Here is a 72089-nt window from a genome sequence, read left to right as displayed (position 1 = left end):
AGGTGACACAGGTGTGGGGGGGGGTCGAGGTGACACAGGTGTGGGGGGGGGGTCGAGGTGACACAGGTGTGGGGGGGGGTCGAGGTGACACAGGTGTGGGGGGGGGTCGAGGTGACACAGGTGTGTGGGGGGGGGGGTCGAGGTGACACAGGTGTGGGGGGGGGTCGAGGCGACACAAGTGTGGGGGGGGGTCGAGGTGACACAGGTGTGTGGGGGGGGGGTCGAGGTGACACAGGTGTGGGGGGGGGTCGAGGTGACACAGGTGTGGGGGGGGGTCGAGGTGACGCAAGTGTGGGGGGGGGGTCGAGGTGACACAGGTGTGGGGGGGGGGTCGAGGTGACACAGGTGTGGGGGGGGGGGTCGAGGTGACACAGGTGTGGGGGGGGGGTCGAGGTGACACAGGTGTGGGGGGGGGTCGAGGTGACACAGGTGTGGGGGGGGTCGAGGTGACACAGGTGTGGGGGGGGGTCGAGGTGACACAGGTGTGGGGGGGGGTCGAGGTGACACAGGTGTGGGGGGGGGTCGAGGTGACACAGGTGTGGGGGGGGGTCGAGGTGACACAGGTGTGGGGGGGGGTCGAGGTGACACAGGTGTGTGGGGGGGGGGGGTCGAGGTGACACAGGTGTGGGGGGGGGTCGAGGTGACACAGGTGTGGGGGGGGTCGAGGTGACACAGGTGTGTGGGGGGGGGGGTCGAGGTGACACAGGTGTGGGGGGGGGTCGAGGTGACACAGGTGTGGGGGGGGGGTCGAGGTGACACAGGTGTGGGGGGGGGTCGAGGTGACACAGGTGTGGGGGGGGGGGTCGAGGTGACACAGGTGTGTGGGGGGGGGTCGAGGTGACACAGGTGTGTGGGGGGGGGGTCGAGGTGACACAGGTGTGGGGGGGGGGTCGAGGTGACACAGGTGTGGGGGGGGTCGAGGTGACACAGGTGTGTGAGGGGGGGGTCGAGGTGACACAGGTGTGGGGGGGGGTCGAGGCGACACAAGTGTGGGGGGGGGTCGAGGTGACACAGGTGTGTGGGGGGGGGGTCGAGGTGACACAGGTGTGGGGGGGGGTCGAGGTGACACAGGTGTGTGGGGGGGGGGTCGAGGTGACACAGGTGTGGGGGGGGTCGAGGTGACGCAAGTGTGTGGGGGGGGTCGAGGTGACACAGGTGTGTGGGGGGGGGGGTCGAGGTGACACAGGTGTGGGGGGGGGGTCGAGGTGACACAGGTGTGGGGGGGGGTCGAGGTGACACAGGTGTGGGGGGGGGTCGAGGTGACGCAAGTGTGGGGGGGGGGGTCGAGGTGACACAGGTGTGGGGGGGGGGGTCGAGGTGACACAGGTGTGGGGGGGGGGTCGAGGTGACACAGGTGTGGGGGGGGGTCGAGGTGACACAGGTGTGGGGGGGGTCGAGGTGACACAGGTGTGTGGGGGGGGGGGGTCGAGGTGACACAGGTGTGGGGGGGGGTCGAGGTGACACAGGTGTGGGGGGGGGGGTCGAGGTGACACAGGTGTGTGGGGGGGGGTCGAGGTGACACAGGTGTGTGGGGGGGGGGTCGAGGTGACACAGGTGTGTGGGGGGGAGTCGAGGTGACACAGGTGTGTGGGGGGGGGGGTCGAGGTGACACAGGTGTGTGGGGGGGGGGGGTCGAGGTGACACAGGTGTGGGGGGGGGTCGAGGTGACACAGGTGTGGGGGGGGGGTCGAGGTGACACAGGTGTGTGGGGGGGGGTCGAGGTGACACAGGTGTGTGGGGGGGGGTCGAGGTGACACAGGTGTGTGGGGGGGGGTCGAGGTGACACAGGTGTGGGGGGGGGGGGTCGAGGTGACACAGGTGTGTGGGGGGGGGTCGAGGTGACACAGGCGTGTGGGGGGGGGGTCGAGGTGACACAGGTGTGTGGGGGGGGGTCGAGGTGACACAGGTGTGTGGGGGGGGGGTCGAGGTGACACAGGTGTGGGGGGGGTCGAGGTGACACAGGTGTGTGAGGGGGGGGTCGAGGTGACACAGGTGTGGGGGGGGGGTCGAGGCGACACAAGTGTGGGGGGGGTCGAGGTGACACAGGTGTGGGGGGGGGGTCGAGGTGACACAGGTGTGGGGGGGGTCGAGGTGACACAGGTGTGGGGGGGGGGTCGAGGTGACACAGGTGTGGGGGGGGGGTCGAGGTGACACAGGTGTGGGGGGGGGTCGAGGTGACACAGGTGTGGGGGGGGTCGAGGTGACACAGGTGTGGGGGGGGGTCGAGGTGACACAGGTGTGGGGGGGGGTCGAGGTGACACAGGTGTGGGGGGGGGTCGAGGTGACACAGGTGTGGGGGGGGGTCGAGGTGACACAGGTGTGGGGGGGGGTCGAGGTGACACAGGTGTGTGGGGGGGGGGGTCGAGGTGACACAGGTGTGGGGGGGGGTCGAGGCGACACAGGTGTGGGGGGGGTCGAGGTGACACAGGTGTGTGGGGGGGGGGTCGAGGTGACACAGGTGTGGGGGGGGTCGAGGTGACACAGGTGTGTGAGGGGGGGGTCGAGGTGACACAGGTGTGGGGGGGGGGTCGAGGCGACACAGGTGTGGGGGGGGGTCGAGGTGACACAGGTGTGGGGGGGGGTCGAGGTGACACAGGTGTGGGGGGGGGTCGAGGTGACACAGGTGTGGGGGGGGGTCGAGGTGACACAGGTGTGGGGGGGGGTCGAGGTGACACAGGTGTGTGGGGGGGGGGGTCGAGGTGACACAGGTGTGGGGGGGGGTCGAGGCGACACAGGTGTGGGGGGGGTCGAGGTGACACAGGTGTGTGGGGGGGGGGTCGAGGTGACACAGGTGTGGGGGGGGTCGAGGTGACACAGGTGTGTGAGGGGGGGGTCGAGGTGACACAGGTGTGGGGGGGGGGTCGAGGCGACACAAGTGTGGGGGGGGGTCGAGGTGACACAGGTGTGTGGGGGGGGGGTCGAGGTGACACAGGTGTGGGGGGGGGTCGAGGTGACACAGGTGTGGGGGGGGGTCGAGGTGACGCAAGTGTGGGGGGGGGGTCGATGTGACACAGGTGTGGGGGGGGGGTCGAGGTGACACAGGTGTGGGGGGGGGTCGAGGTGACACAGGTGTGGGGGGGGGGTCGAGGTGACACAGGTGTGGGGGGGGGTCGAGGTGACACAGGTGTGGGGGGGGTCGAGGTGACACAGGTGTGGGGGGGGGTCGAGGTGACACAGGTGTGGGGGGGGGTCGAGGTGACACAGGTGTGGGGGGGGGTCGAGGTGACACAGGTGTGGGGGGGGGTCGAGGTGACACAGGTGTGGGGGGGGGTCGAGGTGACACAGGTGTGTGGGGGGGGGGGTCGAGGTGACACAGGTGTGGGGGGGGGTCGAGGCGACACAAGTGTGGGGGGGGGGTCGAGGTGACACAGGTGTGGGGGGGGGTCGAGGTGACACAGGTGTGTGGGGGGTCGAGGTGACACAGGTGTGGGGGGGGGGTCGAGGTGACACAGGTGTGGGGGGGGGTCGAGGTGACACAGGTGTGGGGGGGGGTCGAGGTGACACAGGTGTGGGGGGGGGTCGAGGTGACACAGGTGTGTGGGGGGGGGGGGTCGAGGTGACACAGGTGTGGGGGGGGGTCGAGGCGACACAAGTGTGGGGGGGGGTCGAGGTGACACAGGTGTGTGGGGGGGGGGTCGAGGTGACACAGGTGTGGGGGGGGGTCGAGGTGACACAGGTGTGGGGGGGGGTCGAGGTGACGCAAGTGTGGGGGGGGGGTCGAGGTGACACAGGTGTGGGGGGGGGGGTCGAGGTGACACAGGTGTGGGGGGGGGGTCGAGGTGACACAGGTGTGGGGGGGGGGTCGAGGTGGCACAGGTGTGGGGGGGGGTCGAGGTGACACAGGTGTGGGGGGGGTCGAGGTGACACAGGTGTGGGGGGGGGTCGAGGTGACACAGGTGTGGGGGGGGGTCGAGGTGACACAGGTGTGGGGGGGGGTCGAGGTGACACAGGTGTGGGGGGGGGTCGAGGTGACACAGGTGTGGGGGGGGGTCGAGGTGACACAGGTGTGTGGGGGGGGGGTCGAGGTGACACAGGTGTGGGGGGGGGTCGAGGTGACACAGGTGTGGGGGGGGGGGTCGAGGTGACACAGGTGTGGGGGGGGGGGTCGAGGTGACACAGGTGTGGGGGGGGGGTCGAGGTGACACAGGTGTGGGGGGGGGGTCGAGGTGACACAGGTGTGGGGGGGGTCGAGGTGACACAGGTGTGGGGGGGGGGGGGTCGAGGCGACACAAGTCGGGTGGTAGCGGTGTTCGCGTTTGCGAAACGACGTTCGAGAGTGAGAGGCAAATCGAGGTTGTCGCTGCCATCCGATACGTTGTGAACGCCTCCACAGCGTTAACTTCACAAGCCGATGCGCTATGGGGGGCTTGTTGATTTACTTCAAATACGTGGCGGCCCGACTCCAACTTCCCGCTTGCCAGCGTCAACATCTGCAGGCTGCTGCAATGCCCTCTCAGGCTGACTCGCAGGCGCTCCACGATGGCCAGGAGTCGCTCCCCAACGTTGCATTGCGATCACTGAAGCGCGAGTCTGGAGTGAAACGCCTTGCGCGTCTGTGTTGGTTTAGCCCTGGGTGCGACAGCTGAAGCCGCGATATTATTAAAGTGTACGTGGCGCTTGTGATTATTTGGTCCGGGTGTGGGTGGGGGGGGGGGGGAGCGGTGGTGCAGCGGTTAGCGTGCTCGCGCTGCAAACTCGGCGGACCAGAGTTTCAGAATCGAAATCAGAATGTTTATTAATACTGGAGGAATCCGATGAGCTATGTCAAGTTTGATTCCCGCTCACGGCCAACACGAATGACGATTATCTGAACCGGTTATGGGCCTCTCCTAGGTCAACTCAGCCTCAAATAAATACCTGGTGCGATGTGTAATCATCGGCACTGGTGAGATAACGGCTGCCGTGTGTGGTGCTGGCCGTCCACCTCCTCGTCTGCCATGTTTGCCTTCATAGGTGCTCGTTAACAGCACTTGCCCCAACAGTTTGTTAAGGCTATACGGGGGATCTTTGTCTGAGTGGGGCACGGTGGTGCAGTGGTTAGCGCGCTGTGTCCCGAACCCGGTGATCCGAGTTCAAATCCCACTTTCGACCAACAACAGTGGCGAATATGTGAACCGCATCTGGGCCCCCACTATGTTCACTCGGCCTCAAACGATTACCTGGTGTGGTGTGTCAACAACAGGAGCACTGGGGAGACAAAAGTGGCCGGGCGTAAAGTTAACGCTGTGGATTATCCATAATAGAGGGTTTTTTTTATTTTTGGGTTAGACCGCGTAAATATATAAATGTGTCGTTAAAACCCGCCACTACCCGACACAGCCAACTAGTAAGGGTTGTCACCTAAACAGAACGTGGCCAATTCGTCACTAGCACAGCACTAGTGTGTAGAGTAGTGTATAGTAGTGTAGGGTATAGTGTAGTGTATAGCGTAGTGTATAGTAGTGTAGTGTATAGTGTAGTGTATAGTGTAGTGTATAGTAGTGTAGTGTATAGTGTAGTGTATAGTTTAGTGTATAGCGTAGTGTATAGTGTAGTGTATAGTGTAGTGTATAGTGTAGTGTATAGTAGTGTAGTGTATAGGGTAGTGTATAGTGTATACAGCACTAACCGGGTTGTGTGTTGGAGAACCAAGCCACAACATTTACAATCTGAAGTACGACGTTTCGCCAGTAATTACAACCAGCTTCGTCAGGCGACAGCCAGATTTGTGGAGAAATCCACCTCTGGATTATGTTGAACACTTGGACCGGGCATATGAATTGAGCCTGTCAAGCAAACCATTTTGTAAGGTGGCAGCAGTACAGCAAGCAGACCTCTGACCTACATGAACGGAATGTTTTTGTTTGTATTGTAATTATTTCGTGTTGTTTATTTTTTTTGTTTTAATGGCCATTCAGTTGCTCTCCCTCCTTGAAAACACTCAGAAAGAAAATTGGCCAAACATTTCAGAGCAGGACCCTTCTGGAAAAGAAGGCTTGAGACTCATCTAAGGGAATCTTACTAATTCTAGATTTGAAGCTTTCGTGACTGCAAGGATCCATACTCTTTGGTTCTATTCGGTAAAGTCACGTAGGTAAAAAAAAACCTACGTGACTTTACCGAATAGAACCAAAGAGTATGGAACCTTACTAATGTCAGTATAGACGACTTTGGACATATGTGACGAAGAGCTCGTCCTTCATAGCTCATTGGATTCCTCCAGGATAAATAAAGAGTCCGTTTCGGCAAACTCCACAAATGTGGGAGGGCAGAGGTGGCGCAGCATGCGGTTAGCGCACCGCGCTACGAGACCAGCGAGCTGAGTTCGATTCCCGGCCACGGCTGACATTGGTGGCGAGTGATATCCGAAACAGTTCTGGGGTAACACTTCGGCCGACCAGCATTGACCAGCGTGGTGAAGTATGGTCAAACAACCCCCCCCCCCGCGTGACCGACACGGCCTGGGGAGGTCTTCATCCAGAAGTGGATTGATAAATAGCATTCGATTATTATAAAATGTATTGATATTGTGTCGGAGGGGGGCTGTATTTATCTATATTATATTACACATCTTGAACCCTATGGGGGTTTGTTTTTGTATGTTGGTATCGTTGAGTGTGACCGGGAATGCCAACACTGTGACTAAACCCTCAGTTTTTTTGCGGACCCCCCGGCCAACATCGCTGGCGGTTCTGTGGTCTCGTTTGCAGACGAAATGTTTCCAGAGAGATTAAAATGTAAATGTGGGCACTAAAATCCACGTGCATTTTAATGAAATTGGACAGGCACAAAGAGTTATCCTTGCCGGAGTTAAGTGAAAAAAAAATGTAGGACACGCAACTTTTAATTAGTTATTGAATTTCTCCCAAAGAAAGGATTATCATTTACAAAAATACAATTAGGTAAGGGCTCCAATTAAGATATATGGTGAGAATAAACTTTCCTCCTTCAATGTTACAACGGATAATTAGTCCAAGTGCTGGCAGACATGCCCACATTTGGGATGCTGCTGCCACAGCGGCGGTGTGACGGTCAGAGTACCGAACTCGCCATCCAGAGGTCGCCTGTTCGATTCTATCTCCCGGTGCGGCAGTTTGGGAACTATCGTGCAAAGTTCTTAAAACCCCAGGGTCATAGAGGATGTTAGCCGCGGTCATGGTGGAGTTGAGGAAGGCCTCGAGCCTGGACTTGCACAGTGGTGGGGAGTTAACAGCTAGGGCGGCTGGTGCTATAACGGGAGCTATAGACAGTGAGAGCAGCAGAGGAGATGGAGCGACTGCCCACTCAGTGAAGGATGAATGAGGCGATTCCTCAGAAGGATGTGTTCCCTGGAACGGAGGAGTGCGTGGATCAGAGGAGAGTGAGATGAGAGGGGAGTAGATCGAGAGGGGAGAGGGCGAATTTGGATGTGGGATTGCTGCATCGTGAGAAGACACGTGTCACGGCGCCCAGCCGTAATCATCGCGTTGACGATTCATCACACAAGCCATTGAATACCGTCCACGAAATGAAACGGATGGCAGAGTTTGGTTGATCGACGGCACGATACAACGTTGGGGATCGGGACGCCTCTCTCTCTCCTTCTCCTCCTCGGGAAATAAAACCCCCCACAAATTGACGAACTTTGGCACTGCCGCGCGCGTGCGTGTCAGCGTTGGTCGCCCCACCGCCACCCCACCGACTCTCGGCGCACGGGCGATATGCAAAACGCTCTCCGTTACAGAAACAAAACAAAAATCCGCGATTGCGATAAAAAAAACCCATACATAAACCCTCGACGCGCGGTGTGTGGGGGAGTGGTGGGCGCGGTTTGGGGGTTCCGATGTCGTCGGATATTTGGTTTGCCCCCCCCACCCCCCACGGGCGCGTGATTCATTTGGTGCATTTGGCATCGTGGTCGCGCGAGCAGGTGAGCGAGCAGGTGAAACACAAACTATTTTTTATTTGACCAGGTAAGGCCCGATTTAAAGCTTTCGTGACTGCAAGGATTCATCTTCTTGGGTTCTTTCGGTAAAGTTACGTAGAATGAGAATAAAATAATAATTTGATAAAATAGAATAATTTTGATTTAAAGCTTTCGTTACTGCAGTAATTCATATGCTTAGTTCTTTCGGTAAAGTCACGTTGAAGGGAAACAATAAAATAATAAAATATATATAAAACAATAAAAATTCTCACGACGTTTCGACCATAACACAAACGGTCGTCATCAGGTGTGTCGGTTTGCATAAATTTATTTATTTGTAAACGGTGTATTTATTTATTTATAAAAATAAAAAATAAAAACGTTAGCGCCACGCGCAGCGATTTGGCAGTTTATTTAGAAGGACTAATCCATCTATGTTCTTAAAAGAGGAGTTGGGAGACGAAAAATGTAATGTATGCTGTCTGAAAGCCACTGTAAGCGTGAACAATCAATTAAGACCTGAAATGGTTTATCAAATCTTTCCAATGATTGCTAAGCCAGAATCCATCTTCTTGGTTGAAATTGTCTCTGTGCTTGTATATGTGGATAGCCTCATGAACGAATCTCTCATGGTAGCCAGATGGCTTACAAAGAACCTCTGTCTTGGAAAAGTCAATGTCATGTGAGCCTACTGAATTATAACAATGATCTGCCACGGCCGAGGTGTTGGTCCTACCGTGTTTAAGGTCTGCTTTGTGTTTACGAATGCGGTCCGAGACATGGCGTTTGGTTTCTCCAATGTAACTACTACCACAGAGGCAACTTAGTTTGTAGACACCAGGGTATTGTATGTCTGGAATCACATCTTTTACAGACGGAACCAGATCACGGATTTTATGTAATATGTTGAAACGGACATAGATCTTGTGTTTATTCAAGATTTTGGAGATCGTTTTTGTGATCCCCGCAATGTAGGGTAAAGTGATGGTTTTGAAAGGCTCCTCAAGAGGGTCCTTCTTCATGGTTTGAGTGATAGCTTTGCGGATTGTATAGTCGGAGTAACCATTAGCCTTAAGAGCTTGGTGTACATGCTTGAGTTCACTGCCTATGTGTTCCTGGTCGGATATGCATTGGGCTCTATGATACAGAGTCTTGATGAGAGAATTCTTCCGTGATGGATGGTGGTGGGAATCCGGTTTCAGATAAGCATCCGTATGGGTAGCTTTCCTGTAGACAGAGTGGCTCATTGAACCATCAGGTCTCTTTTTAATTAGGACATCCAAAAAAGGTAGTTTGCCATCTTTTTCGACTTCCATGGTAAATCTGATGGCTGGGTGTATGGAATTGATGTGGTCGAAGAATTGGTCTAGAGCAGGCCGGCCATGTGGCCACATGACATTGACTTTTCCAAGACAGAGGTTCTTTGTAAGCCATCTGGCTACCATGAGAGATTCGTTCATGAAGCTATCCACATATACAAGCACAGAGACAATTTCAACCGAGAAGATGGATTCTGGCTTAGCAATCATTGGAAAGATTTGATAAACCATTTCAGGTCTTAATTGATTGTTCACGCTTACAGTGGCTTTCAGACAGCATACATTTAATTTTTCGTCTCCCAACTCCTCTTTTAAGAACATAGATGGACTAGTCCTTCTAAATAAACTGCCAAATCGCTGCGCGTGGCGCTAACGTCTTTATTTATATTTTGATTATAAATAAATAAATACGCCGTTTAAAAATAAATTAATTTATGCAAACCGACACACCCTGATGACGACCGTTTGTGTTATGGTCGAAACGTCGTGAGAATTTTTATTGTTTTATATATTTTATTATTTTATTGTTTCCCTTCAACGTGACTTTACCGAAAGAAGTAAGAATAAAAATAGAATAACACAATAATATTCTCACGACGTTTTGGCCACAACACAAGCGGCCTTCATCAGGTGAAGGGACGAGACTATCTGGAGGATAGCGCTGGAGTGAAAAAGCCACGCTCAGATCGCGACTTTCAGCTGTGTGAGAAGAAACAAAGTGCCTTGACAAAGGAATTAGCATAGAATTTAGCATTGAAATGACTGAGTGATTAGCTTGTGACTGGTCACAGAAATGGCTATGTTAAAGTTAAAGCACACACATCCGCAGAGGCACCCCTTGACAAAGGAATAAGCATAGAATGTATCATTGAAATAGCTAAGTTAAACTGTGACCAGTTACAAGCTAATCACTCAGCTATTTCAATGCTAAATTCTATGCTAATTCATTTGTCAATGGGTGCCTCTGCAGATGTGTATGCTTTAACTTAGCTATTTCAATGCTAAATTCTATGCTTATTCCTTTGTCAAGGGGTGCCTCTGCGGATGTGTATGCTTTAACTTTAACATAGCCATTTCTGTGACCAGTCACAAGCTAATCACTCAGCCATTTCAATGCTAAATTCTATGCTAATTCCTTTGTCAAGGCGCTTTGTTTCTTCTCACACAGCTTAAAGGTCGCGATCTGAGCGTTACTTTTTCACTCCAGCGCTGTCCTCCAGATAATCTCGTCCCTTCACCTGATGAAGGCCGCTTGTGTTGTGGCCGAAACGTCGTGAGAATATTATTGTGTTATTCTATTTTATCAATTTATTATTTTATTCTCATTCTACGTGACTTTACCGAAAGAAGCAAAGAAGACAGGTAAGGCCCATTAAGCCATGTGGCTCTTTTTTCAGAAGCGACCTGGGTGTCACAAATGCTAGACACACCAAGTGGCTTATCATCATCATGAGCGATGCTCTAAACGCGTGATGTTGATTCTAAATGTGGAGGGAAAACACCGGAGGGCCGGGAGAGAAATCCACGCAACCACAGTGGGAGAGAGAGAGAGGGAGACGCAAACTCAAAATATACAACAGGTGTAGAGGCCGATCGAAATTCGGTTTTAGCGCCGAAAGTTGGCAAATGGCCTCTTTCGGCATAGTTTCGGTTTCGGGCGAAAGTCAATTTTTAACTTTTGGTCTGGTTTCGGTTTCGGCCGAAACTGATATTGACTTTCGGTCATTCGTCAACCGAAGATCTATTTTTAGAATATAACGCTTGTGCTACGTCTATCACTCTGCCTATTGGCTGGTCAGTCGGCGCTAGGCAATCCTATGCGATAGGCTGCAAACACACACACACGTACACACAAACACACACACGTACACACAAACACACATACACGTCAGCAGCAGCAGTTTGGGAGCGAGGTTACAGCCGCAACCGTGGTCTGCTAATGTAGATACGACCGGTCAACAGACGGCAGCCTGTCTGGCTGAATGCGGGAAAACTGTTGTTTCTTAACTACAACATTCGTTTGTTTGGATATAATTACTAAGTAAGTAACACCTACAGATTTTATATTTAGCGACTCTTACTGCAGGCTCTGAATGATTAGTTCTAGATTTATTTTTAATTAAAGTAGCATTGCATCATGACATATTTCATAAATCTTGTGTTCGGTAACATCGGTTATAAACCTTTCTGTTTCGGCCTCGGCGGAAGTGAAGTTAAACTTTCAGTTTCGGCCGAAACCAGAAATTAAGTTTCGGTCGGCCTCTAAATAGGTGTCATGGTCGGGATCGAACCCACGACCCTCCTGTATACCGGACGAGGTAGTTAACATATCCTAGCCACAGGGCTACTCCCTCTCTCTGAAATATACAGGGGGCAGCCCTGTAATTGCTTGGTCACGTCCCCTGCTGGCTGAATACTCGCGCAGGGAAGCATAGCAACCATTGGAAAGATGTTCTAAATCGAACCAAACATTAAACTAATTTTCAATGGTACAGTATATTTTTCAAGTAGTGGTACCCCAAACTTTCGCAGCTCTTAAATTCCCTTTTCACACCATCAATAGGTAAACTCCCCCCCCCCCCCGCGCCAACCGGCATGTGTACCCGCATGTACACCACCTCTATGCTAAGTCGGCCAATCAAATGCTAATTTTTATTCTAATTCATTTGTCAAGGCACCTTGTTTCCTCGCACACAGCTTAAAGGTCGCGGTCTGAGCGTGGCTGTGTTTCACTCCAGCGCTGTCCTCGAGACAGCCTGATCCCTTCACCTGATGAAGGCCGCTTGTGTTGTGGCCGAAACGTCGTGATTTTTGTTGTTTTATTTTTTACCTACGTGACTTTACCAAATAGAACCAAAGAGTATGGATCCTTGCAGTCACGAAACCTTTAAATCTAGAAAAGCATAGACTCGCCCGCCGTGAAGTGGGCGGCGTGCACATTTTTTTTTTACGGCCGATACGCCGGCAGTTAGATCAGAATCGTGATTTATACTGGAGGAAATCCGATGAGCCATAACGCTCTTTGGTCACACATGTCCAGTAATCAGGCCGGTGGCTGAAATCTACTCGCAAAGAGAACCACTGATCCACACAGAGAAAGCGTGAAGTCAAGCAGAGAGCACCATAGACTGACACATTGAGAGGTATTGACACACACACAGATCCATGGACTCACACGGAGAACCGTGAACTCACGTACAGACTCTGAGCCATCATCAAACGTCACTGACCATTGTTTTGAAGTATGGTCAACGCGGGTTGCAGTGCATGTATTCATTCAATATAACGCCTACCAAAACAATAACATGTGGATAAATATGATCACAACTGTTTAAAAATATATATATATACAAAACGTGTGTTCACCATGAATCATGATCGTACGACGAACCTCGCTCTCACATTGCAGAGTGGGTGCGACAGCGCTGCCCACAACTGGACGTCGACCAAGAGGCCATTCAATGAAGGTATCTCAGTGGTAGCTCGGTGATATCCACTTCCGTGGGCCGTTCTCCAACGTGCACGACGAGTTGCGCCGTTGCTTCGCGAGAGACCCGAAAGGGGGTCCGTCACTTCTTGGTGAGATGTCAATCGCGCAATCGGAATAAGATGTTTTTTTTGGGGTGGGTGGGGGGGGAAGGTGATGGCATCTATAAAGAAAAACCTAAAACTACAAAATATTTTTATTTTATTATTTTACCAGGTAAGACCCACTGAGGTGTATAGCTTTCTTTTCAGAAGCGGCCTGGCCATAAATTATAGCTCAACGAAGTGACTTGCCATTGGGGACATTTCTTGCAGCATCCACATACTCTAAACGGCATGTTGATTCTAAATGTGGAGGGGAAAAACGGGAGGACCCGGATAAAAATCCACGCGAACACGGCGAGGAGCAAGAGAGAGACACGCAAACTCCAAATATACAGCAGCAGGCGTCAGGGCTCTGGATCCAGCCCACGACCTCCTGTATACCGGGCGAGGTAGTCAACATCTCGGCATCGCGGCGCCCGAGCGGTTGTGCCGTGGCGCTTATGAAGCCACGTGGCGTGCTGTCTGTCGCACGGGCAATTTTCCCTTATCAAGTTTATCCATCTCGTCATCGCTAAATTTATAGCCATGCAGTCACAGCGCTGAGAGAATGTTTTTAATAATTCAAATATTTTTTTGTATTTCTATGCCATGCAGGTGTGGCGGCCCACGTCTGTGATCCAGCGACTTGGATGTTGGTGGGGGGTGAGGGTTGGTGGATCTCAGCGAGATGATGCGACGGTGTTTGTGAGCTGCTCTTCCGGAGAGAAGAAAACATCGAGTTGGTGTCTTGCAGCAAATGGTAGAGCAAGTAGGATACTGACTGTGTGGTGGTGTTTGAGTGTCCTCTCTCTTATGTGGGTGTGGATAACGAGCTGCACTACGAACCTTGGAGCCGTGAGCGGGAATCGAACTCGGGTCGCTGGGGGAACGTAGCGCAACACGCCAAATGGTAAGCTACCGATCCCTCACACACAAAGACAAATATTCCCAGGAAAGCCTTAACAGACTGTTGGGGCAAGTGCTGTTCGCGAGCAGCTATAAAGGCTGGCATTGCACACGAGGGGGTGGGTTGACCAGCACCACGTCCGGCCGCCTTTGTCTCTCCAGTGGCAATGTTTACACACCGCACCAGGTACTAATTTGAGGCTGAGTCGACCTAGGGGAGGCCCAGGACCAGTTCAGATAATCGTGACCGGTGTTGGCCGTGAGCGGGAATCGAACTCGGCTCGCCGGGTTCGTAGGGCAGTGCAGCGCTGACCGCTACACGACCGCTACCCACTACCGCTCCCCACACACACTCACGCACACTCGCACGCGTGCACGTGTGTGCTCTCTCCTAAGCAATCACTTTTTGACTTTCTGACCTCTGATGTCGATCTTTAGGGGGGAAGGCGGGAGATGTATTTGTTGTTTGTTTATTGAAACATCGGTCACAAGTCACCTGCAGGAACATCGACTCGTTAGCACATTAATTAGAAGTTGGGGGGAGGGGGGGGGAGAAAAGGCCCACGCTGTCAACGTGTCAAATACACGGCGTGATAAACAGGGCAATTGCTCTGTCCTAAGCACCTACAGCAATCCAGCTTTTTATCGCTAATCTCATATCCCTTTCGTGCGCTGCGCTAACACGAATGTTCCGTGGCATTGTAATGACAGCCGGTGTCGATAATCACCACCTGTCCGCGAGCCATCGAACGGGTCATTTTCTTGCCGCCAAATTGATTTAAAAAAAAAATATAAATGATATTCTTTATGGAATCATTAGCCGAATAATAGCTGATTTAGAAGGCGTCGGACAAACACACACATATATATTAGTTACTTGAATAAAAAAAAGCAAGCTACCGGAGCAATGGTTCACGTTTGTAAGTGTTGTTATTGTTATTAATTGGATGTCATAGTTTACGATTATATGTCTGTTAGGGACCCGGTGACCTGAGATAGATTTCCGGCCAAGGCTAAACATCGGTGGGTGAGTGATATCTGAACCGATCCTGGGCGCTCCACTTGACCAATCCTCCTTGACCAGCATGGTGAAGTATGGTTCAAATGACCCCCGTGACTGACACAAATATTTTGGTGGCCTTCGTCTGGCAGTGGATTGACAAAGGGCTTTAAATAATAATATTTTTGGTTTATTTCAATATCATGTTAGACGTCAGCAGCAGCCATGGTCGATCCACTGTTGGATGAACGCCTCTCATAAGCCACTATCGTGCTGGTGTCATGCACTTCTCCATATAGTGCACGCACATTGGCTGAATGTGTCCACTCCATATCCGTGGTGGACGTCCTCTTGCTCCTATCTGCTCGATTGGGTGCCACTCCATCGATGATGATCATTGACATTGGTTACTATGATTATTATGATGACCCCCCCCCCTCTTGACCAGGAGTTGAACTCGCACCCTTTAAACTGAGGCCCGAGGTCTCAAACATCATCAACAACAACAACAGCCGTGCCTCCCTAGCACTGATGCTTTTATTTCCACACACGTCTCTAGGTTTAAATATCACTTGCCACTGATGGTAGCAGTGGCCAGGAATGTCGAACTAAGGTTGATTGGGTTTGTAGCGCAGTGTTGCTAACCACTATCCCACCACTCCCCACACCCCCAACAACAACAGCTGCCGTTTCGTCACTAAGTGGTGGCGACGTCACCACGGCGCTTGTGCCAAGCTAGGTGCACCTTGAGGCCACGTGACGTGTCGAAGACTCGCTGCTTGACAGGTGGTAACGGGCCACACCTTGGTGCCATGGGTTGACTGAATAAGATAACTGGCAGATGCACCACCTGTGTTCCGCAATGTGCCAACAACTGCGTTTTAGTCACCAGGTGCTCCCGACGTTGTTGTGAGAGTCGCTCCTCTGGCTTTCGTTGTTGTTGGGAGGCCGACTGCCTCCAACTGCCTCCAACTGCCTAGGAGCGTCCTTCGCGAGCCTCCTCCACGTTGTTGTTGTTGTTGTTTTCTCTTTGAAACCACGTGCACAAGAACAAACCACGTGCACAAGAACAAACCACGTGCACAAGAACAAACCACGTGCACAAGAACAAACCACGTGCACAAGAACAAACCACGTGCACAAGAACAAACCACGTGCACAAGAACAAACCACGTGCACAAGAACAAACCACGTGCACAAGAACAAACCACGTGCACAAGAATAAACCACGTGCACAAGAACAAACCACGTGCACAAGAACAAACCACGTGCACAAGAACAAACCACGTGCACAAGAACAAACCACGTGCACAAGAACAAACCACGTGCACAAGGACAAACCACGTGCACAAGAACAAACCACGTGCACAAGAACAAACCACGTGCACAAGAACAAACCACGTGCACAAGAATAAACCACGTGCACAAGAACAAACCACGTGCACAAGAACAAACCACGTGCACAAGAACAAACCACGTGCACAAGAACAAACCACGTGCAAAATAACAAACCACGTGCACAAGAACAAACCACGTGCACAAGAACAAACCACGTGCAAAATAACAAACCACGTGCACAAAAACAAACCTCGTGCAAAAGAACAAACCACGTGCACAAGAACAAACCACGTGCTAAAAGAACGAGCAACAGTGGCACCTGCAGCAAAACATATTTCAGATAACAAAAACACAACTCCAAACACCGAGCTCACATTCTTGAGTCACCTGGGAGCGCCACGCCAAACAAATAATCGCTTATCATCCGCACGTCAGCCAAATAAGATTCCCAAACATCGGGCTCGCTGCTCCTTGCAAGGTACCCCCCCTAACCTCTTCTCTTTAGCCCCCCCCAATTCCACCCTCCACCACATTTCCCCACCCCGCCCCCGGGACAAACAAAATGACCTCTCGCCAAAGGTCAACATGGAGGGGGTGACGTGGCGAGAGAGACGGAGATGTGGACGGAGAGAGCGAGAGGGACATGGAATGTGAAGCAGAGTGCGGTGGCACGGAACCCTTTTTTTAACACTTTCAAAGGAAGGTTGAAAGCGGGAATACATTATAGCATTATAGTTCGGCCCGTCTGTCTCTCTGTAACGGAGGGGGTGATTGGGGTGGGGGAACTATAGATGCGATAAATACTACTTTTGAGGAGGAACGGCTATAGGCGGAGTTTGACTTCTATATTTGTGGGGGGGGGGGGGTTCACTTTGTGCCTCACATTAGGAATGGCCGGTGCATATAATGAATGTGTAATCTTAATTCTAAACTACTGGAAACAAATTAATAAAGGTGTCCAGTTTGGGCGGAGCGTTGCCACCCCCCAGTGCCCCGCCCCCGTGCCCCCCCCCCCCCCCACCACCGCGCACACTCAGCCCATGACTAACGCGTATTGGAAAGCGAAATAAAATCGATAATAGAATCTATCCCTTTGCGTGTGCGCGTGTTGAACTTCTTTTGCACCGTACGTAGCCAAACGTGCCAATCGGAGGTGCGGGGGAAGGACGACAAACTGAACAGGAAAAGCAGTCCGAGAATAAATTAATTTTCATTCCAATGTCCCGTCGGAACTTTTTCCCCGTCACTTTCGTGAGCACGAAGACGCGTTGCATTGCTACAGAATGGAGACGATCCGAAAATCCGAATACATATCTAAAATGTCCTTAAAACACGTAAAAAAATAACCGAAATACAAACCTTCAAATGCTGAAACTCATTCCTAATTAATATATATGCGTTCACATATGGGTGCACGCTTTCGTTTGTGTGTGCTGTATACGAGTGTGTGCATGCTTGCACGCGTGTGCCGGTACTCGTGAATGCTTACGGGTGTTCATGTGTGTGCATGAGTATGTGTGTGTGCGTGGGCTGGCCACCCACCCACCCCCTCGTGTGCCGTGGCGGCCTTCATAGGTGCTACTCGCTAACAGCACTTGCCCCAACAATGGGCCATAACTGTCCTCAAAAATCAGAAATATTATTTTTGTAAGTCTAAACCTCATCCGTAGGAGCGCCACGGTGGCGAAATATTAACTCCCTCGCCTGGTATACAGGGGTTCGTAGGGTCGATCCCGACCCTGACGCCTGCTGCATATTTGGAGTCTGCATGTCTCTCTCTCTCTCCATGGACGCGTGGATTTTTCTCCGAATCCTCCGGTTTTCCCCTTCACATTTAGAGTCGGCATGCATTCCTCGTGACAAGCCACTTCGTTGAGCTATAATGTGTGGCCAGCTCGCTTCGGCAAAAAGAGTCACATAGCTCAGTGAGGCTTACCTGGTAAAATTAAATACCAAAAAAATGGTTGAGATAGTTCAAAGTTTAGCATACATGCGTGTGCACGATTTTGCTTCCTTATTCGTCGGTGTCTTTGGGGGGAAGAGGAGGAGGGTGGCTGGAAGGGGAGAGGGTGGTGGTGGGGAGGAGGAGGTGGAGGAGGAGCAGGGATGATCGACTCACCTTTGGTGTCCATCAGTTAAAGTGACAGCGTCCGGCACACAGAACGCTCACTCACTCACTCCCAGGTGATCACCACTCCTCCTCCTCCTCCTTCCCCTCCTCCCAGCTGAAACACAACCGCGCCTTTGTCAAACTGGCCACTGCGGCCACGCAGGGGTTTTACATCCGAGAGACGTCAACAGCCGTGAGCAATGCCGTTCGCACAAGAGCAAACACGATTTGTCTTGTGTCGGTTGAAGCTTTGGGTGTCGCCTATAGAGCACAGGCAGGGCTGGATTCGATTTGATGGGGGGGGGGGGGGGGGGGATAGGGGCTTATCTTTGGGCGCCACGATGGCGCGATCTTAACTACCTCACCTGGTATGAAGGAGGTCGTGGGTTCGATCCAGACCCTGACACCTGTTGTATATTTGGAGTGTGCGTGGATTTTTTTCGTGGTCCACCGGTTTTTACCTCCACATTTAGAATCAACGTCACGCGTTTAGAGTCATTAAAGCTGCTACACATTTCCACCTGATGAGTCACTTCGTTGAGCTATCATTTGTGGCCAGAGTCACTTCTGAAGAATAGTTATCTAGCTCAGTGGGCTTTAGCTGGTAAAATTAAAATAGTTTAATCGTTCAAGGTGCTTTCAGTTGCTCAGGAATTCAAGCGCCCTATAAATGCAGAAGATTATTTTATTATTAATCGAATCATCTATATCCTTATATGTGGGACGTTCCATCTGAAGGATGTGTTTCTCCAGGTAAAACTAATAAAAATACTAAACTTCAGTCTTAGCTTGTATTTTGTTTTTTAAATTAACGTGATCTACTATCTGTGAAGCCAAAACTGCTGATTCAGTCCGTGAAGAAGATCCTAGAACGTGGAGCGGAACATCGGACACTGTGTGCCGAACAGCGCGCGGTACAAACTCAAAACGAATCAGAGAGTTGCCGAGAAAACTACATTTACATCAATTTACATGCATTAGGAGCATATTTAATAAACGGGTCTCAGGGAGGCAGGTAACCCACTCTCGCTGTCAGTTCCAAGAACCCATGACATCAGCTACTGCAGGTTAATCCACGCAGGTTCACGGGACCTTGTAGAATCCGTGATTTAACCTAAGCAACGGGAAGACCCATTCTAATCTCGAATGCTTTTAGTAAAGACAGGTCTGTGATAAATGAATGCCTTAGCTACGTGTAGTAAATTCATATATATAAAACAAAAAAATCTAACTATTTATGAATTCATTGCCGGATTAAAGCCGCCCGATGCTGTCTGTATTATTCAGAGGGGTTGGTTGACCATACTTTACCACGTAGGTCAATATGTAGGTGGTGCCCAAGACGTGTCAGCTGTCACTCGCCAATGATGTTCACCATGGTTGGGACTCAAACTGAGGTTTACAGGTCCAGCAGAAAGGGGCCGTGCAGCAAAGTGCATTGTAAAAGTCGGAGAGTCCGGGAATTGGACAGGTGGCACGCCCGAACACACCCATCGCGAGACGCAGCGTCAATTTAATTTAAAGTCGCCAGGCTGGGGGTGTGAGGGCGGGTCTCCAAAGTACGGTGTAGCAACACCCGGCCTTACGTTGGGGGAACGCGTTCCTGAAAAGTGCGACGACGTATATCGAGACGACGTAAAATCGAAGCGAGCTTCCAGGGTGGGCGTGGGTGGAGAAGGCGAAGAAGGGCCGAGAGGCGACGGATAACGAGAAAGGACGGCCGACGCTGTGAGCGACGTAAGTGTGGGGATCGAGGCCACTCAAATCGGGCAGCGGAGTAAATAAAGCGACGACGTGTTTGCGAAACGACGTAAAAAAGGTGTGGGTGGGGGAGGCGTAAACCGTGGTTATTACTCTACAACGTCCTCTTATATCCGTGCTGTTTGAGATGTGGGAAGGGGTTGCGGGTTTAGCGGACAACTGTGACGGCACTTTCATTTCGGAAAAATTATCCTCCGGCGTGCGGCCGTGTCGCGATGGCTTTGCCCGCATCGTGGATCACGACGGATGCGATTACAGGGGCAGACCGACGGACGGATGGACGGACAAGGCACATTAGGATGGATGGGCGCATGAGCCAGGAGGTTACCAGTGTAGAAGACCAGTGGAGTGAATCCCGCGTGGCGCATTTTGCCAGAGCGATGCAACGCTCTCCCCACAACGGGGGTTCGGCTCGGGTCGTCACAGCGTGGAACATTTTGCTGTTATCGGCATCACCATCATCATCGATTATTATTATTATTATTCATAATAAAGGGTTTTTTTTTTTGTTGGGTTAGATCGCGTGAGTATAAATGTGTCGTTAGCCCGCCGCCACCCGGCACAGCCAACTTTATTAAGGTTAGTTACTGCTTCAGACCACCGGTGTTGTTGGAAAGTAAATCCACAACATTTACAATTCGAGTACGACGTTTCGCTGGTAATTACATCAAGCAATTATCGGGCGTTTTTGCCAGAATTATTATGATTTGTATGTTGGGTACCCCCCCCGCTTCCGTTCACACCTCGCCCACTCTCCCGCAAGTTTAATTACTGACAAGGTTTCACTCGCTCTGTGCGGTAGAAGTAGTACTTGTAGTAGATGCGTTCTAAAATAAAATAGGGCGCACAATGCAAAACCGCGCGAGGAGACAGCTGCCTACCTAGCACACGGTACACACACAGTACACACAATGTTGTGTCTATGTGTATCTCTGTATGTGTCTGTGTGTATCTCTGTATATATCTGTGTGTGTAGGTGGAGAGTTCGTGTAGCGGTTATCGCGCTGCGCTACTAACCCAGTGACCCCAGTTCGATTCCCGTTCACGATCAATACCGGTCATGATTATCTGAACCGGTTTCTGGGCCTTCCCTCGGTCGACTCGGCCTCAAATGAGTAACTTGTTGCGGTGTGTAAACATCGCCACTAGGGAGACAAAGGTGGCCGGGCGTGGTGCTGGCCACTTGCCCCCACAGTCTGTTGAGGCTACACGGGCGATCTATATGGGGGATGTTTTGCCACAAGTATGCAGACTTGATGCCTTGCAAGAGGTGTCTTATTTGGTGTTTTAAACATCTTAACAGCCCCTGTGTTAAGATGGGGCAGAACCTATTCTTATTGTTGGTGTCAATGTATTTTGCACGTCATTAGATATTTCAGAGTTCTCCTGCCCCGTGCAATGAATGGAACGGGAACCCAAATCCGTGACCTTTATTGGCGTGCCCACTCAACACTTCAGCAGCTCAACACAGACCAGAGGACGCCAAAAGGCGCCTTTTTGTTAGACCAGAGGACGCCAAAAGGCGCCTTTTGTTAGGCCTAACACCGTTTGAGACGAGGCTCAAAAGAAAGCTCTCTCTGGTGTGGACCAATCAGTTTCAAGGACAATGCCACATATATGATCAGAGTGTGTTTTTTGTTTGCATTCTGACCACAAGTATTGTGGTTAATGCAGACATGATTCCTTGAAAAAGGTTTCAGTTTGGTGTTTTAACATCTTAACGCCTTGATTTAAAGCTTTCGTGACTGCAGGGATTCATATTCTTGGTTCTTTCGGCAAAGTCACGTAGAAGGGAAACAATAAAATAAAAATACAAAACAATAAAATTCTCACGACGTTTCGACTGCAACACAAGCAATCATCATGAGGTGTGAAAATCACAACATGAAAATTTGAAAAAAGTGGCGTTTTTTATTTATTTTGTTTCCCTTCGACGTGACTTTATCGAAAGAACCAAGAATATCTTAACACCTATTCTTGGTTCTTTCGGTAAGTCACGTAGAAGGGAAACAATACAATATAAATATAAAACAATAAAATTCTCACGTTTCGACTGCAACACAAGTAATCATCAGATCATCAGGTGAGATTTTTTGTGTTGCAGTCAAGAATGTTGTTTTATATTTTTATTATTTTATTGTTTGCCTTCTACGTGACTTTACCGAAAGAACCAATAATATAATCCCTGCAGTCACGAAAGCTTTAAATCAAAATCTTAACCTGTTTTGTTGCCAGAAAAAAAGGGAAAACCTTATGATCATATTTTGGTACTGGCAAAGGAGGTCCCATGATGTAATTTTCGCAACTGCCTCGGGAAGGGCTAGAAACAAGAGTTCTGAGGGAAACCCCTATTTTAAATGCAAGCTCACTATATGTTAAGTCGTGCTGATGGTTAATGTATTTAAAAAAATCTGTGGAGACTTGACGCTGCTATTGAGTATCAACACATCGGTAAACACAAAGCAACAGATTGCACAATTAATTCCCTTTTTTTTTGCTCGTGCAATTAACACGCAACAACAACAAAAACACCCATCAGGCGTTTATTGTTTTATATGGTTTATTGTTTTGTTTACGCGTGTGTATTTGTTTAATCTCCCGCGTAAACGCCCAGGCTTCGTGACGTTGGCGCTAGGCCGCAACAAAGCCGGGGTCAGTGACGCGGGGGGAGGGGCTGAGGGGGGAGGGGCCGGGGTAGGGGAGGGGCGAGTGGAGAAAGAGAGAGAGAGAGGGGGGTGGTGGTGGAAAAATTGCAACAATCGACGCTTTCTATTGGTCGGCCGCGAGCACGTGGCGCCTGGGCAGCCAATCGCGTGCGCGGGGAGGCGGGGCTAGTGTAATTCGTAAACTGAGCTCGTTACAAAGGGAGGTCGCGACGGCCCGTATGTAAACACGGCGCCGCCACGTCTGTGTGTGCGCGCGAGCGTTCTTATTCATTGTAATGCTTAACATTCGTTTGCTCGTAGTTTAACATGGCACCTTTTTACGTGTACGTTGTTTCTAACGCGCGGGGACGTTGGGTTTGTGTTAGCCCGCGGCGCGTGTTAACGGCAATGCTTGCAGACACTGTACTGTGATCGCACTGTACTCTGTGTGCTGTTTTACACGCATGTGTGTACTGTATATGTATGTGTGCGCGTGTATACACATGCGCGCTTGTACGCGTTTAGCAAATGGTAAATAGTGATTTGTTTGATAAACGCTCGATGTATGATAAGTTAGGTGAGAGCCGATTACGCTAGCTGCGTGATGTACCGTATTCAGATATACCGTTGTGCTGGACTTTAAAGTGCAGCGTGAAGCTGCGAGGTTGATAGTTGATCCAACACTTATTGTTTCACTCCTGTCACACACACACTGACTGCTGTCAGTCGCCTCCTCTTTATACCGCTACTGCCGTGCTTACTGTGCGCGTGCACTTCAATTGGTGACTTCACTGTTGGCGCGGGTTCTGCCCTGGCTGTTTCGTTTCGACTTTGAGATTCCCCCCCCCCCATCGCCTCTGAAACAATATCTTGTAATCCCTGTGCAATTCTAGACACGTATTTTGCTATTTTACTATTGCAACTTTGGTGGTGCGGTCTGTTGAGTGCCGCTTGGCGTTTGCGCGTTTAATTCTGTGCTGCCAAACGGATGACGAAAAAGAAATCCACACGGAAATGCAGGTCTTGAGCTTGGTCAGTCTTTAGTGGGTCCATAAAACAGTTTAGTTTTCCTGTCCTTCCCTCGCACCTATGATTAGCACGGTTGGCTACGTACGGTGCGAAAGAAGTTCAACATAAGAGGGTTTTGCAGGTGTTTCCGAATGTTCCCCCCTCTCATATGCGTGGAGTTTCTCCGGGGTTTCCCCCGGTTTCTTCACAGTTGCCAAACGTGCATGTTTAGTATTATGGCAATAATCCACTCTGTAATTGACGAGAAAAAGTAATCCATCAAAACCTTGCCAATACAAAAACATAGAGGAACCGATGGATTAGATAACGCAGGTTAGAGACATCTTTTGGGCAAAACACATTGCTAAAAGCGGTGATGGCGGGCAGTTTGGGACTAACTATGCATAGAGTGGCAGTCCAAGCAGGGATATGTGCACAAGAGGCCATTCATCGCAGAGCAATGTGATCAGCTCGTGTGTAGGTGCGAGATTGTGAGCGATGACAAATCGGGCTTGGTGAGGCCTTCATCCAGCAGTGGAATTGTCATGGCTGGTGTCGATGATGACCATTGTCGAACCATTTCTGATAAATGCTGTTGAGACTCATTGAGGATACCCTATATAAATAAAGGATAGTAAAGTATAACAATTGCTATTAACTGTGAACTCTCCGTAATCTGGTTCATTCGTTTCTACTGACCAGTCACCTTTGTGGTAATCATGCATATGAAAACATAATAAATTAGAGTATACACGAAATACCCAGCGTTTGAAATGCGTAACCCAAAGTGATTGATGGAGTGGTATTCAGAATTCATTAATACTTAGGGGCTAAATGAGCAATACTGTGTATAGGTGCACAAATATATGCTTAACAAAAAGCTATATTGGACCCCATTACCATATATCATCATTAATTTAGGCTGTGGCAGCTCCGTGGCCTTGTGGTCAAGACGGTCGGATTCGTGGGACCGGCGGTTCCATTCCCGTCACGGTCACTCGCAATCAGTTTCAAAGACAACGCATACATGATAAAATTATCAGAGCATGTTTGTTTGCACGTTTTGCCACAAGTACGTGTGGTTAATGTAGACTTGTATTCCTTGCAAAAGGTATATGCTGGGCGTTTGAACATCTTAACACCTTCTTTGGTTCTTTCGGTAAAGTCACGTAGAATGAGAATAAAATAATAAATTGATAAAATAAAATAACACAATATTCTCACGACGTTTCGGCCACAACACAAGCGGCCTTCATCAGGTGAAGGGAGCGAGACTGTCTGGTAGGACAGCGCTGGAGTGAGAGAGCCACGTTCAGATCACGGCTTTTAAGCTGTGTGAGAGGAACAAAGAGCCTTAGAGTCGCGGCATCTCTTCAGAAAGGTGAGAGACTCGATTAGTTGAGCCTTCTTATCCCGAAGTCTGTTGAATGATCTTAAGGATGTGTGGAATCCCTCCCCGTAGAGGCGGTTAAGAAGGCTCAACTAATCGAGTCTCTCACCTTTCTGAAGAGATGCCGCGACTCTAAGGCTCTTTGTTCCTCTCACACAGCTTAAAAGCCGTGATCTGAACGTGGCTCTCTCACTCCAGCGCTGTCCTACCAGACAGTCTCGCTCCCTTCATCTGATGAAGGCCGCTTGTGTTGTGGCCGAAACGTCGTGAGAATATTATTGTGTTATTTTATTTTATCAATTTATTATTTTATTCTCATTCTACGTGACTTTACCGAAAGAACCAAAGAAGATGAATCATTGCAGTCACGAAAGCTTTAAATCGAAATCTTAACACCTGTTTTAGTGCCAGAAAGGGTAAAACCTATTTTTTGTTTTTCACGCTTTGATTCTGGCAAAAAAGGTCCCATAGATATAACTCCTCAACCCCGAGCTGTAAATGTTGCATTGTCTTTGTACTGTTCGCCTTTTGGCGCTTTTTGGTCTGACATTGGTGAGACAAGGCCATAAAGGCGAAAGCTGTCTCTGGTGTAGGCCAATCAGTTTCAAAGACAATGCCATATATTATCAGAGCATGTTTGTTCGCTTGTTTTACCACAAGTATGTGTGAATAAAGCAGATTTTATTCCTTGCAAAAAGGTATGTATTTAGTTTTCGAACATCTTAACACCTGTTTTTTTTTTCCAGAAAGGGGAAAACCAATTCTTATTTGTAATACTTCCTGCAGGAAATTACCAAATCGCGCAGGCACGTGCTGTAAAATAGACGTTCAAGATATTTTGAAAATGTAATTTTATTTATTACTCGCAAGACGTTGCGGGTCTCGTGGGCACTGAGTGACTGACCCTCAACAAGCGAGGAGGAGCGGCTAAAAAAATCAAACCAGTCTCACGTAAAGATAAATTATCGCTAGCATCGTTGTGGGGAATATAAATAACGCAATAATTAAGCAGAAAATGTGTCGCTTTCACACATCCGAAAATATTGCACAACCCATCAGCCGCACAGCCTACAGTGAATGCATATCAGCACCATCGTTTCAAGACAAGCTAAATTGTGAAAATATTTATTGATGTACGTACGGTTAAATCCACAACCTTGGTAATCTGCCAACGGATACTTTTGAAGCGTAGGCCGTTTTGCTTATGCCAGATGAGAACATGTTTATCTCTCTTTTTGATTTAAAGCTTTCGTGACTGCAGTAATTAATATTCTTAGCTCTTTCGGTAAAGTCACGTTGAAGGGAAACAATAAAATATATATAAAACGATAAAAAATTCTCACGACGTTCGACCATAACACAAACGGTCGTCATCAGGTGTGTCGGTTTGCATTAAATTACTTATTTTTAAACGGTGTATAATGCAAACCGACACACCTGATGACGACCGTTTGTGTTATGGTCGAAACGTGATAATTTTTTATTGTTTTATATATTTTTTTTATTATTTTATTGTTTCCCTTCAACGTGACTTTACCGAAAGAGCTAAGAATATGTCTATCTCTCCTTCCAATGTTACCCGAATCTCTCAGGTGCTGGCTGCTATCTTGTTGTAGATCTGCTCAGCAAATGCAATTAAAGCAAATTGGTTGCTGCATTTAAGTAGGTCTATATTTATGACCAAACACCTAATATATAGTGTATATCACTGCTTATGACCAAATTGGCCAGTATGTATTATCATGTTTGTTTGCCCGAAGATAGCCTCACTAAGTATCTTGACTTTTTTTCAAGTTTGTACATTCGGGCCAATGATGGCTGCGTGTAAATCCCAATTGAGTAATCGAGGTTTAATTTTACAAATGTGACCGTGACACCAGCACACAATGGCCGATTCTTGCGAATGACGTAATGGGATCATTAACGTATATTTGGAGCAGGCTGCGTGCATTTTATACACATTAAATACACCCACGGTAATAACCAGGACGGCCACCGGGTTAGAACAACGCACCTTTGTGACAAGCGGTTAACGCGCTACCGCTGGGCCACGTCATCACCCAATGTGGCTGATGTCATCCGATCTTGAAATTTAATTGGGATTTGAGCCCGGATAGTGATTGAATGAGTGACCAGCATGCATACATCTTGCTGATCTCGTTAAGGGGCATAGACCATAACGCAATCTCCGGTCATCCTCGCAATGGCTTTTGGCTGGTCATCGAACAAAGACGGTTACCGCATCGTGCGCTTTCAGATGCGCTTCTGTGGCCATCTGGAACACCTTTCCTTCTGATTTTAGGAAGCTGCTGGAGCTATGCACTTTTAAATCTAGATTTTAAACAAATTAGAGCTACTTTTTGTGTTTAGTTTGTTGTCCTTGCCTGCACCTCCGATGCACATGGTTGGCTACGTACGGTCCAAAAGAAGTTCAACATACAGGTTGTCGGTTTTCGGGCTACATAGTGGACAGAATAGGGCAGTGCAGAAACATCTACCCGCCTTCACCAACCCGTGTTGACCTCCGCGATGAAGAATGGTCATATAACCCCCACGACCCGCACGGTATTGGGAAACCATAATTCATCAGTGGATTGCACTTGTATCTCCACACCATTGAGTGATTGGCAGTACCCAGCTCCATTGGTGGTCCTGAGCCAGGAGCATAAATTCCACATTGCTGTGACAAGCATCAGGCTTTTGTCATAGGATGCCCCACAAAGTGGTAATTATTTTATAAGCCCTGTTAGGACATTTGCTGAGTTGACCGTCCAACCAAGGGGGTATAATTTATTAGGTACGAATGACACTATTATATGTGTAGAGGAGTAGTGTGAGCAACCATGAGAGGGCGTACAGAGGGAGGTGCGATCGAGTTGACAGCGGAGGATGACGTCATGTCACGGGTGCTGTGAAGGGGGTACCTTCGGGAACAAAGGCGGGTCCGAGTTAGGGGGAGGTGCCGCCCAAGGGGTACTTAAGGGGGACCCCGTGACGAAGGCGTGGTCGTTGTGGGAGCCCGGGGCAAGGATCGGGTGCATGAGATCTCTCCCGCTTGTCGCCGGACGGTGTTGGCTGAACCCCCGTCCGGGGCAGATGATTGGGAGAGCCAAGGGGATAGCCGAGAGCGGGGCTCCCAAGTATTCAGTGAGGATCGGCTGAGAGAGCGTGATTCTCTCCTCGTTGCCGGGCGATGTTGGATTAGCCCCCGCCCCGGCCCGAGTGAGAGAGCCCAAGGGATAGCCGAGGGTAGGACGACAGAGTTTGGGGGTCCAGTGTAAGGACCAAGGATAGAGAGCACCTACACCTGGTGTGAGCTTGAGTGCTGAACGTGATAGTGTGAATAGTAAACTCCGTCTCCGCGTGGTTCTACTACACAACATGTATTCAGTTAAAAATAAGGTTACATTTTTCAATTTACATATGCTGTATGTTATGGGGTACTCTGACCTCTACAGCCACTAGAGGCACTACCAGTCACAATTTTTTAAGAAGACTTTTAAATTAAATTGCGACCCTGAATTTGCGACAATTCGATCCACCCTTACCTATTCCCGTGACGGTCTCGATCACAGATTGTGTGATATGTCAGTGTTTATTATTTTATATTACTCAATAAAAAAATTACATTTCCTCATGGATTCAGAAACGAATTTGGGGCCTTAATTGCATTGCTCATAGCCGTTTGAGGCGCACTGATCACGATTGACTGCCGTTTTGATTTTAAGCAAAGATATCGCTGCAGAAGGATTTGACAAAGCCCTTGTTTAATGCAATTTAAGCACGTGCCTTGGATGCCCGTTATTTACCGAGTGGCCAGAAATGAAATATTAATAAGTAAGGCAATAAAAAAATGAAATTACGTTCAGTAGCATTTCAAATGAATAATACATCCTATGCGAGATTGCTTGACAGATCAATATTTTACAATAATGTTGTAATAGTGCGTAATTTGTAATCGCCAATGAAGCACAGATGCATGTTTCCTGCGCATGATTTGTCTTTGTGATGTCTGCTGTAGTAAATCGGACAAGTGCGGTGCCACTCAACAGATCCCACTCTCTCATGTCACTGTAATTTTTATTAATAGCGCGGGGATGCAAATTGCGCCATGATTAATTTCACTATTTCGTGTGTATCACTCGCTCGCTCGATCTCTCTCACTCTCACTCCGTGGCTCTGGTGGAAATGTTTTTTTTTCTTCCCAGTTTTGCGCGAGGATAGGAGGGTTGGGGAAAAAAAGACTCAATTGGGTAATCGTAAGTACAGCAAGTAGGGTGCCAACCTGTCTGTGCGAATTGTTTTTTAAAGGGTTATCTCTTCCTTTGTGAAAGGTATTTCACCCGGAATACTCCAGTTTATTCCTGACCGCATGGAGATGCTAATCACATTCATATATAGCCATAGACATTTTCTGAAGAAATTTTTTTTTAATTGGGGAAAAACCTGATGAGCTATGAAGCTCTTTTTTCACAGGGATCCAGCTCAAGCTGGGGTCAGCAATAGGGGAAAAAAATTCAGAGGCAGTTACATAAGTAGAATTTTTACACATTCATACATAAACTCGGTAAATTCGACAGAATTATGCGAAGAAAAAAATTACAAGAATAGTAAAAAAAATTATACAGAGGAATTGATGGTTGTCCAATCATAGTTGCAAGTCACAATAGCAAATATAACTGTGGTCGACATCGAACATGAGTTGAAGAGCATTTCTTCATGGTAAATTCACCAAATTCAGAGAGGATGCAAGGCTATAATACAGTAACAAAAATTGAGTTCCGCAACAGCAAATTAAATCTGGCAAAAAATCACTGACATACAAGCCAGCAAAGCCTTGCCATGTTAATTATAACTTGCCTAATATAAACCTACATGAAGACAAAGATCCCCACCATCGCATACACCTATTAGGGCCAGCTTTATCTACAAAGTTGTGGCGTTACCAGCACCACTCCTGGCCACCTTTGTCTCTCCAGTGTGGATGTTTACACACCGCATGCGTTACTCGTTTAAAATGTTATTTCGACCTAGAAGAGACTGAAGACCAGCTTAGATAACACCGCTGCTCTTAGCCATGGCTAGGAATGGAACCCAGGTTGTGGGGGGGGAGGTTCGCAGTGCAATCCGCTAACCAATGCGCCGCCGCTCTCCACTATATATAAACCCACCCGCACACACACACACGCGCGCGCCTGTGTTATTCTACAGAGTTGTGCAATTGTATGCAAAACACAGCCCGGTATTGATGTTTTAGGTAAACCCAATATCGCGACATTCACTTTAGTGGTCAGGGATTTGCGGAACTATGAGCGCAGCAATACATCACAGTTCTAATTGCGCTTTGGCATGACAATATTTCTAATGCCGTGCCGGAGAGAGTAGACAATGAATGCACGGGTGTCGGAGGGCTTTATTAAGCCTCAAAGTAGGTTACGGCGCAGTGCGTCTGATGCACAGAAGTGGGGCTATTAGGGAATAAAAGGGCCCATCATAAACTGCTGAGCTCAGGCACATACATCACGAACGCAGGCGAGCACCCGTATCGCCCAGTCCATCATGCCGCGTTTCCACAGCCCGGCCCGGGAAACGAGCCTGGGGCCCGCTTCACAAACTCCCAACGAGTGGGGATAAGTGTTTTACACGACTGTCAAGTGACTTGGCGAACAGCAATAACGTTTTTTTTTTATTGGGTTAGATCGTGTAAATATAAATGTGTCGTTAAACCCGCTGCCATCCGACACAGACAATTAGTAAAGGTTTGTCACGTAAATAAAACATGCCAATTCGTTACTAGTTCATGCACACCGGTGTGTTGTAGAGTAAACCCACAACATTTAAAATTCGAGTAAAATGTTGAGTAAATGTTGTGGCAACCAAAATAGCAAGAAGAGCCATTTTTTTCCAAATTCGGTAAAAAGCTCGATCTTTCCAGAGCCGCAATGCATGTGAATACGAGACGGCGATGGTCCTTAATTAAACAACGTCACGATGAAGCAGTCCTTAAAGAGCCGCATGAGGCTCCGGAGCCACAGGTTGCCGAACCCCCTATGCTATACAGTCCTAATCGATTAACATACCGTGCCCGTGTAGGAAACCACTTTGCGATTACAATTAATCGTTAGCCACAACAACCTTTCATTTGGGAAAAGGTGATTTCTTTGTATGCTACATTTTGGCGACATCATCCACCTTGTACCACTTGCCTGTGGATTGAAAACTAATTTCTTAGGAAATGCTTTTTCTGTTTAGTTTGCTGTCCTTCCCCCGTACCTCCGATTAGCACGGTTGGCTACGTACGACGTGAAAGAAGTTCAACATGCATGCATACAGTAATGTGAAATGAGCACTCTATCTTTCAAAAGGGACATTTCATCGCATGTCTTGTGGACGCAAAAACTCAACTTTTTATTTTAGCAGGCGAGGCCCACTGAGCTATATAATTATTTTTAAAAAGAAGTTCAACATACATACCACTTGGGTATTGAGTTGTAAACGGAAAAGCAAACATCTTTCTCATGACACAGCACGTCGAAGAGATATCGTGCAAATGCGTTTGATTCGGTAATGCTCTCTGAACACGTGTTTGACCTCAGGAGTATTTAATTATTAAACAATTAAGTAGTTGACGTGTGATGATGCAAGATGATGTACAATGTAATGATGTCATTGGGAACTTGGGGGGGGGGAGGTAGGTGCTGCTCTGCCATTAGGGCACAGACGCAGAGGCAAATTACATCTCAAAGTTTTGGCCAAACCTTTGATCAATTCCACCGGTTTTCTCTAAGGCTAAGCCTCGAATGGCAACGCCTCGAATGGCAACGCAACTTCATACGCAACTTTTGTTCACATCGGTACCTCTCTGGAAGCGTTATCGCACAAGGTTACAGACCGGACAGGCGGACAGAACAAACTTGTTCACGCTTTCAACTCTGCGCATGTTGTTTTGGCATGACGTCCGACAGTTCGTTCAACGATGTGGGAGCTACTTAAGGAACTCAACTTCTGCTCGAGAAGCAGCTCTCGGCATGTGGAGCACTATAGCAGCATAACGGGGGCCGCTATACAGCGGAACTACAAACACCCGTACGGTTGCTTTTAGCCTTAACTTGAAAGCATTGACGATTAATGGTAGTCGAACGATATTCAATCGGACGCCGATGCTTCTCCTGTGCTGCCCAGGGTAGCCACGATGCTGCCCACAAAGCGACGACGACGACAACAACAACAACAACCGCAACCGCAGCATCCGGAACCCAGGAACAAGCGAGCCTGTGGCACCGGTCACGACGACGATGATGGCAACTCCGCGGACGTTGTAGTTTCCCCGGAGGCGGCATCGGCAGCGTCGGCGCAAGAGGCGGCGCGTGACGCGGCGAGAACCGGGGGCGAACTCAGCCCTGAGCGCCTGGTGCCCACGGCCTTCGCCTGCAGCTTCCTGGAGGTGGAGGCGACGCTCAACGGCGTGCTCGGCCGCCTGAGCTTTGGCGATCCCGTGCGCTACGTGTACAACCCCACGGAGTACGCGGCCGAGACGCACCGCCGATTCGTGGCCGCGTACTGCCGCGGCCCCAAGGACGTCCTCTTCCTCGGCATGAACCCGGGGCCCTTCGGCATGTCGCAGACCGGGGTGCGTGAGTCGTGGCGGCGGGGGGGTGCGTGAGTCGTGGTGGCGGGGGGGTGCGTGAGTCGTGGTGGCAGGGTGCGTGAGTCGTGGTGGGTGCGTGAGTCGTGGTGGCAGGGTGCGTGAGTCGTGGTGGGTGCGTGAGTCGTGGTGGCAGGGTGCGTGAGTCGTGGTGGGTGCGTGAGTCGTGGTGGCGGGGTGTGTGAGTCGTGATGGCGGGGTGCGTGAGTCGTGGTGGGTGCGTGAGTCGTGGTGGCGGGGTGCGTGAGTTGTTGTGGCGGGGTGCGTGAGTCATGATGGCGGGGTGCGTGAGTCGTGGTGGCGGGGTGCGTGGGTTGTGGTGCGTGGGTTGTTGCGTGAGGGCTGTGGTGGTTGGTGGTGAAGCGGGTGTACGGGTGGTAGCGATACGTTCTGCGTACGTATATTTTTTAGGTCTTGGCGGGAGGGGGGGGGGTCTTTTTTTCCCTCCAGTATAATTTCGTGAGATGAATCACTCGGATCTCTTGCAGAGAAATGCGAGCCTTACAGTTAGGGAATGGCCCATGAAAGCGGATATCGCAGACCTACCACAGATCTATTCAAGAGTGACCTCTGGTACACACAGGGCACAGCCCTTTCCCACTCGCTTTGCCACGTGAGAATCATTCTTGTTGCGCGATACTCAATTTATTGGGTAGAGCGGTGACGCGTTGTTTCACTTGTCGTGCTACTCACATACCCCACCCATCCATCGAACCCATCCACCCGCCCGCCCGCCCGCCCGCCTGCCCCGCAGGTGCCATTCGGCGAGGTGTCGGTGGTCCGCGATTGGCTGCGCATCACGGGCGAGGTGCGCCAGCCACCGCGCGTCCACCCCAAGCGGCCCGTCCTGGGCCTTGCGTGCCCCAAGAGCGAGGTGAGCGGCGCTCGCTTCTGGGGCTTCTTCCGCAGCCTCTGCGGCCCCCCAGACGCCTTCTTCCGCCGCTGCTACGTGCACAACTACTGCCCGCTCGCCTTCCTCGCCGAGAGCGGCAAGAATGTGACGCCCCCCGAGCTCCCCGCAGCCCAGCGGCGTGCCCTAGTGCGGGCCTGCGACGCCGCTCTCTGCCTCGCCGTGCGGGCGCTGGGCGTGCGCGTCGTGGTGGGCCTGGGCCGCTACGCGGAGCGACGTGCCCGTGACGCCCTCGAGGCCGGCGGGATGGGGCCCGCCGAAGTCCGCGTCGCCTTCCTCATGCACCCGTCGCCCGTCAACCCGCGAGCCAACCGCGGGTGGGACGCGGTGGCGCGCCGGACGATGCAGGAGATCGGTATCCTGGAGCTGCTCACGACGGAGGATGGGGAGATCAGCCAGTGCGCCGGGTAGTGGTTGTGTCTGCCGTAAGGTAAAGGTGTTGGGCCCCACGGTTGGCTTGCCCGTGCCGCTGCCCCGGTGAATGGAAGTTGTAGTCGTGCTCAATCCGCTGCTGGATAAAGGGCTCCCTAGTCAGAAATGTGCTACCGTGCACCTTTTGCTCATTCCACTGCAGGCCATCGGAGGGCTTCTCCTAGAGGGATTGTAGATTACTACGATCTGGATGGATTCTAAAGAATTCTAAAGAATCCCTCTAGATCGTAGTTGTACTCCTTCCACACTGGATTTGCGCGTGAGTGAGAGTAGGAGGACGGGAGGTGATGGGAGCAATGAAATCCGTTTCATACGCATGTGCCTGGCGGATTGTTACATCGTAGAATTTTGAGAGGTGGCGGCAGCCTGGGGTTAGGCCTTCATCCAGCAGTGGATTTACTCTGGCTGATGGTGGTGATGATGATGAGTAGGAGGAAACTGTGTTTGACAGTTACCGTGGTGTGCGGCATGCTAATGCAAGCTAACAGAGATAGGGTGACTCTGAAAAAGATAAATTAAACGAATTTTTTTTTTTACCATGTAAGGCCCACTGAGCTATATAGCTCTTTTTCAGAAGCGACCTGGCCACAAATGATAGCTCAACAAGGTGGCTTATATTCTTGGTTCTTTCGGTAAAGTCACGTGGAAGGGAAACAATAAAATAAAAATATAAGGGAAACAATAAAATAATAAAAATATAATTATTATTATAAAATATAATTTTTATAATTTTATTGTTTCCCTTCTACGTGGTGACTTTACCGAAAGAACCAAGACTATGAATCCCTGCAGTCACGAAAGCTTTAAATCAGGTGGCTTATGTGAAAATGTATCGCAGCGAAATACTTTTCAACACACGTTTCTAAATATGGTGGGAAAAACTGGAGGACCGGGATAAAAATCCACGCGACCATGGGGAGAAGATGCAAACTCAAAATATACAGGCGTCAGGGTCGGGGATCAAACACACGACCTGTACACCAGGCGAGGTAGTTAACATCTCGAATAGAGAGGAATGACGTGGAGACATTGGCGACACATGAGATCTGGTGACGGTCGCCAGCAGTGGAGGAGTGCTGCTGCCACTAGTCCGTGGACCCAGCCGCCTCTATACAGAGGGCAGGATGGGAAGTAGTAGAGTGTCCCAAAGGGTGAAGTCAGACGTTTCGGGCAAGCGAGTTTGAAAGAACTGTTTGTGCCGGTGTTCGGTTGCATACCTGTCAACCCATACGGTTTACCTATATTCTTGTACAGGGTAATTGAGTTTTCAGGTCCATACGGCGTACAGCCGTTTCAATACGGGTGAAACCCCATAATGTTTGTCTATTTGTTTGTGTTTCTCCCTTGTGATGGAACTTTGTAGGATGAACGTTGAGATTTATAAGGGCACGGGGTGACCAATGAAGTCTGAATTGGCCTGTCATAAGATGAGAGGTATGCGGTTGCGTGTGTCGCGATGGCCTTGTTGGAAGTCGGATGCTCCTGTCTTGAACGGTTCAGGGTTTCACATCGCTTCTCTTAAAGGAAGTTGCGACCCCCCCTCCCCCCAAAAAAGGAAATGAAATGGCTCTTACAATAGAAAAAAAAAATCACAATTTGTTCACGTTTTCAAGTTTTTGTTTAACCAGGTGAACACTCAAGCAAGCAGGACCGTCTCATTCATTTGCACGAGTGACCTGGGCCACACCAGCGGCGTGCATTTTTTAACGCGGTGCTATTTTACCACGTGGGCCCACGGGCCTGATGTAATGTCATCGTTTATGAATTGTTTAGGCCTTTTTAAAAACAATGGTGCTGCCAACGCATTCCGGACACCGCCGACATACAGAGCAACGGCGCTCTTTCTAACATCACTCCAGGTAACTGACTTGGAATGAGATACCTTTTGAACTCTCCCAACGTATGTATTGATCATCTCCCAATGCTGTCATTTTATAATTTAGCAGCGAATTTTTTTTGTTTTTATGTTCCGGGAAGACAGATTTCCTAGGACAGCCACTTAAACAAAATTACGACCCTGGACAAATCAGGACAGTTGGCAACCGCCGCATTAGCGTGCACCTGTGCATCAGCGCGTGCGTTTTTGTGCTTCCTCATGCGCACTTCTTTGTGTAGTCAAATCCCCCGACAAAACAAAGGCTCCCTTAATAGACTGGCATGCCAGCTTGTCCTTTTACTCGCAGAGGCAAACGTGCATTGCGTTGTGCATCTAATACTTTTTTCCTTCTGAGCAGGGTATGATGTCATTAAGTGTGAATGTCAGTGCATAAGACATCGTGTTTTACACACCTGTCGGTGACTTGACTGAGGTGCGAGTCGGGTCGCATCTGGATCCGGTGGTGACCCAGGGCTTTGGCTGATAACCTCGCAGATTCTGTCTGGCACAGTGCACTCGCACAGGCAGTGGTTTTATATTCCACAAACCCTTGGGAATCAAGCCAGTCCGGTTTGTGGACTGAGCGAGTAGGCTCAGCCTAGGACTCCCACATAGTAGCCAAGCATTCAAACTTGATTTGAAGCTTGCGTGACTGCAGGAATTACTCTTTGGTTCTTTCGGTAAAGTCACGTAGAAATACAATAAATGAAATAATAGAGTACGACGTTTCGATTGCAACACAAGCAACCGTCATCGGAGACAAGACTGTGTTGTCTCTCTCTGCTTGTGTGTCTCTCTGTGTGGCTCCGTGTCTGCGTTTTGTCTCTCTCTCTCTCAAATGTAGTTCTACCTGATGACGGTTGCTTGTGTTGCAAACGAAACGTCGTATTATTTTATTTATTTTCTTTTTACGTGACTTTACCGAAAGAACCAAAGAGTTCGCCAAGCATTGTTTACATGAGCGCCGATGCAAGGACTTCAGTAGGTCCCCCCACTTCCTGTCCATTTCCCCCCTCCTCCCCTCCCCCCCCCTGTTTGGAGGCCGGTGCTTAGGCCCGCCAGTCCAGCTGCAGTTACACCACCTGCACACTCGATAGCTGTGCCACTTGTCCCCACCGCAGATGACGCGCCACAGATATACTTTGTCCACTGGCGCATCCGAGCCGAGTCAGTGCAGGGCCCTCACGGTACATGGGCACCACGGTGGCAAAATGTTAACTACTTTGCCTGGTATACGGGCCCACTGAGCTATATAGCTCGTTTTTAGAAGCGACCTGGCCACAAATGATAGCTCAACGAAGTGACTTATCATCACGTGGAAATTCATAGCAGCCAAATACTCTAAACTCATGTTGTTTCTAAATGTGGAGGGGAAAACCGGAGGATTCGTAGAAAAATCTACGCGACCACGGAGAGAGAGAGGGAGACGCAAACTCCAAACATACAGCAGGTGTCAAGGTCGGGATCGAACCCACGACCTCCTGCATGCCAGTCGAGGTGGTTAACATCGCATCAACGCAGCGCCCACTCGGGCCACCCCTGTTAACTGCTCATAACGTCACGGGGTGAGAGACGCCGCTTGAGTGTGGCGTCTCCTGTGTAAACTCCACCCACGGCTGTATTTTGGTTTTTAAAAACAAGGGGGGAGGGAGGGGGGCAAATTACAGAAGCAATATATGTTTGCTTAGGGAAGCCAAAACGAACACAAATATAGGTTTAAAAAAAATCCCACGTTTCCTCCAAACCAGCCATGCAGGGCAAAGAGGGCGCAGGCATGTACCGATGCATCAGCTCGTTGAATAATATAAATTCTTAAAGCTCGGAATGCATGCATTATGGAGTTGTGTGTGAATAGATTCAGGTTATTTTTGCACATTACAGGCAAACTGTATGCTCACTGTTGCATTTATAACGGATAGTTAGAAACCAACCAATCGTGTGTGCAAGATGGATTTAGAAAAGCTTTTTCTACTATTAATCACACTCGAATTGTGCATCGAATTCTAGTGGAGATGAATGAGTATCAAATACCATTACGCCAAGCTACTGTCGACTATGAAAATACATTTCATTCGTAACAGCTGAATCACCGGGGCGGGAGTGAATCGCTATACGCTGGATAGGGAAAAGGAGGGACTGGGGAGACAGGTGGCAGGAGGCGATTACACAGAGCAGCACGGTCCATGAAACACGGGGCCAGGGATCAGAGTTGTGCTGTTGATCCTGGGCCTTTCCCAGGCCATTTTTTTGGCGACCGAGCATGCTTGCAAATGGTTGAAGAAATATAGCGTTAGTACCATGGGGTTGGCAAACAAAATAACAAGAAGAGACATTTTTTTTCCCCCGAATTCGGTACAAAACACTTTCTCAAGAGCCACAATGCACGTGAATACATACACATACACATACATACACACATATACACACACTAAATACATTCATACACCAATAGCAATACCAATACCCGCCATTTGCTACTAAATGATGTCACCATGGCGCCTGTGCCAGGCCAGGTGCACTTTGAGGTCACGTGAAGTGTCGAAGGCTCACTGACAGGAGGTCTCTGAACAGACCCAGGTGCCGTCAAACCGGAGCCGGTCATAAGCACACGGCCCAGATATGGGAAACTCTCCACTCTCTCCACAACTGCACCATCACCAATGGGGAGCTGAGGGGGTGGAGTGTTTGGTGGCAATAAATACCCAGGCAGGTGCTTAGTTTTGGTGGGGCTGATGCTAAGATCCCACCTCTTAGTGGGACACCCCAGGTTCAGCAGCAGCGCTTCCAACTCCTCTGAGTGAGCAGCTTATCAGCATACGTAACATGGCTGACCAATAGGGAGGCATCCTTCGACCGCACTCCGGCATCGATCAGCCTCCCGTTGTATCTATACCAGATGGAAATTCCTCCGGTATAACCATGGAAAGCTTCTCGAACTACGTGGGAAAAGATGTTAAATAATGTGGGAGCCAGAGGACATCCCTGTGGCACCCCTAGATGAACAGGGAATGGCTCCGACTCCCAGCCACGTAGTTTTACCCGGGCCTGCCCACCATCATGAAGGTCCTTAATGATTGTGAGTGGAGAGTCAGAGATTCCGAAAGCACACAGAATTGCCCACAGCCCTGGCCTGTTGATGGTATCATAGGCCTTGACCAGGTCAACAAAGCAGAGATGTAGGTCTTGTTGGAATTCCGTAGACCTCTGCTGTAGCAGATGGACTGAAAATATGGCATCTGTGCAGGACCGCCCTTTCCTGAAAGCACATTGGGGCTCCGCAAGCCTCTCATCAGTGTGCCTAGCACATACACACACGTGCCTGGCAAGGCGATGTTGAATAATCCTTGCCAGGACCTTTCCTGGCACACTGATACACAGACACACAGACACGAGAACACAGATAATACACACACACACTAATAATACACAGACACTAATACACAGACACTAATAACACATGGACAAAAATATTACACCGGCACTATTAATACACATACAAATAATACAGCATAGTGTAGACACACGCTGTCAGAAAGAAAATAAAAAATCACACCAAACAAACCGTTGAGAAAAACGTTCAAAATAAGACGTCAAACAAAAAACGGTCGAGAAACGCGATATTACCGCACACTAATAAACACGGAGATACATAGAGCACCTACCTTCACACACACACTCTTTCAAACTCAATTACGCACACGCTCACACACAATCTGAATCACGCGGTCACCCATCTGCTCTACCTCATCAGCCGCCATCTTTACACAAAGCCGCCATCTTTACAACAGCCTCAACAGACTGTTGGGGCAAGTGCTGTTAGCGAGCACCTATGAAGGGCCAACACGGCACACGAGGGGGTGGGTGGCCAGCACCACGACTGGCCACCTTTGTCTCCCCAGTGGCGATGTTGACACACCGCACCGGGTACTAATTTGAGGCTGAGTTGACCTAGGGGAGGCCCAGGACCGGTTCAAATAACCGTCACCGGTGTTGGCCGTGAGCGGGAATTGAACCCGGTTAGCCAGGTTCTTAGTGCAGCGCGTTAACCGCTACACTACCGCTCCCCGTCTTTACACACACACATACGTTACGTCACTAAGCAGTCTGCGAAGAGCCGCATGTGGCTCCGGAGCCGCAGGCTGCCGAGCCCTGCATTAGTCCCAGGGCTCTGAATCCAGGTCTCCAAAGGTGCCGGTTTAATGCCTCGGCATTGGTTCCTTGGGAAACACTCGCGTCTCGAGGATACTTGAAACGACGGAGCTCAAATACATTGGCTGGGCCGATTCGGGGAAACGTTTCTTCACCTAGGGCATTGCTGTGGCTTTGGCCGAGCTCTTGTGTTGCTAAAGTGCTGCACAGAACTTGGCCCTGGTGGCCGCGTGTGAGACCAAGGCTCTCCCAATCCACGCCACAGTTCCAGTCTATGCTTTGACAATGCGTGTCTATATTTTTTTTGGCTCTTCTAGACCATCCTCCAGTTTCTGAAGTCCATGCCCCAGTTTACTTTAAAGTCCCTTCACTCAATTCCTGAATCCAAGGTCTTGCTTGCTCCAGTTCATATGCTTTGGTTTGATATATTCCACGCCTCAGTTTTTTTTTTCTCCCAGCATTCACGTCTCGACTAAGCGAGCAAAGCATCACCTTCGCAAATTTGCCCCTTTAATCACGATCGTAGGTGATGGAATCGACGGCAAAAATAAAATTCGGTTAAAAGGCAACATTCGGCAATGAGACATGTGCATTGGCCACAGGAAACCATCATCCTCACAGCAGTGGATTTTGGCTAACCATTGAACAAAGACAGTCACCGGCATCGTGCGCGCTCTCAGACGCGCTTCTGCGGCCGTCTGGAACGCTCTTCCTTCCGATATTAGGAAGCCACTGGGAGGCCATGCACGTTTAAATCTAGATCGAAAACTAATTTCTTTAGAACTGCCTTTTGTGTTTAGTTTGTTGTCCTTCTATGGGTACCTCCGATTAGCACGGTTGGCTACGTACGGTGCGAAAGAAGTTCAACATACATGCATACAGTAATGTGAAGTGAGCACTCCATCTCTTCGAAGGGACGTTTCATCTTCTGTCTTGCGGACGCAAAGACACCGTGACGTTACTCGCAAAGAAACTAAAGTAAACTATTTAAATTTTACCAGGTAAAGCCTACTGAACATTATAGTCATTTTTCAAAAGCTACCTTGCCATGAATTATAGCTCAACGAAGTGGCTTATCACGTGGATATTTATATCAGCCAGATACTCTTGAAGGCTGGTTTCTAAATGTGGAGGGGGGAAAAAATGGGAGGATCCAGAGAAAAATCCACACGACCATGGGGAGAGAGACACGCAAACTCTAAATATACAGAAGGCTTCAGGGTCGGGATCGAACCCACGACCTCCTTCATACCAGGCGAGGTAGTTAATATATCACCACCGTGGCGCTCCTCTGTGGCGAAATCGTGGCCAAATTTGTTCGAGGATTTTGTTTTATCGAATAATGTCTGAATTAATGTAAATGTATATTCTTGGTTCTTTCGGTAAAGTCACGTAGATATAAAAAAAATCTAAATTAACAAAAACCCACGACGTTTCGATTGCAACACAAGAGGTTTTTTGCTTTTAATTTAGATTTTTGTTTTCTATCTACGTGACTTTACCGAAAGAACCAAGAATATTAATTCCTGCAGTCACGAAAGTTTTAAGTCTAAATTAAATGTAAATGTATTCAATAGAGTTGTGGAACTTACAAAGGTATTCTGATTATACCTTTCCTTGATTAATATTGTACCTGTGGTTTAGAGTAGTGATTTTACCTATTAATCTGGCAGCTGTTCGTCTTTTATATATTTGTACAGTGTGTGTTTTGTGGGGAGCAGTAGTGTGTAGTGGTTATCACACTGCGCAACAAACCTGGCTAGCCTAGTTCGATTTTCAGCTTACTGACAACATCAGTTTTGAGTAAATCAGTCCTGAGCCTCCCCCCTAGGTCTACTCGGCCTCAAATGAGTACCTGTTGCATTGTGTACACATCATCACTGGTGAGACAAAGGTGGCCGGGCGTGGTGCTAACCACACCGCGCCCTCGTATGTCGTGCCGGCCTTCGTCAGCGCTTGCGAACACCACTTTCCCCAGCATTCTGTTAAGGTTATACGGGAGGGGGTCTTTATCTTTGTTGTACTGTATATCTATGGGAGGACGAGGAGATCTACGTACTCTATAAGGTACCGGTGGTACAGTGGTTCGTGGAACCTTGCTAAAAATGTGTCGTATTGTGAAGATGAGACTCCGGCCTTGCGAATAGAAAAATTTATGTAACGTTTGTAACAATGTTAATTAAATTTAAGCCTTGTTATCGTCTTCTTTTGTTCTGCTGTGTGTACAAAAAAAAATCTGTATCCTGTATAATCTCAAGAGTGGCGTTGAGATTAAACGCTCTCCGCGAGCTGATGGTAATGGATGCGTCGTTATTGTCACTCGGCAAAAAGCGAACCCCAAGCAAAAGCGTAGGGCCCCAAATGGATAAAGGGGCCCCCGGATTAACGAATAAATAGGGGTCGTCAATCAATGATCGATTGGAATTCAAATCTTCATCAACTAACAATTTTTATTTTACCAGGTAAGACCCACTGAGCGATATAGCTCTTTTTTCAGAAGCGATCTGGCCACAAATGATAGCCCAACGAAGTGGCTTATCATCGTGTGGAAATTAATATCAGCCAAATACCCTGAATGCATGTCGACTCTGAATGTGAAGGGAAAAACCGGAGGACCCGGAGAAAAATCCACGGGGAGAGAGACACACACACTCCAAATATACAGCAGGCGTCAGGGTCGGGATCTAAACCGTGATCTCCTGTGTACCAGGCGAGGTAGTTCACATCTCACCACGGTGGTGCCTCAAACTTAATAGGCTAACAAAACAAGCCAATTGATCTCATGTCTTTCCTTTTTGGATCTCTGCTCATCTCGCCACATCTCAAATTTTGTCAACACTGCTCTTATCCCATGACATGTCTATCTAATGTCAATATCTCTTACGTCACCTCACTTGGGTTTTATACATCGAAAGGGGGGGGAGTGGTGGGGGGAGACCAAAATATAATTTCTGCTTAAGGCCCTCTACAATCGGCCAACACCATCGCTGGCATGGAGGCACGTTGACCTGACTTGACTCAAGTCGCCCTTGACTTCACCCCCAAGGGTTCGAAGCAGGAAAAAAAGAATGAATGACTCATTGCATAATTGATTGACTGATTGATTTTGGTGGGTGCTTTTTTAAATCTCCAATGATAGATTCCGCCACATCACGTCACATTTGCCCGCAGACACATCCTGCCATCTCACTCGGATTTTATGAATGAAAAAGGATGGGCCCTATATATATATTATTTCTACTTCACCCCCCCTCTCCTCCTCAGCCTCCCCCCTCCAATAGGGTCAGCACCACCACCACTGCACGTCAGTCATGCCCCTCGCGAGGGGCGCTTGTCACTACCACGTCGATAGCCTCCGTGACTCCGAACTGCGAATGGGGGGCAGCTCTGCGTAAAGTTACCACAAATCACCGTCCTCGACCAATCTCGCTCGCCCCCTTTTGCGTCGTTGAGCCGCTAAGCGAGAGAATAAATCAGCATTTGTGCGATGAAGTGGGGTGGTGTTGTTTTTTTTGTTGTTGTTGCAGTTATCCGCCGACACACCCAGCCACCCATCGACCCCCCCCCATCCATCCATCCCTGCCCGGGTTTTTCTCTCAACCATTGCCCCCTCTTGTCATTGTTTTTTCTTCCTTTTCTGATAATGCCAACGAATTATCGGCGAGCTCGCCGAACCCCTTGGAGAGGATGTTGAGCCGCTGCGGCTACCCCGCCGATGTAAAACAGCGAAGGAAGACTTCCGGCCCGTTTGTCACGACCAGGCCTGGCTTCCCGGCAGCTCCTCTCGGATGGGGGAAGGGGTGGGTAGAGCCGCTGCTACTGCTGTTGTGTGTGTGTGTGAGGGGGGGGGGGGGTAGAGCCGCTGCTACTGCTGTTGTGTGTGTGTGTGTGGGGGGGGAGTCCGTAACGGTGACACCGCTGAGGAGAGTGAATTTAGGTGAGCCATGCCCCAACCCGCTTGATGCCCCTATGAGACACTAAAGACTAATCTTACTTGCACACCCGTGCCTAACTTTTGTCTGGTGTCTCTTAATTCATCCATATCTTTACGTCCCTATCAGATGAAATTACGGAGCTCACTTGAGACCTGCACGTAACTTGTCTGTTTGGAGCGCCGCTCGCTCTCACGCTTGTGCTTGTGCCGACTTTCGATTCACGCACGTGCTGTTTATGAACGTTTAAACGCCTCGTTTGCTAGTTGTGCGATATTCCTTGAGAGGTGAGGGGGGGGGGTGTTGCTGTGCTCATTTCCCTGCGACGTTGAAGGTTTTTTTGTGTCTTTGTTTTTTTGTCTTTGTTTTTTGTTCTCGTTGTCGCTGTGCTCACGCAGCACCACGGATCTCCCTTGGAAAATTAGCCCGGGGCAAAGCGGCTAAACGGGGTCATCCGTGGAACCAAAACTCAAAGGGAGATTTAGTGATGCGAGGTCCACCTTGGTGCTCCCCCCCCTCCCGTAGCGCCGGTCCTGCATATGAGACACAGATGCCACACGGGCGACACATCATCATCATCATCGTGTTATTGGTCAGCATTGCTCCATCATTAAAACGAAACATGTATTTACCAGGCATAAGCCCACTGAGCTATTAACTCAGTTTTCACCGATGCACTTCGAGGACTCTGAGTCGCCATTGATTGCTCTTCCTCGATTCGACGCATTTCTCTGCGAGCCATTGGTGACCAGTGCTGTGGGACCATCAAGGGTCCCGCTACATTGGGATGTTTGTTTTTTTCTTTCTACGGCTTCTCTGGTTTTCTCCATTACAACCCCCCCCCCCCCCTAAATGTTCACAGATGGAATTGGCGTAAATAACATGACTACATACAGTGAGGGAAAAAAGTATTTGATCCCCTGCTGATTTTGTACGTTTGCCCACTGACAAATAAATGATCAGTCTATAATTTTAATGGTAGGTTTATTTGAACAGTGAGAGACAGAATAACAACAAAAAAATCCAGAAAAACACATGTCAAAAATGTAATAAATTGATTTGCATTTTAATGAGGGAAATAAGTATTTGACCCCTCTGCAAAACATGACTTAGTACTTGGTGGCAGAACCCTTGTTGGCAATCACAGAGGTCAGACGTTTCTTGTAGTTGGCCACCATGTTTGCACACATCTCAGGAGGGATTTTGTCCCACTCCTCTTTGCAGATCTTCTCCAAGTCATGAAGGTTTCGAGGCTGACGTTTGGCAACTCGAACCTTCAGCTCCCTCCACAGATTTTTTTTTAATGGGATTAAGGTCTGAAGACTGGCTAGGCCACTCCAGGACCTTAATGTGCTTCTTTTTGAGCCACTCCTTTGTTGCCTTGGCTGTGTGTTTTTGGTCATTGTCATGCTGGAATACCCATCCACGACCCATTTTTAATACCCTGGCTGAGGGAAGGAGGTTCTCACCCAAGATTTGACGGTACATGGCCCCGTCCATCGTCCCTTTGATGCGGTGAAGTTGTCCTGTCCCCTTAGCAGAAAAACACCCCCAAAGCATAATGTTTCCACCTCCATGTTTGACGGTGGGGATGGTGTTCTTGGGGTCATAGGCAGCATTCCTCCTCCTCCAAACACGGCGAGTTGAGTTGATGCCAAAGAGCTCCATTTTGGTCTCATCTGACCACAACACTTTCACCCAGTTGTCCTCTGAATCATTCAGATGTTCATTGGCAAACTTCAGACGGGCATGTATATGTGCTTTCTTGAGCAGGGGGACCTTGCGGGCGCTGCAGGATTTCAGTCCTTCACGGCGTAGAGTGTTACCAATTGTTTTCTTGGTGACTATGGTCCCAGCTACCTTGAGATCATTGACAAGATCCTCCCGTGTAGTTCTGGGCTGATTCCTCACCGTTCTCATTATCATTGCAACTCCACGAGGTGAGATCTTGCATGGAGCCCCAGGCCGAGGGAGATTGACAGTTCTTTTGTGTTTCTTCCATTTGCGAATAATCGCACCAACTGTTGTCACCTTCTCACCAAGCTGCTTGGCAATGGTCTTGTAGCCCATTCCAGCCTTGTGTAGGTCTACAATCTTGTCCCTGACATCCTTGGAGAGCTCTTTGGTCTTGGCCATGGTGGAGAGTTTGGAATCTGATTGATTGATTGCTTCTGTGGACAGGTGCCTTTTATACAGGTAACAAGCTGAGATTAGGAGCACTCCCTCTAAGAGTGTGCTCACAATCTCAGCTCGTTACCTGTATAAAAGACACCTGGGAGTCAGAAATCGTTCTGATTGAGAGGGGGTCAAATACTTATTTCCCTCATTAAAATGCAAATCAATTTCTAACATTTGTGACATGCGTTTTTCTGGATTTTGTTGTTGTTATTCTGTCTCTCACTGTTCAAATAAACCTACCATTAAAATTATAGACTGATAATTTCTTTGTCAGTGGGCAAACGTACAAAATCAGCAGGGGTTCAAATACTTTTTTCCCTCACTGTACATACAGCCTTTAGCTCTCTTGGGTCTAGACACTTGCGCGCGCACGCACACAGCGGCTGGCTCTTGCACATGAGCGGACAAAGCGCTATTTCATTGTTTTGCTTTGCACACACTGATGCACGGACACACACACTCACACACATACATACAACCTTTAACTTAAATGCTATTGGTAATTTGAACGTATTGTCATTTTAAAGTGCATACCGGTGCATCATTTAACCTGAACATGGTGGGGAGGGAAAGAACGAAAATGAAAAGCGTTGGCATGTTATGTAGGCGGATTTTCAGATTCATCCATGCGACAGCACATTTGACCCAGCGCGCTAATGTTTGTACGTCCCCAAATGTAAATTGTGCCACATTATGTATGGCCCTGTCTCCACCAAGGCCCTTTTCTCTATTCCTGGCTTTCTCTAGAGACAACCGCACACATACACACACACTGTCATATTTACACGCGTACATCCGTGTCCCTGCGTGCGTTCGTGTGTGTACTGTGGGTGGCGGTGGTGCAGTGGTTAGCGCGCTGCGCTACGAACCCGACGAACCGAGTGCGATTCCCGCTCGAAGCCAACATCGGGGACGAATATCTGAACCGGTTCTGGGCTTTCCTCAGGTCGACTCAGCCTTAAATGTGTACGTGGTGAAGTGTGTAAACATCATCATTGGGGAGACAAAGGCGGCTGGTCGTATTGCTGGCCACCCATCCCCTCGTGTGCTGTCAAGGCCTTAATAGGTGCTCGCTAACAGCACTTGCCCAAACTTTTTTTTTAAGGCTATAGGGATGTGTTTGTGTGCTATGCATTGTGTGTGGAAAGCAATGGCGCAGTGGTTGACGCAGCACACTACGGACCCGCTGACATGAGTTTGAATCCCAACCACGGCTAACGTCAGTGACGAGTGATATCTGAACCGGCCCTGGGCCTCACCTTCACAAATCAACACTGACCAGCGTGGTGAAGTATGGTCAAACAACTCCTGTGACCGACATGACATGGGGGATAGGTAACTTTGTCCAGCAGTAGATTGGCAAAGGGGTGTGGATTTATTTTAATAAAACCTATTGGAACTAGTTGAATAACATCATTTTTCGAGGCTAAATTGTTCTTCTGTAGCTTCCACAACGTCGCTGTTGTTTATTTACGACTTGTTTTAATGGCAGCATCTCGACGATAGATGTCTGTAATTGGATGGAATCTGTCACGTGAAAAAGAGCTTCAGAGCTCATCGGATTCCTCCAGTATAAATGCATATTCTGATGTACCCCATTTCACACTGAACTTCCCGATGTCAGCTGTCCGTGGATATAGGGTTGCCGCCTCTCCTGGTTTTCCCAGGATCGTCCTCTTTGTGAGGAGGTCGCTATCGCTCAGTTGTTGCCCTGGCTGCCCGGCGTTGTCTCTGGGGGCTTGTTGTTGTTGTTGTTGGTGGTGCGTGGTCAGGGTCGCGACCTTTTCCCCACTGTAGATCAAACGCAGACATATTTCTCAGTCAGCCGAGGTATATGAAAACTGTGTAGCATTCTGGAACACTAGAACAAAAAAAAGCAATTTTTATTTAACCAGGTAAGGCCTACTGAGCTATATCGCTCTCTTTCATAAGCAACTGACCACAAATGATAGATAAGCAAAGTGGTTTATCATCATCATCACGTGGGAATTTATAGCAGCCAAGTACTCTCAACGCATGTTTTGTAAATGCGGAGGGAAAAACCGGAGGAACCGGAAAAAAATCCACGTGACCATGGTGAGAGACACACAAATTCCAAATATACCAGGTGAGGTAGTTAACAACTCCCCAGGTACAAATCAATTTCCGCCACCCAAACACGTCAATTCCTGCTCAGTCTGGACCAAACTCGGACAGGTGGCAACCTTATTGTAATTGGATGGATTCTGTATATTATTTACACGTTAAACTCATTCACAGCATACAAAGTGACTTATTTTTTAACATATATAAAGGACGTGTAGATTTTCACCCTGGGTTTTTATGGGAGTACATTTTTATCATTATCCGTCCGATAAATTTTATCAGCTCAGTGACCTGAGTTCGAATCCCGACCACGGCTAACATCGGTGGCGAGTGATATCTCAATTGATTTTTAGCCCACCCCTCCTTCACCAATCTGCACTGGCCAGCCTTGTGAAGTATGGTTAAACATCTCTCATGTCCACTATGACATGGGGAGGACTTCATACATCAATGTATTGACAAAATATTATTATTTAATCATACAATTAGTATTATTCTTATTATAAGAGTCGAGTGACTTGTAGAAAGCCTGATGTTGCCAGCATTGTGTCGCGTGCAGTGTCATAGGCAACATAATTTCACGTATGAGGAGCATATTATAAAAGCAATGGAATTTACCGACAGTTCGTTTTTTCCCCCCTTCCATTTGAAATCTGGACACTTCATCATCACCATCAACCATTATCAATCCACTGCTGGATGAAGGCCTCCCTCGCCAAGACGTCGCCACCCGACGATCCTGCGATGCCAACGTTCCACCTATCCGCCGAGACGCGCACGCACGCACGCACACAGCAGCCGATTTCATCGCTCCATCTCCGCGGGTGGACGCTCCTCGGCTTCGCCACTCCGTGCCACTATCCTCGACCCTCGGGGGCCATCGTCGTCGGCACACCGAGCCGTGACGGCGTCCCGGCCTCTGGCGCGCCGCCGCGCACCTCCGGTTAGCGCGGCGGGCCACGTGCGGTGCCAAAGAAGTTCAACGCGCAGCACGTGCATCGCCTCGAATGACGGCAAGCAAACGGAGAGGCGCGCGACTCTGCCGCTGGAATGGTGACACCGCGGCGCGCTTCTCCGACGAGTGAAGCCGGTCGTTGTGGTGAAATTAAAACGGAATTAGGAGCAAGAGGAGGTTGGTGGAGGAGGTAGGTTTGGTGGTCGTGGTGGTGGTGGTGGTGTTGGTGGGGAAACCGGAGAGTGTGTGTAGCTCGCTGCAAATAAATGAGGGCAGCGGTGTAGTCCCCACAGAAATGAAGACGGATGTGCTGGGAGGGCCCCACTTCATCACGGCGCCGCGACTCCCTCCACCGCGGCCCCCGTCGCCACAAATGGCCTAATTTATCAGCCAATCGTTTGGGCTGACGATATTTTCTCGGTGGCTCGTTTTTATTATTTTTTTCGGTAATTTTTTTGTTCGTGCTTTAATTATTCCGGGGTTTTTCTCTCTCTCTCTCTCTTCCTATCTCTGTCTCTCTGCGTGTCTCTCTCTCCCTATCTCTCTCTGTGTCTATCTCTCCCTATCTCTGTCTTTCTGTGTGTCTCTCTCCCTATCTCTCTGTGTCTATCTCTCCCTATCTCTGTCTCTCTGTGTCTCTCTCTCCCTATCTCTCTTTGTGTCTATCTCTCCCTATCTCTGTCTCTCTGTGTGTCTCTCTCTCCCTATCTCTCTGTGTGTCTCTCTCTATCTCTGTCTCTCTGTGTCTCTCTCTCCCTATCTCTCTTTGTGTCTATCTCTCCCTATCTCTGTCTCTCTGTGTGTCTCTCTCCCTATCTCTATCTCTGTGTGTGTATCTCTCTCTATCTCTGTCTCTCTGTGTCTCTCTCTCCCTATCTCTCTTTGTGTCTATCTCTCCCTATCTCTGTCTCTCTGTGTGTCTCTCTCTCCCTATCGCTATCTCTCTGTGTGTCTCTATCTCTGTCTCTCTGTGTCTCTCTCCCTATCTCTCTCTGTGTCTCTCTCTCTGTCTCTCTGTGTGGCTCTCTCTCCCTATCTCTGTCTCTCTGTGTCTCTCTCTCCCTATCTCTTTCTGTGTCTATCTCTCCCTATCTCTGTCTCTCTGTGTTTCTCTATCTCTATCTCTCTGTGTGTCTCTCTCTATCTCTGTCTCTCTCCCTATCTCTGTCTCTCTGTGTCTCTCTCTCTCCTTATCTCTGTGTCTTTCTATCTCTGTCTCTATGTGTCTCTCTCCCCTATCTCTCTGCGTGTTTCTCTCGCTATCTCCTCTCTCTGTGTCTCTCTCCCTATCTCTCTGTGTGTCTCTCTCCCTATCTCTGTCTCTCTCCCTATCTTTGTCTCTCTGTGTCTCCCTATCTCTATCTCTCTGTGTGTCTCTCTATCTCTCTGTGTGTCTCTCTTCCTATCTCTCCGTGTCTCTCTCTCTCTCCCTATCTCTGTCTCTCTGTGTGTCTCTCTCCCTATCTATGTCTCTCTGTGTCTCTCTCTGCCTATCTCTCTGTGTGTTTCTCTCCCTATCTCTGTCTCTCTGTGTCTCTCTTTCCCTATCTCTCTGTGTCTCTCTCCCTATCTCACTCTGTGTGTCTCTCTCTCCCTATCTCTGTGTGTCTCTCTTACTATCTCTGTCTCTCTGTGTCTCTTTCTCCCTACCTCTATCTCTCTGTGTGTCTCTCTCCCTATCTCTGTCTCTCTGTGTCTCTCTCTCCCTATCTCTCTGTGTGTTTCTCTCCCTATCTCTGTCTCTTTGTGTCTCTCTTTCCCTATCTCTCTGTGTCTCTCTCCCTATCTCACTCTGTGTGTCTCTCTCTCCCTATCTCTGTGTCTCTTTCTCCCTACCTCTATCTCTCTGTGTGTCTCTCTCCCTATCTCTGTCTCTCTGTGTCTCTCTCCCTATCTCACTCTGTCTCTCTCTCCCTATCTCTGTGTCTCTCTCTCCCTACCTCTATCTCGCTGTCTCTCTCTCTCTCTCTTATCTCAGCGGCTGCTCGAATGAGCGTTTTGGACGGCGGTTGTCATTTCAGAAACAGATTTTTTTTCTCATAATCCGGCACGTTGCTATGGCAGTCGCTAGACGCTCCCCCACCCCCCGCCCCTTTCTCTCACCAACCCGCACTGGGCAGCGTGGTGAAGTATGGTCAAGCAACCCCCGTGACCGTCGCGTTGTGGGGAGGTCTTCATGCAGCAGTGGATTGACAAAAGGCCTGGAAATTAATATCTTAGCACGGATCACTAACAACAAAAGATAGCCACTGATTGCGTCTGAGTCTGAAAATGTCTCTTAAATGTAGGAGGGGGGGGGGGTGGAGAGGATTGTGGGGGGGGGGGGGGGGTGGAGAAGTGGTGCATTAATTACCGCACTGTTAGCCCGGTAACCTGGGTATGATTCCTGGCCACAGCTCACATCAGTGACGACTACACCTGAACCGGCCCTACATTCTCACTGAGGTCGACTCAAACCTTGAGTGGCTGGGGGTGTTGGCGTGTAAAATATCAGCACGATGGAGACACAGACGGCTTGTCAGCATTAGTAGACGTTTACCGACGGCGACGGCTATGGGAAGCTTGTCTTGGCATGCAAAATCCATCATTGGATCTCATGGTGAGCAGTGCAGTGTTGAAGAATGGCCCGTGGAAGTAGACATTGCAGAACTGTTCTCTGAGTTCCCTTCAGGTGGCCTCTCCATTCCACAGTAGGGGGCGCTGCACTTCTCTACACACGCTGCTGACAGAGGTGTGTCCGGCACAGAGCAGACAACCCAATATTTGTAATTCTCACCTGAATGTTAGCCAAATGAAGCAAATGCTCCAACTTAATATGATGGGTCACTATGAGTCTATGGATTTCTGTACGAGTCTATGGGCCTCTATGAGTCTATAGGTCTATGCGTGTATCTATTTGTTTCTGTGTGGGTCTGTGGATCTTTGTTATTAATTGGTGACGGAGCTGAGACCATCAGCTCACTGCACCTGAGAATCCGGTTTAATCGCAACTCGGTGTGAGTCTCTGGATCTCTATGTAGGTCTCTGGGTCTATATTTGAGTCTATGTTGACCGGGCTGAGACCATCAACTCACTGCACTTGAGAACCCGGTTTTTACTCACAAATTAGTCAACATGAGACTATAGATTTATATTCACATCTATGGATCTCTACGTGAGTCTATGGATCTCCATGTAGGCCTATGGGTCCCTATGAGAGTCGACGGTGATGACCGGGGCTTAAACCATCAACTCGCCGCACTTGAGAACCCCGTCTCATCACAGTCGGGCGGTGGCTAAAACCCCGATTCGAACTTTCACGATCTCAGCGGTGCCGGCTCGCCGTGGCTGACCTCCGAGCCACCTCCGTCTCACAAGGAAGGGCCGACGATCGATGGCGAAGTGTCATCAGCAGCAACACCCCGATTTAATAATGAAAAGTGTTTCATATTTATCAAGGGAGGGGGGGGGGGAAGACATTCATCCGCTGTTATTTTAAACAGTGATAGGCCAAGCCAAGAGGAACGTTCGGGACTTAATCCCTGCCATATGAGCGGTTGGGGCAATCATTCACCCCCCCCCCCCCAGCTTATTGCGATTCAAGGAAGGCGACCCCCCCGGGGCGAATAATATATAAAAATTGGACGTTTGCGGAGACGCATCGATTCGTCGATTAAAATCGAGCGCTTAGGCTCAAACGGAACACTGCACCCAGCCGCATCGTCCGCGCGAGGAGAGATTGTTTGGGTTTCCTTGCCGGGTGTTTTGCTCACGCTGGAGAGCCACGGTTGGATTATGAGATGTTAACTACCTCGCCTGGTAAACAGGAAGTCGTGGGTTCGATCCCGACCCTGACGCCTGTTGTATATTTGGAGCTTGCGTGTCTCTCTCTCTCTCTCCGTTGTGAGATGTTAACTACCTCGAATGGGATTCAGGAGGCCGTGGGTTCGATCCCGACCCTGACGCCTGTTGTATATTTGGAGCTTGCGTGTCTCTCTCTCTCTCTCCGTGGTCGCGTGGATATTTCTCCGGGTCCTCCGGGGGTTTTCCTCTCCACATTTAGAATCGAAATGCTGTCAGAGTATTTGGCTACTGCTATTAATTTCCACGTGACGATAAGCCACTTCGGTCACGCTCTCATTTGTGATCGCCAGGTCGCTTTTTTTTAAAAAAAAGCTTTACGGCTCAGTAGAATGAATGAATGAAAGAATGATAATAGCTTCACGTCTCTCCAATCGTTCTCTCACCTCGTGTTCGTGGTGGGGGATTTCTCCGGACACTCCGCTGTTTTTTTTCCCCTCCCAACAATTCCCGATGCAATCCCCGATGCAATTCTGACCTCCCCTCCCGTCTGCAGCGCTGAGCCGGTGATGGAATTTCCAAAAAAAAAACAATATTCCTATGACGACAGAGGCGCGTAGTCTCGATATAGGCCAACCACCGTTATTGGATGGCGAAGATAATGAGGATGATGGACGGGCTGAGTCATCCCCACAACCAAGATTTGAACCACCAAAACCTGCGGGTTGCGAGCCGCTTGCTCTACCCAAAGGGCCAGCGCGCCAGTTGCTCTGTGGGTATAAACAGCGGCGCTCTGTGGGTAACGCCTCGTGGACGCCGAAGCTTGCATTGTTTAATGTCTCATCAGGAAGATGAATGAGCTGAGCATCTCGGCCCCAATTGCTGTGGTTCGTTTCCTCTTATTGTTGTGTTTACGGCTTAAACGCACAATAGTCAACACCACCACGCACATCATTTTGGGTCGTTATTTTTTTTTCTCCAAATTAAAACAAATCCCTTACTTCACGCAACAAACAGAGGATGAAGGTTCCTTCCTCACTGAGATTTATGCAATTTTGGGACATGTGTTGTTAGCGAGTGCCTATTAAGGTTGTCACGGCACTCGACGTCGGTGCTGTGGCAAGCACCACGCCCGGTCGCCTTTGTCTCCCCAGTGGGGATGTGTACACACCACGTACCTATTTCAGGCTGAGTCAACCTAGGTGAGGCCCAGGACCGGTTCACATCTTCGTATGTTCGTTACCGATGTTGGGCCATGAGCGGGAATCGAATTCGGGACGCTGGGTTCGTAGCGCTAACTGATGCACCACCGCTCCCCACGGTGTGGCCAACACCACACTTGCCACACACCTACTTACCGGATTATAAGACGCACCCCAACTCTTACTTTGGGCGGTTAAGCAAGCCTTATGATCCTGATAACGCGGTAACTGTACGACCCTTTTAGTCAATCCACTGCTGGATGCAGGCCGTGGGGGCGACGTTTGACCATACTTCACAAACGCTGTTCGGTGCGCATTCTCAATGAGTGACTTACAATTCTTATTTTCTTGTTATTAGCATTAACGACGTTTCAAATGCAGGAAGGCCTCTTGAGTCTCAATGCTTTGTTTATGTCTATCAGAAGGCTCTTTGCGTTGAGTAAAAGATTGAGGGCGAAGGCGCAGCCCTGCAATTGCTGGTGGATGGGGCCCCCGCTAGAGGAGAGCTAAGAGGGGTTCCCCGCTGCAGATGTTTTATTTTTCCCGACTCTTCAACGCTGGCCCCGACCTCTCGGAATAGGTGGGAGTACCCACAGTTTACCCCACCACACCGTGACCAGGCTGCTTGCTCGCCGAGGCTGGTTGCAATTACCGGCGAAACGTCGTACTCTGATTGCAAATGCTGTGGGTTTACTCTCCAACACACCGGTGTGCTGAACTAATAACTAATTGGCACGTTTTGTTTACGTGACAAACCTTACTCATCGGCCGTGTCGGGTGGTGGCGGGTTTAACGACACATTTTTAATTACGCGATCTAACCCAAAAAAGCTCTATTATGCATTGGGATGTTTGGGACATTCATGTGGTTTTTTTTGTGAATGTGTATATTATTATTATTTCACCTTAAAATACAATAACAATATTGCAATTTAACAAGGAATGCCTCAGTGAGTCTCAAGACTCAATTATGCAGGAGGTCTCCTGCTGGTTTCAGATGTTTGACCAAAATCCATGAACGGGAGCTTTTACATTGTGTGTGAAGTAAACTGCAGGGCCCGGAGAACTCCCCCACACCCCCACCCCCACCCCCGCACGGACTGCAGCGCACGTCATACAGAGCAACACAAACTCTGGTTGCAAACGACGTTGCAGGCAACCTGCACCGTAAAATAAAACAACGCATTCGTCAGTATGTGTGTGTATGTTGGACTTCTTTCGCACCGTACGTAGCCAACCGTGCTAATCGGAGGTGCGGGGGAAGGACAACAACACTGAACGCACAGAGTAACACTGTGCGACAGTAACATTGTGTGTGGCCTGAAATATATGTAGGCGACGTTTCAGGCAAGTGACCCTTCGCAGCCTCGCATCTCACCGCCTATTACTGTATATACTTCCCCTTGTTTAACGCAGTGTTACCGGACATCCGTGAAAAAGAGCTTCATAGCTCATCAGATTTCTCCATGCTAAATTAAAAGGATCCTGATCGTGTATTTTTTTAAATTAATGTGTGGAGATTATTTGGCTGCTTGTGCACACCACTGCCAAATAAAAATAAAAAAACGTGAGCGGACAGTAATTCCTCCTCACCGTCAACATACCTGTGCCTCGACATAAACAAATATATGCAAGAAAAAAACACGGCGTTTTACACATCCCATCAGCAATCACGGCATTCTGAGAGGAGAGCGCTTAATTTTTAGGCAGCATTGGTCCAACACAAGCAACAATCGTCAGCAGAAGTCCAGCTGCCTTGAACCAAAAAATACCCTCAGCCGTTGTGACTTTTGTAACAAAACATTTTTATTTCGTCTTTTTTTCTCGACGACTGCAACAATTATTGAATAGGCCAGCCGTAGATGATTTTGACATTTTTGACAGGCGAGGTTGCGTAATTTGTGAGACCGTCCGTGATGTAATTTTCAGAGCAGGGGGGCGGGGGGGGCGGCGGGGGGTGGGGAGGGCGTAGAAACGGCGGCTCACGCCGGACTGCACATTTGCCTCATTTTCAGGACGCCAGTTGGTTTGGACAGGAGACTTAAAAGCTTTTAAAACCCAATGACTTGAAGCATTTTTCACCGGGTGAACTGGGTTTTGGCGGGCGGGGGGTGGGGACCAGGGGGAGGTAAGGCGCTATTGGCAGGGCATGGTTGTGCAGGAGATGTGGAAGGGAGTAGGTGTCATTTTTCAAGCCGGATAGCAGGCCAGTTAACTGAAATGTGCACGGGCATATCATGAGCATGGTGGGGGGAACGATTTTTAAAATTCATTTCTTCCGTTCTCAGATGGGATGTAATGCCATTTATCAATGCAGTGATCCCTGGCTTTTAACATTACGAAGCAGAAAAACTGCATCGCGTCCCATTTGAGAGATTTTTCATCTCTTGCTCTAAATTTGTTTGGGTGTATGATGATGCGTCTGTATTAGGATGGACAGACTCGGTCGGTTCTCCTGCGTCATGTCCCCTACTCCGTTTTGTTGTCGTTGCGTTTGCTCGTCCGACGAAGCCTTTTAATTGTAAACGTGGAATTTAAACACAAAATCCGCGTTTAAATTATTCCTCAAACGGTGGCGCCGGCAGTTGGCTCGCTGCCTTACGAAGCTGCAGGTCGCTCCCGAAGCGACCTGAAGTTCAATTCCTGGCCACGGCTGGCATGAACGGTCAGTGATGGTCTGACACGATCCTGGGTCTTCTCTAGGGCGACTCGGCATGAAATGAGTACCCGGGGCGGTGTGAAAACAACAGGACTGGGAAGCGAAAGGTGGCCGAGTCTGTTGCTCACCGTACCATCCCCTCGAGTGCCGTTCCAGTCTGAATAAATCCTCGCTAACAACACTTGTCCAGACAGGCTGCTATAAGGCTGTCCAAGGGATCTTTGTCCGTGCGTGATCTTCTTAATATATGGCACCATCACTTGACTTCTCACAAAGTGCCACGTGTTTTATTTGGCCCCAGGGGGGATAATGATGGGTTGAGGCCAAATTGACCCCTGACAAACAAACATTGAACTCACGAATTAGTGCCCCCCCCCCCTCAAAAAAGGTGTCTGTAAATTATCATTCAGAGTTTGCTTGTTTTGAAGCAATTTTCCAAGTAAGCCTGACTGCTGATGAGACACTGAAGGTCGAAACTGGTCGAGCGTTTGCTCGTGTGTGGAACCGATGCTGCCAATATAGGATGCTTTCCCAGGAGACCGTACGTACGGCTGAGGGGTTGTGTAAAGAACACTTCTGGGTGTTTTTGTAACATATGCGAGGAGACAAAGGTGGAAAGGCTGCGGTGTTCATTTCGTTACAGTACGGAGAGACGCGTTGTCTCTGCCACGTCGCATTCAAATTGGAGTTTGCTCAGAAAGATGAATTTCTCTGGTCTGCCGATTCCGAGAACACCTCCCGATCTGGAGCGAGAGATGGAAAATTCCTTGCGAAGGGTTTAGGGGTCAGGGCTAGGGGGCGGGGTGGCCGTGTTGAATCGGAGGAACGGACACAACATCGACACACAAAGCTACGTGATTGGGCTCGTAATCGTCATTATCATCACCAGCCACGATCAATCCACTGCTGGATTAAGGACACCACAAGCCACCGCCATCAGTTCACGGTCGCGCGCTGCAATAATCCAACCACGTGGAGCGCACCAGGCGGGGTGGGGGGCGGGGGGATGTGGGGAGGATGGTCCAGGGAATCAAGTACAGGACAGCAACACCCCGGTTTACGTCGGGGGTCGCGTTCCTGAAAGGTGCGACGACGAATATCGAAACGACGTAAAATCGAAGCGAGTTTACAGGGTGGGCGTGGGTGGGTGGAGACGAAGGGGCTGAGAGGCGACGGATAACGAGAAAAGGGCGGACGACGCTGTGAGCGACGCAAGTGTGTGGGGGGGGGGGGGGGGGGGTACGAGGCGACTTACACCGGGTAGCAGCGGCGTTAATAAAGCGACGACGTATTTGCGAAACGACGCGTAAAAAAAAGGGGGAGACGTAATCTCGGGGTATGGCCGTGCTTGACAAAGCCACGAATGCTCGTGGTGCAGAAAGGAAGCTCTCGTTTTGAGTAGGGCTATTGCAATGCGCACATTCCATTGCTCGTCCACAACTGGACCGAGGACCTCTCCGCGCTCGAAGCGGCCGGGTTTGGCTCACTGGCTCAGGACACCTCGAGCCGGCACCGCTGTGACCCTGGGTTAAAATCCAAGCCTCGGCCCTTGTAGTGTACGCGCGTGTGTGTGTGCGTGTACGCGTGTGTGTGGGGAGCGGTAGTGTAGCGGTTAGCGTGCTGCGCTATGAACCTTGCCACCCGGGTTCGATTCCCGCTCACGGCCAACACCCAGTGACGATTATCTGAACCGGGCCTCCCCTAGGTCGACTCAGCCTCAAATGAGTACCTGGGTGCGGTGTGCAAACATCGCCGCTCGGGAGACAAAGGCGGCCAGGCGTATTGTTGGCCACCCACCCACCCCCTCGTGTGCCGTGCCGGCCTTCATAGGTGCTCGCTAACAGCACTTGCCCCAACAGTCGGTTAAGGCTATACGGGGGATCTTTGTCTTTGTACGCGTGTGTGTCAGTGTGCGTGCGTGCGCGTGCGCGTGTACGTGCGTGCGGACCGCACGTCTCTCCTTAAGCGTCGCCTTCGGACCTGGGCACACGGACGTCCCGCGCTGTCTGACACTCTCCGAGGCCGGCCAAACATCTGCTTTGTCGCTAATGTGAGCTATGTCAAGCGAGCTCGGCCAATTTTTGGAAGCGTCGCATCAATCACTGACACGTCTTTTTTTCTCCTTTCGCCCCCCCCCCGAACCCCACCCGCTACCCCCCCCCGCACCCCTTCTCCCCCCCCGTCCCCGTCGACCCGAACCTGTCTGACCGTCAAATGATTCATCGGACGTGATTTTTAAGTCGTCGCACGGATGAGCCTTCGGGGGAAGGGAGGGAGGGAGAGGGAGGGAGGGAGAGAATCGAGCGGAATTGTCTGTGTGTGTCTGTGTGTGTCCGTGTGTGTCTATGTGTGTCCGTGTGTGTCTATGCGTGTCTATGCGTGTCTATGCGTGTCTATGTGTGTCTGTGTGTGTCTGTGTGTGTCCGTGTGTGTCTATGCGTGTCTATGCTTGTCTATGTGTGTCTGTGTGTGTCCGTGTGTGTCTATGTGTGTCCGTGTGTGTCTGTGTGTGTCCGTGTGTGTCTATGCGTGTCTATGCGTGTCTATGTGTGTCTGTGTGTGTCTATGCGTGTCTATGCGTGTCTGCGTGTATCCGCGTGTGTTCGCTTGTCTATGTGTGTGTCTGTGTGTGTCTGTGTGTCCGCGTGTGTGTATCTATGTGTATGTGTGTGTATGTGTGCATGTGTATGTATGCGTGTGAGTCCGCGCGTGAAATCTCGCGGTAGTGATCGCCGCTCACGGCCACCAACATTGGTGACGATTATCTGAACCGGTCGTGGGCCTCCCCGAGGTCGACTCAGCCTCAAATGAGTACCTGGGTGCGGTGTGTAAACATCTCCACTCGGGAGATAAAGGCGGCCGGGCGTGTTGTTGGCCACCCACCCCTTCGTGTGCCGTGCCGGCCTTCATAGGTGCTCGCTAACAGCACTTGCCCCAACAGTCAGTTAAGGCTACACGGGGGATCTTTGTCATTGAGATCGCGACACCTCCCGTAAACACTCTCAAGTAAACAAAGCAATTCCCCCCCCCCCCAAAAAAAAAGATGTTGCGAATTGTAATGTGGAATTTCGGGTTGATGTCTGTTATAAACAAGCTATCCGACATGATTAGAGATGTTGAAATTGGGCGTGTAATGACGGATCGACCCATCGATTGCAGTTGATTCTGGCGCTCGGAACACGCGCTCGGGATATTTGCGCGATTATTGATTATTTACGATGCGTACAAAATCATGGATGAAGGCCACCCCACGTCATCGTCTCGGTCATGGGGGGTTCATTGACCATACTTCACCACCAGGGACTATGTTAGTGGGTGGAGGGGGGAGACTAGCTTGGCAGCAGCAGGAGCAACACAGGAGAAGTCCAGATGGTCACCACTGATGTTGACCGTGGCCAGATAATCACACTTGAGTGTTTCGCCGGGTTCGTCGGCAGAGCGCGCTAACCGCTGCGCCACCGCTCTATACTGGCAACAGATTCACCGCGGCGTTTGGATAATAATAATAATTATTATTTAAAAAATAATTATTAATTATTATTATAAAATAATTATTATAAAAATAATAATTATTATGATTAATTATTATAATATAATAATGATTATAATAATGGTTATTATGATATAATGATTATTATAATAATGATTATTATAATATAATGATTATAATAATAATGATTATTATCATATGATGATTATCATAATAATTAAAATAGTAATGATTATTGTTATCCGGTCCGCGCGTCGTGCAGACATGATGGGAGGAGGATTCGGTGGGGGAGGAAAAAAATATATCCAGAATAACCTGAATGGTGGGGAGAGGTGGGGGGGAGGGTAGTGGGTGGGGTGATGTGGGAGTGGGGGGATAGCGGTGGTGCGTGGGGAGATGTGGGGGGGGGGGGTGCGGAGAGGTGGGAGGGGTGGGGGGAGGGGTGGGGGGAGAGGTGGGGGGGGGCCTGGGGGGTGGGGGGAGCCTGGGGGGGGGGGGAACTGGGGAGGTGGGTGGGACGGAAGGGAGGGAGCAGAGGTGGGTGGAGTGGGGCGAAGTCAAGGGAAGAACGCACGGACATTGCCGTCTGCAAGGTGGGGCCCTAGCGGCGACGAGAGGGGTGGGAGGGGCGACATTATTCGCAGGGGTAATTCATTGTCGGCTCGCGTCACATCCACACGTGAGAGAGAGAGAGGAGTGAACCACGATCCAGAGACACACAGCTCGCCTTACACCACTCGCCTTTGAACCATCATCATAATCATAATAGTATCAATAGCACGATAATAACCACCCCCCACCCACGCCACCTCCCAACTTCCACGAACTCCCTCCCACCTGCTCCACAGACGACGAAGTGAGTTTTGTTTCAGTGGGTAGGGTCAGAGATTAAAGAGAGAGAGAGATCGAGCGGGCGAGCGAGATGCCTCTGCCGCGTCACTCCGGCGATGGAACAAATCCTCGCGACAATTTGAAAGCGACAACGCCACGCGTTTGGAGGAGGGGGAGGAGGGGGGGAGACTCCCGAATGCCGCTCGCGTCAATTTGAGCGGCTTGCCTCGTAAGCGCTCAACCGCAAAGTTCACACCCGTGGGCGAAAAAGGCTTTTAAAGATGCCCGGGCACACATTTCGGTTTTTTTTCATCACCCCCCCGTCCCATTTCTGCGGTAATGTCTATCGGTGGTCATGAATTCATCCGCCGTTGCATTGTGACAGCGCGCGTTGTTGTTGTTGTTTTTCTGGGGTTATAGAAATGTCATTCTCGGTTCTTTTGTTTGTTGGGAGGAAGACAAAAAACGTCTTTCAGAGACGGGACACACGCGGATGGACGTATCGTCCGTATTCTACTCGTATGTTGAACTTCTTTCGCAAGAATGTAATACGCATTCCACTGTCAAATCCGCTGCTGGATGATGACCTGTTCACGATAGAAGTGGCCCCCTGAGGGTGACCCACGGGCTCAGGACACTGTGAGCCTGGGTTCAAATCCAGACCTGGGCCATAGAGTGTGTGTGTGTGCGTGCCGTTCTCATCAGCGGTAGTGTAGCGGTTAGCGCTACGCTGCGCTACGAACCTGGCGACCCAGGTTCGATTCCCGCTCACGGCCAACACTCATGACAATTATTTGAGCCGGTCCTGGGTCTCCCCTAGGTCGACTCGGCCTCAAATGGGTATCTGGTGCGGTGTGTAAAAACGTCGTCACCTGGAGAGACAAAGGCGGTCGGGCGCGGTGCTCGCCATCCACCCTCTTGTGTGCCCTTGCGGGCCTTGTAGGTGCTCGCTGAAGCTATACGGGGGATCTTTATCTTTGCACTCGAGTCTTTGAACTTCTTTTAATCGCTCCGTCTCCTCGGTGAGTGCTCGAATTGGAATATAGCTGGTATGGGGTGGGGGGGGGGGAATAAATGCATGGTTTTTAAAAGTAGAATCATAACAAACATCACATCGTGGGACTTATATAAGCGCTGGCTCACTGTACCCTGCAAAAGTCGGTCGCGTAAGAGGAAGTGTTTACGTGGGGACAACAGTTGGGCACTTTGAAAGTACACATCATCACGAGGGTCACTAAACCCCGCTGTGCGGTAGCTGCACAGTGTCTTATTTACGTGTTGAACTTCTTTCGCACCGTACTCAGCCAACCCGTGCACATGAGAGGTGCCGTGGAAGGACAACGAACTAAACACACACAAAAAAAAACAGTTCTAAAGAAATGAGTTGGAAGGAAGAGCGTTCCAGACGGCCACATAAGCGCATCTGAAAGCGGGCGATGCAGTGAGGTTGGTGTGGATACTAATATCTTTGGGCTTCCTGCACTCACACTTACCCAACTGTTGTACATATATCGGGGCGTCGCGGTGGCGAGATGTTAACGCCCTCGCCTGATACGCAGGAGGTCGTGGGCTCGATCCGAACCCTGACGCCTGTTGTATATTTGGAGTGTGCATGTTCTTTCTCCCCGTGGTCGCGTAGATTTTTCTCTGCGTCCTGTGGTTTTCCCCTCCACATGTAGCATCAATATCGCGCGTTCAGAGTCTTTGGCTGCTCAAAATGTCCACGTGACGATGATAAGCCACTTCGTTGAGCTGTTATTTGTGGCCAGGTCGCTTCTCACAAAAGAGCTACACAGCTCAGTGAGCCTTACCTGGTAAAATAAAAATAGTTAGAATAAGTTAATATATACAAGGTGGCCTAAATGTCAGGACGCATACGGTTTTTTAATGTATTGTAATACTGGCATATATTTATTTATCATTAATAACATTTTAATTTTTTCCCTTTCTAGTGACGTTTACAAAACTCGACCAGGAACCCCGATCGAATTGGGACAAATCATGAATGTTCAAATGTTACACCTGTAATCTTAAAAAGGCCTACATTCATTAGAAAAAAATAATTAATGCATCATGCATTCATGTTAATGGGAGTGAATTTTTAACATGTATTAAAATAAATGAAAAAACCCTACACGAATTGTTAAAATTAATACAAGAACCATATATGTATTTCTTGATTTTTCTGTAAAGTCACGTTATCGAAAAACCAAAGAGTATGAATCCTTGCAGTCACGAAAGCTTCAAATCTAGAATTAATGCCATCTACGGGGAGGATTTTCACTTATCTGTTCGAGTTTTTAACAAAATACGAGACAGGAAGTCGCAGCTTATCGAGACACTAACCTTCCTCAAGAGATACCGCATTTTTTTAACCTACGTGACTTTACCGAAAAAAACAAAGAGTAAGAACCATATACGCCCTGGCTTTTGGGCCACCGTGTATGAACAAAAAAAACAGTCCGTTGTGCTATAACGTCGGGTGTTGTTTTCATAACGCGAATAGGATGCAACGCGATTAATATATTCGGGAACACACTTTATTTTTTTTAATATATATATAACGCGGATGTGAATTGGATGTAACGCGATTGAGCGAACGGAACGACTTGCGAGTAGGAATCAACTGCTTCCTCGTATTAGCATCATCGCACAAGGCGGGATGCTGCTGGATGCTTCTAGACGCCACCCACGCGCCTCGAGTCTTCAGCCTGCGTACGCATCTCACGTGTCATCGCCGACTGTGTTTGACCCCCTATATATTGTATATCGTTCATTATAACGCGATGTTTCCATAACGCGGTGTTCTTTGGGAACCCAACTAAGGAATTATAGGAGAAACAGGCTGTATTATGAGCACCGAAATTCATCCCCGCCCAGCTGGTAACCAGTAGATGGCAGCACAACAAATAGGTTGCTGACCTGTAGCACGATGAATGTTTGGCTGCTTACAATTCGTTTTTTTTTATTTGGGTGTCTGCTCCAATAATTGTTGTTTGTCAATCCACTGATGGACGAAGGCCTCCCGCAGGACTGTGTGTGTCATATGAGTGTTTGACCATACTTCAGCACGCTGGTCTTTGTGGGTTGGCGAAGGTGCTGGGGTGGGGTTTGAAGAGAAGCTCTGAACCAGCTCGGACGTAACTCGCCACCGATCTTTAGCCGTGGCCGGGAATCGAACCCAGGCCGCTGGGTTTCATTACGCAGGATGCTAGCCACTGCGACACCGCTCCACTCTAATTGTTGAAGGATTTTTAAAATCAATTGCTTGGATATGATGAATTATACATCCTTTAATATATATCCCTTTTAAGACGAGGATAAATATTTTCACTGTCTTATTATTACCCTCCCTCTCCCCACCTCAAATGCGTTTCATGTTTAATGTGTACAATTTTAATATTTAATATTTATTCTTAATTGTGTCGTGCATTTTTCACATCTTCGTATTTTTTGGGGGGCTGTTTTAATTAATGACCGCGACGGGGATTTGTTTTTTTTGTGTTTCCGTTTTTTTCTCCTTCTTATTTTCACCGTGCACGCGGAGGCAAAGGAGACGCGCCACAGACCCCGCCCCCCCTCCCCCAATTAGATGCAACTGCCGTGGTCACGCTGCCACCACCGCCACCACCGCCGCCGTTGCCACCACCACCACCACCACCGCTGCCACCACCACCACCGACGCTGCTGCCACTGCAGGGTGAAGGGGACCCCTCCACCAGAGGTTCGCCCTGGAGAGCCCCACTCGAGTCCACGTGCCCTGTGCCTGGCCATGCCCTTCCGATTGTCGCCAGGCGTCTGCGGAAGAGGTTTTTGTTGTTGCCCACACTTTACCGCACCGTGCGTCACCTGTCCGATCAACTTAAACATTTTTGTTTTACCAGGTAAGGCCCACTGAGCCTATATGAGAGCTCTTTTTCCCAAGTGACACGGCTATCACGTATACGAAGTGGCTTATCATCATTATCATCATCATGTGGACATGTATAGCAGTAGCAAAATACTCTCAAGGCGTGGTGATGTTGATTCGAAATGTGGAGGGGAAACCTGAAGGACCCCGATAAAAATCCACGCTCCCACATGGAAGACCGAGACATTCAAACTCCAAATATACATCAGCAGCAGCAGCAGGCGTCAGGGTCGGGAACGAACCCACGACCTCCTGTGTACCAGGCGAGGTAGTTAACATCTCCTAGCCACCGCGGCGCCGCACATAATTTCGCTGTACCCATTTCGACTTCTGCCTGGACAGAGGAGGGTTGGGGGCAGGGACGGGGGGGGGGGGTAATGAGGTGATATAAAAACATTGTTTCAGCTGCCGCGCCGGGCGATCGATTATCGATTATAAACGGCGAGACGTCCACCTTGCAAGTCCCTCCAGTGGGCTAATCAACATACCGTGGCAGCATCCATCCACATTCTCTTCCAGAGTAACGTGGAATTTCCACCACGAGATGTCTCGGAGTCGCTTATGAAGACTCTGTGGGCCTCGCCGTGCGTGTGCGTGTGTGTGTGCGCGTGCGTGTGTGAATGTGCGTGTGTGTGAATGTGCGTGTGTGTGAATGTGCGTGTGTGAGTGGCGTGTGTGTGAATGTGTGTGTGTGTGCGTTTGTGTGTGTGCGCGTGCGTGTGTGTGTGTGTGCGTGTGTGTGCGTGTGTGTGTGTGCGCGTGCGTGTGTGTGCGTGTGCGTGTGTGTGTGTAAATGTGCGTGTGTGTGAATGTGCGTGTGTGAGTGTGCGTGTGTGTGAATGTGCGTGTGTGTGTGAATGTGTGTGCGTGTGTGTGTGAATGTGCGTGTGTGTGAATGTGTGTGCGTGTGTGTGCGTGTGTGAATGTGCGTGTGTGTGAATGTGCGTGTGTGTGTGAATGTGTGTGTGTGAATGTGCGTGTGTGTGAATGTGTGTGCGCGTGTGTGAATGTGCGTGTGTGTGATTGTGTGTGTGTGCGTGTGTGTGCGTGTGTGTGCGTGTGTGTGAATGTGCGTGTGCGAGTGAGTGAGTGGGGAGCGGTGGTGCAGCGGTTAGCGCGCTGCCCTAGGAACCTGGCGACCCGGGTCACAATTCCCGCTCAAGTCCAACACCAGTGGCGATTATCTGAACCGGTCCTGGGCCTCCACTAGGTCGACTCAGCCTCAAATGAGTACCTGTGCAAGATGTAGTAATGTAGTAAACATCGCCACTAGGGAGACAAAGGCGGCCGGGCATGGTGCTGGCCACCCACCCCCTCGTGTGCCGTGCCGCCCTTCATAGGTGCTCGCTAACAGCACTTGCTCCAACAGTCTGTTAAGGCTACACGGGAGCATCTTTGCCTTTGCGAGTATGCGTGAGTGTCTCTTGGTGATTAATGGCCAGGTCATCCTCACGCACGCACGTAACCTCCGCTCTCCTCCTCTCCCCTCCATCGTCTACCCCATCACCGCCAGGACTCACATCTGTGCTCTCTCTCTCTCCCAGAGTTCATGAACTCCCCTCGCATTGCCCCCCCCCCCCCCCCTGGCCCCGGGGTCTCTGGGAGCAGCAAGGGGTCACGACCTGACCCCTCCCCCCCCAAAACGAATGGACACTACCACTCATCAGTCGCGGTGGTGAGCTGTTAACTACCTCTCCTGATATACAGGAGGTCGTGGGTTCGATCCAGGCCCTGATGCCTGCTGTAGTTATTGGAGTTTGCGCATCTCTCTCCCCGTGGTCGCGTGGATTCTTCTCCGAACCCCTCCGGGTTTTCCCCTACCACATTTCGACTCAATGTCACGCGTCTAGAGTCTCTAACTACTTCTATACATTCCCACGTGATGATGATGATGATGATAAACCCACTTCGTTGAGCTGTCATTTGTGATAGCCAAGCCGCTTCTGAAAAAGAGCTACATAGCTCAGCGGGCCTTACCTGGGAATTTAATTCTATTGTTTTATTGTCATAGTTTAGTTTCATTCCGTGAGTTCCCAGGGCTCGTTTTCACGAGCGTCCCGGCACACCGCGCGATGCCACCGTGGCGTAAACCCGGCACCCGCGACCCCGAGCGAGCGGTCGCACGCGCAGCTTTCTGTTGCGTGCAACGTCGCGATCGCTTCCTCCACGCGAGTCATCTCGCAAGACGCTTTGACGGAGCGGTTGCGCAACCGGTTGGCTCCGGGCAGACCTTCGCCGGAGTCTCGACTCCGCGGCGGCCGCGGCGGTGGCCGCAGCGGCGGCGGCCGCGCCGCGTTTCTCCAATCGCCGTTGCCTCCGATAATGGCTCGAGGGGCTGCCGTGTTTTGTCGATCCACTGCTGGATGAGAGGCCCTCCGCCAACGACCAAGACTTCGCCACGCGCGCGTGCACCGGCGGTGCAGTCGCGGAATGTTGATGGCGATCGAGTACCGGGAATAATGAACGATCGCAGTTCATCGCCGGATACCGAAGTCCGCGGCATCAAAGCGCGCGACGTCCGATCGACATCGCGACGGAGGAGGAAACAAGAGTCGAGCGATAGTCTCGTGAAAAGCAGTTCGTAAATATATGTAGATATAACACCATTCAATCACCGTGGCAATTGTGACAACCCAGCCAATGCAATAGCCTCAGGATGAAACGCGAGGTTTCACAGAACTCTGCCATTGATTTTATCGGGCAAATGAGACGCGACAACATCTTGGGGCCCTTCACGACTGCTAGGCGTGGCATCGTTAGTTGGCCCTTACTATCGGTCTGAGTCAGTCCTTACTATTAGTCAGAGTCAGTCCTTACTATGGGTCTGAGTCAGTCCTTACTATTAGTCTGAGTCAGTCCTTACTATTAGTCTGAGTCAGTCCTTGCTATTAGTCTGAGTCAGTCCTTATTATTAATCTGAGTCAGTCCTTACTATTAGTCTGATTCAGTCCTTACTATTAGTCTGAGTCAGTCCTTACTATTAGTCTGAGTCAGTCCTTACTATTAGTCTGAGTCAGTCTTTACTATTAGTCAGAGTCAATCCTTACTATGGGTCTGAGTCTGTCCTGACTATTAGTCTGAGTCAGTCCTTACTATTAGTATGAGTTAGTCCTTACTATCGGTGTGAGTCAGTCCTTACTATTAGTCTGAGTCAGTCCTTACTATTGGTCTGAGTCAGTCCTTACTATTAGTCTGAGTCAGTCCTTACTATTAGTCTGAGTCAGTCCTTACCATTGGTCGTGGGTCAGGCTTTACTGAAGGAAGTGAGTCAGTCCTGACTATGCGTCGCGAGCAAGTCCTTACTATTGGGTTGCGGGTCCATCCTTACTATTGGTTGTAGGTGAGTCCTTACGCTTGACCGTGGGTCAGTCTTTACTATTGGTCGTGAGTCAGCACTTACTATTGGTCTCCTTCTTCTAAGTCTGTCGAATCGGTCTCGTGTGCAAGACTAGCGTGGATTGTTTTATCATTATTGTCAAAGTTTACGTGGGGTTCTGACTTCATTCGGCCGATTGCCAGCTCCGAAGGAAAAATATACACATCTCACAGGTAGGCATTCACGAAAAAATATGACTACGATTCATAATTAGTTTAAATCAAGTCGTCACATCATGGGCAAAATATGCTAATTGATTTGCAAAATTGACAATTTTTTTTTATTAGGCCCTTGCCGAAACAAACCAAAGCACTTGGCACATTGACCCATCATGGGGCAGCTTCACTTGATCAGTGCGGCCACGGTGGCCAGATGTCAACGACCTCGCCTGGTCTGCAGGAGGTTGTGGGTTCGATCCCGACCCTGACGCCTCCCGTCAATTTGGAGTTCGCGTGTCTCTCTCCGCGTGATCGCGTGGATATTTCACGGGGTTCTCCCGTTTTTTTTTCCTCCCCTTCCACGTTTAGAATCAACATCACGCGTTCGGAGTATGTGGCTGATATAAATTTCCACGCGATAAGCCACTTCTCATTGAGTTGTCATCTGTGCCACTTCTCGAACGGAGCTGCTGTATATAGCTCAGCGGGTCTTACCTGGTAAAATAAAAATAATTTTGAGTTTAGTTAACGGTGAAATGTTACAGTTTAAACATTGACATTACATACATACGAATGATCTAACCCGAAATAAATCAACTATGAATCAAAAGATGCGATTCTTCGATGTGCGGTCATCCCCCCCTCCGCCTCCCCGCCCCCTATAGCGGGCCACGTGAGAATTAGCAGACGCCCCGAGTGTGGATGAGAGGTCACGGGAAGGCGATCTCACGATGTCGTTCTCTTGTCACATCTCCCTATTCACGGGGGGGGAGGGGGGGCGCACATACACTCGTGCACGGCACGTGGATGCGCGTCATCATACCAAAGCGGGCAACTTCAACTCGTGGCACTACGATCGTAGTAGTCAAAGTAGTAATGATCGCGCTATTGAGGAGGAGGGAGTCCAGAGGATTAGGTGGAAGATTAGGAGGAGGCATCATCGAGGTGTGTTGATTATCACGGTTGGGTGTAGGTACGGTGCGATAGAACTTCAACACACATCCACACGTGCACAAAGACAAATATAAATATCCCCCCCCGTATGGCCTTAATCAGACTGTAGGGGCAAGTGCTGTTAGCGAGCACCTATGAAAGCCGGAACGGTACACGAGGGGGTGAGTGGCCAGCACCACGCCCGACCGCCTTTGTCTCCCTAGTGGCGATGTTTTACACACCGCACCAGGTACTCATTTGAGGCTGAGTCGACCTAGGGGAGGCCCGGGACCGGTTCAGATAATCGTCACTGGTGTTGGCCGTGAGCGGGAATCGAACCCGGGTCGCCGGGTTCATAGCGCAGCGCGCTAACCGCTACACTATCGCTCCCCACACGTACATACAGAAACAAAGATCCCCCGTATAGCCTTAACAAGACTGTAGGGGCAAGTGCTGTTAGCGAGCACCTATGAAGGCCGGAACGGTACACGAGGGGGTGGGTGGCTAGCACCACGCCCGACCGCCTTTGTCTCCCTAGTGGCAATGTTTACACACCGCACCAGGTACATACACACACACATGCACATACATACACACAATTAAAATCACGACGACACTGGCAATTTGACTTTCGACTTTCGCGAGGTGCTGTGAATCATCTCCACCTCCCCCCCACTGGAGAGACGGAGCGAGCGCAGATCGGTGCATGTCATCGTTTCGTTAGAGCCTTCGTCAGCTGGCGGTTGTGGTGGTGTGAGCGGCGGGGGTAGTGTGGTTGGGGGACGGGGAGGGGGGAGAGTACCGGAGGGATGAGACACTGCGCATGGCAGGGGGGCTCCTGTCTCGCGTGACGATCCGCAGACGCGGCTCCTGGGTGAGCGGCGAGCACAAAAAGAGCACCGCTGGAAGTAGCCACAGGCCGGGACGGGGGGGGGGGAGGCCTCCATCGCTGTCCACAACCGCTGGACACATCCACAAACAGCGTTGAACATCGCTGTTTGTTCAATAGTTGGCAGTCTTTTAAAACTACTATTCAACTGTGGGTTTTTTTTTTGTATTTTGATTTTACCAGGTTAAGGCCCGCTGAGCTACGTGGATATTTATTTTGTATTTCAGAAGCGACCTGGCTATCACAAATAATAGTCCAACGAGAAGTGGCTTATCGTCGTGTGGAAAGTTATAGGGAGCCAAATCTACCCTAAACGCGTGATGTTGATTCTGAATGTGGAGGGGATAACGGGAGGAGCCCCGGGGGGATAAAAAAAATCCACGCGAGAGGGATCGAGGGAGACCGCAAACTCCAAATTTGCTGGTGTCTGGGTCGGGATCGAAGCGACGACCTCCTGTACGCCAGGCGAGGGAGTTAACATCTCGCCACCGATCGTGCCATCCACACAAAGTGTACAACCCACCCCACCACGTCACCATTCCCATTGTATGTATATATGTATGTACGGTGAACTTCTTTCGCACCGTACGTAGCCAACCGTGTGCTCATCGGTGATGCTGGGGGGTGTGGGTGGGGGACAACAAGTACGACCCGTCTTAGAGGACGTCAGGTAATGAAACAAATAAACAACAACAACAACGCATTGTTGGCGGTTTGCGACGCCGCACTATCGTTGTCAACAACAACAACAACACCGCCGTCATCATCATGACGCTTGCTTTACGCATGCGAGTCTCATGGATCATTCTCAAGAGGGTCCTGCCCAGATTTATTTTCCCAGTCGAGGGACGATGCTTGCCGTGTACCTTCCAACTGAATAATAATTATTATTATATTCATTTCAAATGAGGTATATGTGGGTCATGACGTCGGCAGGCAACGGCTTAACTCTTGCGAATGACGTCACAGTTGTTATTGTTGTTGGTTGTTTTTGGCGTCCGAACGTGAATCAGGCGGCGCCCGGTTTGTTTTTGGTGAATGCATCGGCAACTATGAATGAGGACGGGCCGCTGGATTCGAACCACGAACCTCTGGAAACGGCAGCTACCGCAGGGCCGCGTCACGCTGCAGGTCAGGAGATCATCCTCACCTACCTCCTCACTCACACACTCGCCCACCCACTCACCCACCCATTCACACCCCCACTCACTCACACACTCACCCACCCACTCACTCACTCGCCCACCCACTCACCCACCCACTCACACCCCCACTCACTCACCCACTCACCCACTCACTCACACACTCACACACTCACTCACTCACACACTCGCCCACCCACTCACCCACCCACCCACTCACTCACACACTCACCCGCCCACCCGCTCACTCACTCGCTCACTCGCTCACACACTCAACCACTCACCCACTCACTCACTCGCTCACTCGCTCACTCACACACTCACCCACCCACTCACCCACTCACCCACCCACTCACCCACTCACTCACCCACTCACTCGCTCACGCAGTCACACACCCACTCACACACACACACGCACTCACTCCACACTCACTCACACACTCACCCACTTAAACACTCACTCACACACTCACCCACTTAAACACTCACACACTCTCACACTCGCATACTCACTCATATACTTACACACGCACTCACCCACTTACTCAGCGTTCCAACTGCCGCGCCAGGAGATCGAATCATGGATTGCAATTCCAGTACGCTTCACCATTCCACCGTGGCAGCAT

General features: G+C 49.7%; 1 protein-coding gene across 3 annotated transcripts; it reads left to right on the top strand.

Annotated features, from left to right (window-relative positions):
- The first annotated feature begins 22689 nt into the window (after window positions 1–22689).
- On the top strand, window positions 22690–42232 carry SMUG1 (single-strand-selective monofunctional uracil-DNA glycosylase 1). 3 transcript variants are annotated; one of them, XM_032965578.2, is made up of 3 exons: window positions 22690–22771; window positions 32115–32562; window positions 33332–42232. In XM_032965578.2, the coding sequence occupies exons 2-3, from the start codon at window positions 32125–32127 to the stop codon at window positions 33896–33898; spliced, it is 1005 nt and encodes a 334-aa protein (XP_032821469.2). In that variant the 5' UTR covers window positions 22690–22771; window positions 32115–32124; the 3' UTR covers window positions 33899–42232. The 3 variants fall into 3 exon arrangements, with proteins under 3 accessions (XP_032821469.2, XP_032821468.2, XP_075927805.1); XM_032965577.2 differs by having other exon boundaries at window positions 22692–22878; XM_076071690.1 differs by lacking the exon at window positions 22690–22771 and adding an exon at window positions 26386–29191.
- The last annotated feature ends 29857 nt before the right edge of the window (window positions 42233–72089 follow it).

Source organism: Petromyzon marinus, chromosome 34, assembly GCF_048934315.1.
Source record: "Petromyzon marinus isolate PM22_M1 ecotype Great Lakes invasive population chromosome 34, UKy_Petmar_22M1.pri1.0, whole genome shotgun sequence".
In the NCBI taxonomy this organism is placed as follows: Eukaryota; Metazoa; Chordata; class Hyperoartia; order Petromyzontiformes; family Petromyzontidae; genus Petromyzon; species Petromyzon marinus.
This window is presented reverse-complemented; position numbering and strand designations above follow the sequence as displayed.

Bases quoted from the DNA above. Each gene is read 5' to 3' on its own strand.
- SMUG1 (XM_032965577.2), top strand. The intron at 32,563-33,331 runs GTGCGTGAGTCG...CCTGCCCCGCAG, and splicing joins TCGGCATGTCGCAGACCGGG to GTGCCATTCGGCGAGGTGTC.